General features: G+C 47.7%; 2 protein-coding genes and 1 pseudogene across 5 annotated transcripts; 1 reads left to right on the plus strand and 2 right to left on the minus strand.

The window, feature by feature from the left end:
* Positions 1–17,708: 17,708 nt before the first annotated feature.
* LOC109740777 (2'-deoxymugineic-acid 2'-dioxygenase-like) lies at positions 17,709–19,102 on the minus strand (annotated as a pseudogene).
* Positions 19,103–24,460: 5,358 nt separating this feature from the next.
* LOC109740787 (uncharacterized) lies at positions 24,461–29,264 on the plus strand. Of its 4 annotated transcripts, none has more exons than XM_020299839.4 (15): positions 24,461–24,999; positions 25,656–25,759; positions 25,875–25,983; positions 26,063–26,206; positions 26,723–26,827; positions 26,931–27,014; positions 27,179–27,294; positions 27,386–27,487; positions 27,572–27,685; positions 27,771–27,827; positions 27,903–27,969; positions 28,048–28,101; positions 28,528–28,602; positions 28,681–28,716; positions 28,872–29,264. In XM_020299839.4, exons 2-15 carry the CDS (start codon positions 25,731–25,733, stop codon positions 28,983–28,985), a joined length of 1,206 nt encoding a protein of 401 aa, XP_020155428.1. In that variant the 5' UTR covers positions 24,461–24,999; positions 25,656–25,730; the 3' UTR covers positions 28,986–29,264. The 4 variants fall into 4 exon arrangements, with proteins under 4 accessions (XP_020155428.1, XP_020155427.1, XP_020155425.1 ...); XM_020299838.4 differs by having other exon boundaries at positions 24,616–24,999; positions 25,872–25,983; XM_020299836.4 differs by having other exon boundaries at positions 24,667–24,999; positions 25,872–25,983; positions 27,903–28,101.
* Positions 29,176–31,175, minus strand: LOC109740786 (uncharacterized). Its single transcript, XM_020299835.4, has one exon. It carries the CDS (start codon positions 31,173–31,175, stop codon positions 29,397–29,399), a length of 1,779 nt encoding a protein of 592 aa, XP_020155424.1. The 3' UTR covers positions 29,176–29,396.
* Positions 31,176–72,089: the final 40,914 nt, after the last annotated feature.

Genomic DNA, 72,089 nt, shown 5'->3' on the forward strand with positions numbered 1-72,089 from the left:
GTACTGTGCGTGTCAGCATTACTGATCCAGGGATGACACTGGTGCACAGCAGCACAGACCATTTGAGGTCTGGTCGCTACAACCGTCCAGCAAGCCTACGATGGAATTACTCAAGCACGGCGGTGAGCATCATGAAATTGGTGATGGAGGATGGTTGATGATGACGACGACGACGGATTCCCCTCTCCGGAGCCCCGAACGGACTCCAGATCAGCCCTCCCGAGAGAGTTTAGGGCTTGGCGGCGGCTTCGTATCGTAAAACGTGATGAATCTTTCTCTCTGATTTTTTCTCCCTGAACACGAATATATGGAGTTGGAGTTGAGGTCGGTGGAGCTCCAGGGGGCCCACGAGGCAGGGGGCGCGCCCCGACCCTCGTGGCAAGGGTGTGGCCCCCTGGCCTTGATTCTTTCGCCAGTATTTTTTATTATTTCCAAAAATAATCTCCGTGGATTTTCAGGTCATTCTGAGAACTTTTGTTTCTGCACATAAATAACACCATGGCAATTATGCTGAAAACAGCATCAGTCCGGGTTAGTTCCATTCAAATCATGCAAGTTAGAGTCCAAAACAAGGGCAAAAGTGTTTGGAAAAGTAGATACGACGGAGACGTATCAACTTCCCCAAGCTTAAACCTTTGCTTGTCCTCAAGCAATTCAGTTGACAAACTGAAAGTGATAAAGAAAAACTTTTACAAACTCTATTTGCTCTTGTTGTTGTAAATATGTAAAGCCAGCATTCAAGTTTTCAGCAATGATTATGAACTAACCATATTCACAATAACTCTTAGGTCTCATGTTTACTCATATCAATGGCATAATCAACTAGCGAACAATAATAATAAATCTCGGATGACAACACTTTCTCAAAACAATCATGATATGATATAACAAGATGGTATCCCGCTAGCCCTTTCTGAGACCGCAAAACATAAATGCAGAGCACCTTTAAAGATCAAGGACTGACTAAACATTGTAATTCATGGTAAAAGAGATCCAGTCATAGTCATACCCAATATAAATTAATAGTAATGGATGCAAATGACAGCGGTGCTCTCCAGCTGGTGCTTTTTAATAAGAGATGATGACTCAACATAAAAGTAAATAGATAGGCCCTTCACAGAGGGAAGCAGGGATTTGTAGAGGTGTCAGAGATCGGTTTTGAAATAGAGATGAATAATAGAGCGGCATACTTTCACTGTCAACATAACAACCAAGAGATGGCGATATCTTCCATGCTACACACATTATAGGCGGTTCCCAAACAGAATGGTAAAGTTTATACTCCCCCTCCACCAACAAGCATCAATCCATGGCTTGCTCGAAACAACGAGTGCCTCCAACTAACAACAGTCCCGAGGGAGTTTTGTTTGCAATTATTTTGATTTGATTTGCATAAAGCATGGGACTAGGCATCCCGGTGACCAGCCATTTTCTCGTGAGTGAGGAGCGGAGTCCACTCCTCTTGAGAATAACCCGCCTAACATGGAAGATACGGACAGCCCTAGTTGATACATGAGCTATTCGAGCATACAAAACAGAATTTCATTTGAAGGTTTAGAGTTTGGCACATACAAATTTACTTGGAACGGCAGGTAGATACTGCATATAGGAAGGCATGGTGGACTCATATGGAATAACTTTGGGGTTTAAGGAATTGGATGCACAAGCAGTATTCCCGCTTAGTACAAGTGAAGGCTAGCAAAAGACTGGGAAGCGACCAACTAGAGAGCGACAACAGTCATGAACATGCATTAAAATTAATAAACATTGAGTGCAATCATGAGTAGGATGTAATCCACCATGAACATAAATATCATGAAGGCTATGTTGATTTGTTTCAACTACATGTGTGACCATGTGCCAATCAAGTCACTTGAATCATTCAAAGGAGGATACCACCCTATCATACCACATCACAATCATTTTAATAGCATGTTGGCACGCAAGGTAAACCATTATAAACTCCTAGCTAATTAAGCATGGCATAAGAAACTATAATCTCTAATTGTCATTGCAAACATGTTTATTCATAATAGGCTGAATCAGGAACGATGAACTAATCATATTTACAAAAACAAGAGAGGTCGAGTTCATACCAGCTTCTCTCATCTCAATCAGTCCATCATATATCGTCATAATTGCCTTTCACTTGCACGACCGAACTATGTGAATAATAATAATAGTGCACGTGCATTGGACTAAGCTGGAATCTGTGAGCATTCAATAAATAGGAGAAGACAAGGTAATATGGGCTCTTTGTTAAATCAACAATAATGCATAATAGAGCCACTTCAACAATTTAATCATGGTCTTCTCCTATCGACCCCCAAAGAAAAGAAAACAAATAAAACTATTTACACGGGAAAGCTCCCAACAAGCAAAAGAAGAACAGGAAATATTTTTGGGTTTTCTTTTAATTATTACTACTACAGCAAGGAAGTAAAACTAGCTAAACTCTACAAATATTTTTTTTGGTTTTCTTAAGGTTTTTCAAACACACAAGAAGAAAGCATAAAAAGAAAAATAAACTAGCATGGATATTACAGTGAAAAAGTATGAGCACCAACAACTAGCAATGAGTGTGTAAACATAAATGTAATGTCGGTGAGAGATACGTACTCCCCCAAGCTTAGGCTTTTGGCCTAAGTTGGTCTATTGCCACGGCTGGCCTGGCGGATATCCAAAGTTATAGTTGGGGTCGCACTGAGATGCAACAGTCATTGCATCGTGGGCTGCAGCTTGGAGGCGAGCTATCTCAGCCCTCCTCTTATACTCATCCGCCTCCTCTCTAGTTATAAAATATCTCCCTTTTGTCTCCTCACAAAGGAACTAGTGAGATAGTGGTACTGGCGGCACTTATCTGCCTCGAAGCTCACAAGATCAGTGTTACGCAAATATGCATTAAATTCTTCCTTAATTCCTTCTCGATCCATGAAGTCCTCTGAAGGCCATTCACAAGCCCGCACTGGAGCATCCCTTGGTGGTTCATCGTCGGCATCGCGCATTGCGAGCCTGGGTCCTTGCTTCCTTGAAGGGCCGCCTTGGTACATTTTCCTAAACATATTTCTTCCTCTGAAAAATTTCTGAAAATTTTAGTAACTTCAAATAAAAGTGAACCAAGCTCAACAAAATTGATAGCAACTACTCCCACAAGTGCCTAGAGACTATATCATGCATTAGAACTACTTGGAACCATATAAATTTGACATGCAAGCTCAAGAACATGGTCACCTAGGCAGCACAAATTTGCAATGAATAAAGCACTAGAACAAAAAACTAATTGGACCATTGGAGGAGTCACATACCAAGGAACAATCCCCCAAAGCAGTTTTGTGAGAGGTGCTTTGAGCAAGGAGATCGAAAATCGCAGCAAATGAGCTAGAACTCGTGCTTGAGCTGGTTGGTGATTTTTTTGGGAGGAAGAAGAAGTGTGTGGGTGCAGGAATAAGTGGAGGGGAGCCACCGTGGGCCCACGAGGCAGGGGGCGCGCCCAGGGGGTGGGCGTGCCCTGGACCCTTGTGGCCAGTTGCTTGCTCCCTCTGCTGTGTTCTCAGTGCCAGATATTCTCAAATATTACAGAAAAAATCATATTTCAATTTTGGGGCATTTGGAGAACTTTTATTTTCGGGGTATTTTTTATTGCAAGGATAATTCAGAAAACAGACAAAATACTAATTTTACTTTATTTCAACTAAATATCAGAAAGTAAAAGGAGGGTACAGAAGGTTGTGCTTTCTAACTTCATCCATCTCATGCTCATCAAAAGGAATCCACTAACAAGGTTGATCAAGTCTTGTTAACAAACTCATTCCGAATAACATGGAACCGGAGAAATTTCGAATAACACTATGTTACCTCAACGGGGATATGCACGTCCCCAATAATAAGAATATCATATCTCCTTTTGACAGTAGGAAGAGGAAATTCAAAACCTCCAAAAATAATCGATGGAATTTTTCCAATAGAGTTGATACTATGAACTTGAGGTTGTTTCCTCGGAAAGTGTACCGTATGCTCATTGCCATTAACATGAAAAGTGACATTGCCTTTGTTGCAATCAATATCAGCCCCTTCAGTATTCAAAAAGGGTCTTCCAAGAATAATAGACATACTATCGTCCTCGGGAATATCAAGAATAACAAAGTCTGTTAAAATAGTAACATTTGCAACCACAACAGGCACATCCTCACAAATACCGACACGTATAGCAGTTGATTTATCAGCCATTTGTAAAGATATTTCAGTAGGTGTCAACTTATTCAAATCAAGTCTACGATATAAAGAGAGAGGCATAACACTAACACCGGCTCCAAGATCACATAAAGCAGTTTTAACATAGTTTCTTTTAATGGAGCATGGTATAGTGGGTACTCCTGGATCTCCAAGTTTCTTTGGTATTCCACCCTTTAAAGTATAATTAGCAAGCATGGTGTAAATTTCAGCTTTCGGTATCTTTCTTTTATTAGTGACAATTTCTTTCATGTACTTAGCATAAGGATTCATTTTGAGCATATCAGTTAAACGCATACGCAAGAAGATAGGTCTAATCATTTTAGCAAAGCGCTCAAAATCCTCATCATCCTTTTTCTTGGATGGTTTGGGAGGAAAAGGCATGGGTTTCTGAACCCATGGTTCTCTTTCTTTACCGTGCTTCCTAGCAACAAAATCTCTCTTATCATAACGTTGATTCTTTGACTGTGGCTTATCAAGATCAACAGCAGGTTCAATCTCTACATCATTGTCATTGCTAGGTTGAGCATCAACATGAACATCATCATTAACATTATCACTAGGTTCATGTTCATTAACAGATTGTGTTTCAGCATCAGAAATATAAATATCATTGGGATTCTCAGGTGTGTCTACAACAGATTCACTAGAAGCATGCAAAGTCCTATCATTTTTCGTTTTCTTCTTTTTAGAAAGACTAGGTGCATCTATATTATTTCTCTGAGAATCTTGCTCAATTCTCTTAGGATGGCCTTCAGGATACAAGGGTTCCTGAGTCATTTTACCAGTTCTAGTTGCAACTCTAACAGCAAAATCATTATTCTTACTATTCAATTCATTGAGCAAATCATTCTGAGCCTTAAGTACTTGTTCTACTTGAGTGGTAACCATAGAAGCATGTTTACTAATGAGTTTAAGTTCACCTTTAACTCTAGACATATAATCACCCAAGTGTTCAAGCATATCGGAATGGTGTTTCAATTGTCTACCAACATAAGCATTGAAGTTTTCTTGTTTAACAATAAAATTGCCAAACTCATCTAAGCATTGTCTCGCAGACTTATAGTGAGGAATACCACCTTCATCAAATCTATAGAGAGAATTTACCTTTACTACCTGTGTCGGGTTATCAAGACCATGAGTTTCTTCAATAGGTATTGGATTAAGTTCATATATTTCTTCAACATGCGGTAAATTAAGACCATGTATTTCTTCAATAGGAGGTAAATTCTTAACATCTTCAGCCTTTATACCCTTTCTCTTTCATAGATTTCTTTGCCTCTTGCATATCTTCAGGACTGAGAAATAGAACACCCCTCTTCTTCGGAGTTGGCTTAGGAGTTGGTTCAGGAAGTGTCCAATTATTTTCATTTGTCAACATATTATTCAGTAGAATTTCCGCTTCATCTGGTGTTCTTTCCCTGAAAACAGAACCAACACAACTATCCAGGTGGTCTCTGGAAGTATCGGTTAGTCCACTATAAAAGATATCAAGTATTTCATTTTTCTTTTAGAGGATGATCAGGCAAAGCATTAAGTAATTGGAGAAGCCTCCCCCAAGCTTGTGGGAGACTCTCTTCTTCAATTTGCACAAAATTATATATATCCCTTAAAGCAGCTTGTTTCTTATGAGCAGGGAAATATTTAGTAGAGAAGTAATAAATCATATCCTGGGGACTACGCACACAACCAGGATCAAGGGAATTAAACCATATCTTAGCATCACCCTTTAATGAGAACGGAAATATCTTAAGGATATAATAGTAGCGATTTTTCTCATCATTAGTGAACAGGGTGGCTAGATCATTTAATTTAGTAAGATGTGCCACAACAGTTTCAGATCCATAGCCATAGAAAGGATCAGATTCAACCAAAGTAATTATATCAGGATCAACAGAGAATTCATAATCCTTATCAGTAACAAAGATAGGTGAAGTAGCATAAGCAGGATCATATTTCATTCTAGCATTCAAAGTTTTTTGTTTCAGCTTAGCTAATAATTTCTTAAGATCACTTCTATCATTGCAAGCAAGAAAGTCTCTAGCAGTTTCTTCATCCATAACATAGCCCTCAGGCACAACAGGCAATTCATATTTAGGGGGAGAATCTTCATCATCACTTTCATCAATATTATCAGTTTCAATAATTTCATTCTCTCTAGCCCTAGCAAGTTGTTCATCAAGAAATCCACCAAGTGGCATAGTAGTATCAAGCATAGAAGTAGTTTCATCATAAGTATCATGCATAGCAGAAGTGGCATCATCAATAACATGCGACATATCAGAATTAATAGCAGAAGCAGGTTTAGGTGTCGCAAGCTTACTCAAAACGGAAGGTGAATCAAGTGCAGAGCTAGATGGCAGTTCCTTACCTCCCCTCGTAGTTGAGGGATAAATTTTTGTTTTCGCGTCTTTCAAGTTCTTCATAGTGACCAGCAGATATAAATTCCAAGTGACTCAAAGAATAGAGCTATGCTCCCCGGCAACGGCGCCAGAAAATAGTCTTGATAACCCACAAGTATAGGGGATCACAACAGTTTTCGAGGGTAGAGTATTCAACCCAAATTTATTGATTCGACACAAGGGGAGCCAAAGAATATTCTCAAGTATTAGCAGTTGAGTTGTCAATTCAACCACACCTGGATAACTTAATATCTGCAGCAAAGTATTTAGTAGCAAAGTAGTATGACAGTAACGGTAACAGTAGCAAAAGTAATATTTTTGGGTTTTGTAGTGATTGTAACAGTAGCAACGGAAAAGTAAATAAGCGAAGAACAATATGTAAAAAGCTCGTAGGCATAGGATCGGTGATGGAGAATTATGCCGGATGCGGTTCATCATGTAACAGTCATAACATAGGGTGACACAGAACTAGCTCCAATTCATCAATGTAATGTAGGCATGTATTCAGAATATAGTCATACATGCTTATGGAAAAGAACTTGCATGACATCTTTTGTCCTACCCTCCCGTGGCAGCGGGGTCCTAATGGAAACTAAGGGATATTAAGGCCTCCTTTTAATAGAGTACCGGACCAAAGCATTAACACATAGTGAATACATGAACTCCTCAAACTACGGTCATCACCGGGAGTGGTGCCGATTATTGTCACTTCGGGGTTGCCGGATCATAACACATAGTAGGTGACTATAGACTTGCAAGATAGGATGAAGAACTCACATATATTCATGAAAACATATTAGGTTCATGTCTGAAATCATGGCACTCGGGCCCTAGTGACAAGCATTAAGCATAGCAAAGTCATAGCAACATCAATCTCAGAACATAGTGGATACTAGGGATCAAACCCTAACAAAACTAACTCGATTACATGACAAATCTCATCCAACCCATCACCGTCCAGCAAGCCTACGATGGAATTACTCACGCACGGCGGTGAGCATCACGAAATTGGTGATGGAGGATGGTTGATGATGACGACGGCGACGGATTCCCCTCTCCGGAGCCCCGAACGGACTCCGGATCAGCCCTCCCGAGAGAGTTTAGGGCTTGGCGGCGGCTTCGTATCGTAAAACGCGATGAATCTTTCTCTCTGATTTTTTTCTCCTCGAACACGAATATATGGAGTTGGAGTTGAGGTCGGTGGAGCTCCAGGGGGCCCACGAGGCAGGGGGCGCGCCCCCACCCTCGTGGCAAGGGTGTGGGCCCCCTGGCCTTGATTCTTTCGCCAGTATTTTTTATTATTTCCAAAAATAATCTCCGTGGAGTTTCAGGTCATTCCGAGAACTTTTGTTTCTGCACATAAATAACACCATGGCAAATCTGCTGAAAACAGCGTCAGTCCGGGTTAGTTCCATTCAAATCATGCAAGTTAGAGTCCAAAACAAGGGCAAAAGTGTTTGGAAAAGTAGATATGACGGAGACGTATCAGTGAATAGTTACTTTAGAATCAACAATATAAGGTCTGAACTTATCACACGCAAATACAACTGTCGGGCATGATCAGAAGGTTGTCGTCGCCCAGTTGTGCGTGCGACATGACGTCCTCGTCTACCACTACCACCTTGCCACAAGGCCTTGCGAGCGTTTCTCCAGGTTTATCAACAGCTCCGACTACAGTTTCGCTACGGTGGACACCACCAACGATCTAAAAGCACTCAAGGTTTCGGACTTGAAATGCCCTAATCTTGTCAACATCCAGCACCACTACAAGGTCTGTGGCAGCGACAAAAACAAACTGAACTCCCTGGTTGTCCTCGCCTCGGCCATCATCGACTCCTACTACGCGAAGATGAAGGAAGAGAGCAATAAGGACAAGAATGCCCGGCACAGTGTGTGGCATGAGAGACTGGATGAACAACATGTCAAGTACGCGGCCATGGACGCGTACACAAGCTACGAGATGTACAGGCGGATCGTTGACATGAGGAACTGTCTTCTTCCTGACCCAGACGAGGGATCAAGCCACATAGCAGTGGCGGGAGCGTCATAAGAAGTAGATGACTAGACGATGGTTTCTCCTACTTTAGAATGCATGCAATTGCTTATTGAGGTGTGTGCGAATGATCTGTATAGTCACTTATGTAATTGGATGTTTATTTCAGTTATATATATATATACATGTTATTCTACTATAGACAGAGCAATTCACATGGCTTATTAACAACAATCGTCTGTGTTATTATTGGTCTTTGCACACATTTCTGATTACGGACCTGTTTGCCGCGTATCACACACATCTTGTTCAGTTGAACCGTTTCCATTGTGTTGCCTAATCACACACAGTTCATCTCAGTGAATCATATGTTGTATATCACACACGCCTTCATCTGGCTGCCCGTTTCTTTTGTTCCTCCTCATCCCAAATAGTTAATTGAGCTGAACCGTATGCCCTGCATCGCACACGCAACTAAATTCTGAACCGTGTTTGATGCATCTGTCATCGCAAACGTTTTGCACCCTTTTTGACGGGGGTTTTACACCACCGTTTGCGATTATGGCATCACACACAGTTTCATCGAAGGGTCTCTAATTGTAGTGTCGCGTTTGGACCATCCTACAGTAGTGTTAGATGAACATATACACAAGCCTAATTTATTGCTTGTTGAGGAACAAGTCCGAATTTCTACAAGTCTATCAATCGCAAACAACTCAAACATATGTGAATATTTATAAAAGTAACATTAAATTAAAACCCATTAATTTCATAGATCAAACTCCTAAACCATATACTACACCACATCTGGTTCAGCGAAAAAGATTCGTCCATACGTTGCCTAGCCTGCTGATGTCTACTACACAACCTTCTTCTTGTAGACGTTCTTGGGCCTCCAAGTGCAGAGGTTTGTAGGGCAGTAGCAAATTTCCCTCAAGTGGATGACCTAAGGTTTATCAATCCGTGGGAGGCGTAGGTTGAAGATGGTCTCTCTCGAAACCCTGCAACCAAATAACAAAGAGTCTCTTGTGTCCCCAACACACCCAATACAATGGTAAATTGTATAGGTGCACTAGTTCGGCGAAGAGATGGTGATACAAGTGCAATATGGATGGTGGATATAGGTTTTTGTAATCTGAAAATATAAAAACAGCAAGGTAACTAATGATAAAAGTGAGCGTAAATTGTATTGCGATGCTAGGAAACCAGGCCTAGGGTTCATACTTTCACTAGTGCAAGTTCTCTCAACATAATAACATAATTGGATCATATAAATATCCCTCAACATGCAACAAAGAGTCACTCCAAAGTCACTAATAGCGGAGAACAAACGAAGAGATTATGGTAGGGTACGAAACCACCTCAAAGTTATCCTTTCTGATCGATCTATTCAAGAGTCCGTAGTAAAATAACACGAAGCTATTCTTTCCGTTCGATCTATCATAGAGTTCATACTAGAATAACACCTTAAGACACAAATCAACCAAAACCCTAATGTCACCTAGATACTCCGATGTCACCTCAAGTATTCGTGGGTATGATTATACGATATGCATCACACAATCTCGGATTCATCTATTCAAACCAACACAAAGTACTTCAAAGAGTGCCCCAAAGTTTCTACCGGAGAGTCAAGACGAAAACGTGTGCCAACCCCTATGCATAGGTTCATGGGCGGAACCCGCAAGTTGATCACCAAAACATACATCAAGTGGATCACGTGATATCCCATTGTCACCACAGATACGCACATGCAAGACATACATCAAGTGTTCTCAAATCCTTAAAGACTCAATCCGATAAGATAACTTCAAAGGGAAAACTCAATCCATTACAAGAGAGTAGAGGGGGGAGAAACATCATAAGATCCAACTATAATATCAAAGCTCGCGATACATCAAGATCGTACCACCTCAAGAACACGAGAGAGAGAGAGATCAAACACATAGCTACTAGTACATACCCTCAGCCCCGAGGGTGAACTACTCCCTCCTCGTCATGGAGATCGCCGGGATGATGAAGATGGCCACCGGTGAGGGTTCCCCCCTCCGGCAGGGTGCCGGAACAGGGCCCCGATTGGTTTTTGGTGGCTACAGAGGCTTGTGGCGGCGGAACTCCTGATCTATTGTGTTCCCCGATGGTTTTAGGGTATATGGATATATATAGGCGAAAGAAGTCAGCCAGGGAAGCCATGAGGGGCCCACGAGGGTGGAGGGCACGCCCAGGGGGGTGGGCGCGCCCCCCTGCCTCGTGCCTTCCTCGTTGCTTCCCTTACGTACACTCCAAGTCTTGTGGGTTGCTTCTGTTCCAAAAATAACTCTCCCGAAGGTTTCATTCCGTTTGGACTCCATTTGATATTCCTTTTCTGTGAAACACTGAAACAAGGAGAAAAACAGAAACTGGCACTGGGCTCTGGGTTAATAAGTTAGTCCCAAAATAATATAAAAGTGCATAGTAAAGCCCATTAAACATCCAAGATGGATAATATAATAGCATGAATACTTCATAAATTATAGATATGTTGGAGACGTATCAGCATCCCCAAGCTTAATTCCTGCTCGTCCTCGAGTAGGTAAATGATAAAAGAAAGAATTTATGAAGTGTGAATGCTAGCAGGTGCACAAGTTTGATCAATGATAATTTCAATCACCTTTTCTAGCATCATTATATGTCATAACAGTAGCTCATATCATAATACTTTTCATGATCAAGTAACAAGCTATTCACATGTTAAAGTATAGATCATAAACTTTGTTGAAAACTAACAAACCGTGTTATTAGTCATCAAACAATTACAATTCTTCTTATTTTCAGGAAGAGTCTATGTCAGAGCTTTGATTCCGCAAACTTCACATACTCAACTATCATTTAGTCTTCCATGATTGCTACCACTCAAAGCATATTTTTTGAACAAATAGTATTCATCGAACACAGAGAAAGATAGGGGCTTAATGTTTCGCCTCCCAACCTTTTACCTCAAGGGTAATGTCAACAATAATAATTCATGCTCAAATATATTTGAATGGCCATATATGCTTAGATCTTTCCATCACATGATTCTTGCCAACTAAAGAGTAAAGTTTTTATAGGCGGTTCCCACGCAGAAAGGTAAAGTTTTTACTCCCCCTCCACCTTTCTATATATGCTTACATTATAGGCGGTTCCCACGCAGAAAGGTAAAGTTTTTACTCCCCCTCCACCAACATTCACATTCCACGGCTTGTCCGAAACAATGGGTGCCGTCCAACTATCAACATTCCTGGGGGAGTTTTGTTTAAATTATTTGCGAATTTGTTTTTGATCTTTTGATCATAGGACTGGGCATCCCAGTTACCAGCCATTTTCTCGTGAATGATGAGCGAAGTTCACTCATCGTGAGAATAACCCACCTAGCATGGAAGATACTGACAGCCCCTGCTAGTCGCTATTTGAGCGATGCGGGCATACAAAACAGATTATTATTTGAAGGTTTAGAGTTTGGCACATGCAAATTTACTTGGAACGGCAGGTAAATACCACATATAGGTAGATATGGTGGACACTCATGGAAGAAACTTGGTTCAAGGATTTTGGATGCACAAGCAGTATTCCCGCTTAGTACAGATATTTTGGCTAGTAAAGGATTCTAAATAGCAAGCACCACATGTTAGAGGATCCATAACAATATAACTTCTATACAAATATACCCAAGCATAACTCATTATGTTGTCTTCCTTGTCCAACTTCAACTAATTTGCTCAGGTTTGAAAATAATTAATGGGGCTCACAATCATAGAAGATGTCCAAGATAGTATATTTATATGTGAAATCTCTCTTCCTTCAATATTCTTTCACGAATTGTTCAAGTGACCAATACAATGTTTGGTAACCTTCAATAAATTTACCACCTCTACTTCTTATATGTAAAGTCATTACTCCCCGTGGGATAAGCATATGAAACATGTATAATTTCAGATTTATGATATTCAATTCATTCAACCATTTACTCATGGGATATATAAGTGAAGCACGTGAGTAAATGACAAACTACTCCAAAAAGATATAAGTGAAGATCAATGAGGAGTTAAATAATTATGTAGCTATGTGAGGACTCTCTCTCATTTAAGAATTCCAGATCTTGGTATTCTATTCAAACAGCAAGCAAAGCTAAAGAAAATAAAACGACGCTCCAAGCAAAACACATATCATGTGGTGAATAAAAATATAGCTCCAAGTAAAGTTACCGATGAACGAAGACGAAAGAGGGGATGCCATCCGGGGCATCCCCAAGCTTAGGCTCTTGGTTGTCCTTGAATATTACCTTGGGGTGCCTTGGGCATCCCCAAGCTTAGGCTCTTGCCACTCCTTATTCCATAGTCCATCGAATATTTACCCAAAACTTGAAAACTTCACAACACAAAACTCAACAGAAAACTCGTAAGCTCCGTTAGTATAAGAAAATAAAACCACCACTTAGGTACTGTTGTGAACTCATTCTAAATTCATATTGGTGTAATATCTACTGTATTCCAACTTCTCTATGGTTCATACCCTCCGATACTACTCATAGATTCATCAAAATAAGCAAACAACACAATGAAAACAGAATCTGTCAAAAACATAACAGTCTATAATAATCTGTATCAAACGTATACTTGGAACTCCAAAAATTCTAAAATAAATTGGTGGGCCTGAGGAATTTGTCTAGTAATCATCTGCAAAAAGAATCAACTAAATATCACTCTTGAGTAAAAAGTTTTAGCTAATCTCGTGAGCGCTAAAGTTTCTGTTTTTTACAGCATGATCATAAAGACTTCACCCAAGTCTTCCCAAAGGTTCTACTTGGCACAAACACTAATTAAAACATAAAACCACATCTAACCAGAGGCTAGATGATTTATTTATTACTAAACAGGAGCAAAAGCAAAGAACAAAAATAAGATTGGGTTGCCTCCCAACAAGCGTTAACGTTTAACGCCCCTAGCTAGGCATGATGATTTCAATGATGCTCACATAAAAGATAAGAATTGAAACACAAAGAGAGCATCATGAAGAATATGACTAGCACATTTAAGTCTAACCCACTTCCTATGCATAGGGATTTTTTGAGCAAACAACTTATGGGAACAATAATCAACTAGCATAGGAAGGAAAAACAAGCATAACTTCAAAACTTTTAACACATAGAGAGGAAACTTGATATTATTGCAATATGTAGAAGCATATGATCCTCTCTCATAATAATTTTCAGTAGCATCATGAATGAATTCAACCATATAACCAGCACATAAAGCATTCTTTTCATGATCTACTTGCATAGAAATTTTACTACTCTCCACATAAGCAAATTTCTTCTCATGAATAGTAGTGGGAGCAAACTCAACAAAATAACTATCATGTGAGGCATAATCCAATTGAAAATTAAAATCATGATGATAAATTTCATGGTTATCATTAATCTTTATAGCATACATGTCATCACAATAATCATCATAAATAGGAGGCATGCTTTCATCACAATAAATTTGCTCATCAAAACTTGGGGGACAAAACATATCATCTTCATCAAACATAGCTTCCCCAAGCTTGTGGCTTGCATATCGTTGGCATCATGGATATTCAAGGAATTCATACTAACAACATTGCAATCATGCTCATCATTCAAAGATTTAGTGCCAAACATTTTAATGAATTCTTCCTCTAGCAATTGAGCACAATTATCGGAATCCTTATTTTCACGGAAGACAGTAAAAAGATGAAGCATATGAGGCACCCTCAATTCCATTTTGTTTATAGTTTTCTTTTATAGACTAAACTAGTGATAAAACAAGAAACTAAAAGATTTGATTGCAAGATCTAAAGATATACCTTCAAGCACTCACCTCCCCGGCAACGACGCCAGAAAAGAGCTTAGTTGACGGGGTGTGAGTGCCACTTACCTAGCCTCCCCGGCAACGGCGCCAGAAAAGAGCTTGATGTCTACTACACAACCTTCTTCTTGTAGACGTTCTTGGGCCTCCAAGTGCAGAGGTTTGTAGGACAGTAGCAAATTTTCCTCAAGTGGATGAACTAAGGTTTATCAATCCGTGGGAGGCGTAGGTTGAAGATGGTCTCTCTCAAGCAACCCTGCAACCAAATAACAAAGAGTCTCTTGTGTCCCCAACACACCCAATACAATGGTAAATTGTATAGGTGCACTAGTTCGGCGAAGAGATGGTGATACAAGTGCAATATGGATGGTAGATATAGGTTTTTGTAATCTGAAAATATAAAAACAGCAAGGTAACTAATGAAAAAAGTGAGCGTAGATGGTATTGCAATGCTAGGAAATAAGGCCTAGGGTTAATACTTTCACTAGTGCAAGTTCTCTCAACAATAATAACATAATTGGATCATATAAATATCCCTCAACATGCAACAAAGAGTCACTCCAAAGTCACTAATAGCGGAGAACAAACAAAGAGATTATGGTAGGGTACGAAACCACCTCAAAGTTATCCTTTCTGATCGATCTATTCAAGAGTCCGTAGTAAAATAACACGAAGCTATTCTTTCCGTTCGATCTATCATAGAGTTCGTACTAGAATAACACCTTAAGACACAAATCAACCAAAACCCTAATGTCACCTAGATACTCCGATGTCACCTCAAGTATCCGTGGGTATGATTATACGATATGCATCACACAATCTCGGATTCATCTATTCAAACCAACACAAAGTACTTCAAAGAGTGCCCCAAAGTTTCTACCGGAGAGTCAAGACGAAAACGTGTGCCAACCCCTATGCATAGGTTCATGGGCGGAACCGGCAAGTTGATCACCAAAACATACATCAAGTGGATCACGTGATATCCCATTGTCACCACAGATACGCACATGCAAGACATACATCAAGTGTTCTCAAATCCTTAAAGACTCAATCCGATAAGATAACTTCAAAGGGAAAACTCAATCCATTACAAGAGAGTAGAGGGGGGAGAAACATCATAAGATCCAACTATAATAGCAAAGCTCGCGATACATCAAGATCGTACCACCTCAAGAACAGGAGAGAGAGATATCAAACACATAGCTACTGGTACATACCCTCAGCCCCGAGGGTGAACTACTCCCTCCTTGTCATGGAGATCGCCGGGATGATGAAGATGGCCACCGGTGAGGGTTCCCCCCTCCGGCAGGGTGCCGGAACAGGGTCCCGATTGGTTTTTGGTGGCTACAGAGGCTTGCGGCGGCGGAACTCCTGATCTATTGTGTTCCCCGATGGTTTTAGGGTATATGGATATATATAGGCGAAAGAAGTCGGCCAGGGAAGCCACGAGGAGCCCACGAGGGTGGAGGGCGCGCCCCCTGCCTCGTGCCTTCCTCGTTGCTTCCCTTACGTACACTCCAAGTCTTGTGGATTGCTTCCGTTCCAAAAATAACTCTTCCGAAGGTTTCATTCCGTTTGGACTCCGTTTGATATTCCTTTTCTGCGAAACTCTGAAACAAGGAGAAAAACAGAAACTGGCACTGGGCTCTGGGTTAATAAGTTAGTCCCAAAAATAATATAAAAGTGCATAGTAAAGCCCATTAAACATCCAAGATGGATAATATAATAGCATGAATACTTCATAAATTATAGATACGTTGGAGACGTATCACCTGCCCACTGTGTCGATACTGGGCCTATCAACCGCCATCCACCTCCCTAGCTCCATCCCTGCCACTTGTGATTCTCACCTCAGATCTTTAGCAATGATGAAAGCTATTTCCATGTCAATTAACAATCAAAAAGTGAGAAATAGTGCCTTCTAGTTCTATCTACTTTTCATCTGTCGCGTTCTAATAAGTATCATCTATCCAGCGGTTGCATCATGCTAAAAACGAATTTCAATATCGACAATGTAAGTGTCGTTGCTACTCCATAGTTCACATCTAGCAGATCATGCCCTTTTAATAGATCATATATATACACACATCAGAATCATGCTTCATATATATGCACGCAAGAGAAAAAAAGTCCATATAGCAGGCAGGAGAAATATTGCTTTGTTTTAAGTTGATCATGATCGACACCACAAATAAATTCACATATAGCAGATCATAAAAATATACTAGAATTGTTATACGTTCATCCGCCCCCGTCCAGCGCGCCCCCGCCCTCCCAGATCAGCACCTCCCTCCCACCGCGCCTCCCCGACCCTCCCAGTGTCACCCCTTTTGTGCCCAGCTGGATCCGATGACATCCGTCTTCATCGCCCCCGCCCATGCCACTTCCCATGATCTGCCCATCAATTCTGCTTGCAAAACAGAGCAAGCAACACCCTCATCTACATTTCTTGGTCCTGTTTTTTGGAGCTATGCTGTCATCATTCAAGAGTTATTCTGTTGGTCAGTAACAAAAAATAATAATTTCTCTCTATATATCTAAATGCATTCTGTGTGCAGACTCTATTTTCCCTTCACTATCAATCAACATGATTTAAAATTATGTTTCATAAAAAAAATCAACTGGTTTCCTAACCGATTGTCATTTCTTGTCGCCCGCCGTTTGGCGATCAACGTGCGGCCAGCTGTACCCCTATATATTCTAGGTATAAGATAGCACCACCTTATACTCCCTAATAAGTAGATTGCGTGAATGCATATGATAAGGACATTCTCTTTTGGTGGTTTTCACATGTTTTCCCAAAATAGAAACACCTTCTGTCATTGGTAATCATACTATTCTTATTAATGAAAAGTGGTGTTATTGTTGGTTGCTAAACAATCTGTTTGATCAATGTATGGTGAAGGCCTATTCTTTCTGTCTTTCAAGATAAGGTGAGACCCTAGCCTATAATGTCGTTAGACATCCTTTCGTCTTACACACACCGGTCTCGTCATCATCTGTACATGTGTGAAAGTGCCACTAACTTTTTATCTGGTCCGGCTAGATCATTCTATCGGTGGCCTAGAAGTGAGTTTGGGCAGTTGCAAGCACCCACATCAAGTTATGTAAGGCGTCATGTTCTTGAAATGGAGCAACTACGACTACTCACCGTACTCATACAACAGTTAGGTTACTATATATGTGTTAATCCTTTTAGGTTATCAAATGTAGAATATGTGTTGTTCAATTTTTTATTTTCTTATCCAAGAAAGGTTCTCGATGATTTTCTAAAATTGCACTATGGTCAATAAAAATGCACAATAAATTTCTTACGCAAACACTTTTACGACATCAAGATGCACATGCCACGTGTAAGATTACTAGTATCACCAAACGTACATGTATACTAGTAAATCAACATCGGGTAGGTAGCTTGATGTGACTGAGTGTTGAAGGATTTGGCAAACAAACGATGACAATCATAAACCCCATAGTAAAGGCCTATCGTCCGTGGTGTTTCATATATTTTTGTCTAGCGTTTGTTGAGAGATGCTGAGATCGGTTGTGAGATTGAGTGATGAGCCCAACTTTATAACATTATGGATGCGCATGAACTCGCCGAAGGTGAGGGTGCGGTAGCGTCTGGGGTTTCCTTCGCTGATGAACTCCTCCGCTGGGCCGACAAGGCAGTCTGCGTCAGGCTGGATGAAAACCCCCACCGACATTCGTGGCATCACCGGGTTGGTCATCACCCGGTGCTCTATGCTCTTGAGAACCCCGTTGGTCACAACCTGCAAGAGCGAACCAACATATATAGTGATGATTCGATCCGCCGATACTTGAACGAACAACTTGCTCTGTTGAGAAATGATGTATTAACTCAAGTTGCAGGCCTAAGTTGACGACAAAGGCGTTTGGCACGGGCTCAACGGTAATCCAATCGCCCTTGTATGAGACCTGCAGGCCAGGGACGACACCGGGTAGGAGGAGCGTGATGAGGTTCCGGTCGCAGTGTGGCGGCAGCCCAAGGCCGAGTCTCGGATCCAGGTTTGAGCATGACGGGTAGTGGTTAAGGCCAATGATGGTTTCACTACCACCGAGGGGCCCCTCGAAGTAGTTGGGGCGGAGCCCCAAGCCCTCGCAGAGAAGCCGCAGGAGACCCATTCCCATGCCTCTTGTGAGCACGATGAACTTCTCGACAACCTCCCTATAACCAAGCGAAATCACAAGGAATAAATTAAGATTACCTATACAACACACATGTATGCATATGATGGATTTATCGCATGGAATGATGATAAGAGATGGTTTCATCAACTCTCTTCATTAGTTATTATGTGCCACATAGACAAAAACTAGATGTGTCGAGTTATGATATGAGAGAGCTTTATACTACCGGAATCCTTCGGGTTTGTCGGGCCAGTGATTCTTGCTGTCTCCTGCGGGGAAGGTGCAAGTGAGGCGGAGGCAGCCATCCAGTACTTGTCGCCGCCGGTCTCAAAGGTGCTACCGGAGAAGAGCCGGTTGGGCTTGCGTCTGTCGTCTGAGTAGAAGGGTGCCACGACCGGCGCCGGCAGGCGGAAGAACTCCTCGCACACCGCCTCCATGTCCCGCATCGCATGCTCAGGGACGCCGTGGTTGACCACCTGCACGCATATGCGCATGCTTACAAGTACTTCCTTCATAATGATCTAAACGTTCTTATATTTCTTTACAGAGGAGTAATAAATATACTGATCTTTGCTACCACTAGACGCCTACTCGTACATACGTAACAAAATACCGGTGACAAATTAATCAAGACAAGATGCTTGGTGTGATGTGGTTAAATTGGTCTGACCTGGAAGAAACCGAGCTCCTTGCCGGTGTCAAGGACGGCACGGCGGACCTCGTCACGGCCGAGGGAGAGGTCGATGACGGGAAGAGAGACGGCCGGCGGCGGGACGAGCAGTTCGTGGGACGGGGCTGAGGAGACCAGCTTCTCCATGGGAATAGCAAGGCAACAAGAACGAACCGGAGTAGGGCTAGCTCGTGTTATCTGATTGCACTGCACATACTGCTGCTGCCTGGCATGCTTTTTATAGGCGTGGAGATGGACGACGGAGAGGTTTTAGCCGTGTCAGCAATTTGCTCCGCATAGCGGCGGATGTAAAGTTCGAAGCTCCACGAGCTTAACGAGCGGTCGTTTGATAGGCTCGTTCAGCTCGTGCTCATTTGTTAATGAACTGAGATAATATTTATTTTTAGTCTGTTAAACTAACTAGTAGCTTAACAATGCGAACAAATGTCTCACGAGTAGCCCCTTAAGCTCACTAATAATGTTTTTGTAGACCCGCTCAACTAATCAGAAGTGGCGAGGTCAACTCAACAGCGCCACTCGACATGTTCTCTTGTTGCATCACCCCAGTCTTACATTTTTCATTGCACAGTGGAAAGATATAGGTGAGTTGCGACCACGAGAGACACATGTTGTGCTATTTATACCTAACGAGCGCTCACCAGAGCAATCTTACAAAAAAAACCAAACCAATTCTTAAGTTTGTACTCGTCTGGTTACCTCCTTCTCTTGAATCATGTTTGATCCTTCTCTAGTGAACCCGATTGCATCGCGGAGGATGGAACACTGCAAAATGAAACTGTTATGTTCTAAACATGAGCAAACAATTTGTATTTCGGTAGTCATGATCAATTCTATGTCTTCTTCTCTGGGATTCGACCGATTTTCGTGGTCTTTAGAGTTTGTACAGTCCCTTGTCAGCATTTTCTTCTCCAAGAGGCGATTTGCTTCGCAGTTTGCGGCCGATGGCATCTCCTGGTCTGCAACGAAAACTTCCGAGGCACTGCTTCTACAAATTCCTGGGTTTAAACAAGTTTGCTTCATTGAGGCGGAAGCCCAGAGGGGGCATCGGGCTATGGTCAAGACGCGCCAACGGTGGAAGCAGGAAGAAGAATACTTTGGCACCAACCAAAATTTTAATGTATTTTTTTCTATAATGGTGTGTTTGTAAAGACATGTGATACTTAATACTCCATCTCTTCCGGTATAGAGGGTCTATCTCATTTTTTTTTTCCATTTTGTAAGTGTCATTTCTATTACTCTTCATCATATGTTCTGATTCGACTTGGATTAAATCGTTGCAGGCAAGTATTAAGAGAAAACTCACCAATGCACGCGAAAGTTCTTGGTCATTTAGTGGTCACACATGCATGCGTCGCAATTAATGCATTGATAAACATAATTTTTTGAGTAAAACAAGCACATTAATTGCGTAAATTTTGTAAGCTACAAAAATTATTATACCACTCACAATCTACGTTCGTTGGTGAAATTTTTGAATTGATCACTTTAAACCAAAAGGGAGGGAGTATATGGCCTTGGGTACAAAGGACACACATATTGAAGTACCACTGCTTTATATATCTTGGGTAGTCTGCAAAATCCTCAATTAGCCAGTTTTGAATCTGGAGACGGCTACATAACATCATTCCAAAACCTTGCTCTTGAGTTTATTTCTTCCGGATTAGGACAATCAGACCATTTCTTCATAGCAGGTTGATGGTGAATGAGCAACAAAGAAATAAGCAAGGCATATAGACTGTAAGTCTTGATCGATTAACTTTCATTAATAATATTTGGGTTGTTTTAGGATGAAACTTAATAAACTAAATGAAAAGTATTACTTTTAATCAAGGCACCACAATTGGAGTTGATGGCATCAAATATCGGATAATGATTTCTCAAACCTGTAAAATACTCCCTCCATACCAAAATATAAGACGTTTTTTAGGTTAGTTTAGCCTAAATAAAATGCCTTATATTTTCATACGGAGGCTGTACATCTTAGCCAAGAAGTGACAACATATACCCAAACTGTATGACTGAAGAAGGCAACAACGCTGATTGTGAAAAGTAACCCCTGATACATCATGTTAACGGGTAATACAACAAACAAGACATATATCTTTTCTTTTTAGCTTAATACTCTCCGTCCTAAAGTAAGTGTCTTAACTTTAGTACAACTTTGTACTAAAGTTAGTATAAAGTTGAGACACTTATTTTGGAATGGATGGAGTACATGCAACAATGTTTTTCAAAAGTATGGCTGCCATTAATAGAGACTTTTCCCAAGACCTAATTCCTGCTATTTGTTTCATTTCCACATGTACCGTGTTCTTGAAAGGTGTCACTTCATGTCAGCAGAGATAATGAGCGTCTGAGTTCAGTGATGTCTCCTGGAAAAAATAATCATGAAGCAGATTGTTACATTGCGAAGAGGTAGTATATGATTTGAACGCATACATTATGGGAGTACCATTTTTGTCATTCCATATGCACTTGCATGCCCTGAATCCATTGTAAAAAGACCAGCAATGGAATCCAACCAAAATACGTGTGCAAGCTTTGCAGTCCTCTACAAGTTTTTTCCTTGGTTTTGTTGCTCTAATAGGTTCGGTGTACCGGACCAACATAGTTTGTCCTTTAGTATTATACTCCCTCCGTTCCTAAATATTTGTCTTTCTAAAGATTTCAACAAATGACTACATATGGAGCAAAATGAGTGAATCTACACTCTACAATATGTCTACATGCATCTGTATGTTATGTCCATTTGAAATGCCTAGAAAGACAAATATTTGGGAACGGAGGAAGTATTAAGTTGTAATATATTGGGCTAGAAACAACAAAATATGGAGAGAAGGGCATAAATGTACTTGATGCACACATGAAAGGAAGGGGCAGAATGAATCTCCATGAAAGATGCTAATCTATGCAGGAGCCATGAATGAACCTCGTGAAGGGATGCTGCAACCGAAGGAAATAGTGGCTGGCCTCTGGTATTCCTGCGAGAAAGACATGCAGTCAGAAGAACATTCGAACCAAAGCCATATTTCTGAACTGAACAATGAACCGAGGCAGAAGCCAACAATATGAACACCAATCATGTAATGGCAAAAATCTACCGTGGGGGCCATAACGTTGACTACAGGCCACCGAAATCAGATTCGCAGATGATAAATGGGCCAATGAAGCAAAGATCTCTGTGTAGTAGCTTCATGAGTTAGATAGATAAATGGGCCAATAAGCCCACTCAATGACAGGCCTTTGAAAAAGTCCCCAGAATAGTGGCCCATTAGGCAGCCCAGTTGCGGTAAATCGGTGCTCAAACAAAGATCTGAAGGCTAGATACTGTTCAAACGCGAAATCCAACGGCCGAAATCACTGGAAGCGTGGGCTGAGTTTTACTGTCTTAAATGTGCTTAACTACAGATAAATACATGATAAAATATCCAATTTTCTAGTTGTGGCTATTTAAACCTCCATACATTCAGCCCAGCATGACAGTGGTAAGAAAATGACTTTTATTAGAAAAGTGCACGATGTCTTCAGACACTGTTGCACGCTTCTGTTTGTCTTTGCTTCCTTCGATCACGCTCAAAGCTGGTAGAGAAAAAATGGCAAGCAATGTGAAACAAAAGGGAAAACAATGGGCAATAAATAACACCTCCTTCGTCCCAAAATAAGTGTCTCAACTCTGCACTAATTTTAGTGCAAATTTGTACTACTGTTGAGACACTTATTTTAGGACAAAGGGAGTAGTTTTGTTCACATGTACTCCCTCCGTTCCAAAATAGATGATTCAACTTTGTACTAACCTTAGTACAAAGTTAGTACAAAGTTGGGTCATCTATTTTGGAACGAAGGGAGTAACAAAGAGCACAATATACTATTTTGATGCAATGAAAACAATTTTACCATGAAAACGTGCGCCGCAAGCAACATCAGGCAATTAGAGCTCTAAGCAAAGAAGGGGGCCAATCCTCCTTAGCCTCGAACTCAAGATTAATACTCACGTCAGTTAATTTAATTCTCCATAACACTATGCTCTCTAGTTTTAAAAAGCTCACATTCAATTGAGGTCTTCAATTGAAATTGGGTTCTGATCAGGGCAACAATTTCTCAAAGCCCTCTCATTTAATTCTGAGGCAAAGGGGACAATGCAGGTCACGCGAGGAGGCACAAAGTAAATGAAATCATAACCGAATTAGAACCAAGGGGAAAGATAAGAAATGAAATAGGACACCAAGAGCCAGCTACAGTTCACCAGTCAGGATGGCATTTTGCAAATGGCTCGGTGGGCAGTTTCATCATTGGGGGTGGCAATTTTTAAAACTGCCATGACAGTTCGTTTAAATCTAGGAAGTTGTTGTAGAATTGCGACCGTCTGATCCCGATTAGATCCGACGGTTCTGGGGCGTTTGTGAGGATTTCATCCCCAGGGAACGTTCCCTAGATAGCATTACCGATGAAATAATCTTGCTTGGAGGCAAAGGAGACAAAGTAGGTCACGCGTGGAACACAAAAGGAGAGTTGTAATGACAGAATTAAAGAAAGCAGAACATATAAGGAAGGAAATAATCTCTCCATTCCAAATTACGATGCCTTTAGATTTCTTCCAAAAATCAAATCTTATAAAAATTAACCAAGTCCATAGAGAATATTTTGTGCAATGCCTTTCTTCGGGCACAATGAATCCAACGGCTCGCTAGACGGTTGATCTTTTAAAAATATTCGCCGGCCAACGCGTAGCATTGCCCATATATAAAATGGCAGGGTTACCTTTGCTTGATGCAAAAATCTTTCGATATCAATTCCGTGCTCACAAATGGAATCCCCTGGCCTGTCAGTTCCATCCATTTCCCCCCAATCACCTCGCCCTCCCTCCACCGATCTTCCCATCCCCACGAGGCCCCCATGAAAGTAAGTAACGCCTCCTCCTCCATCATCACGCGTGGGCGGATTCCCCGTCAATTGATTTTTATCCTGGTACGAAATTGGACTAACTCAAATATGTTTTAGGCGCATCTCAATAGTTTTGTCCAGCAGGACAAAAACATGCAAGGTCAGAGCCAGAGCAGGCGAGCGATGGCCAGCTCCGTTGCTGGAGGCGCAGAGGCAACGAGACGGCGGCATGTTAACCCGGATTAGTTTATCCCAACGAGACGGTGGCGCAGTTTAATCCCGGCCCGGGCCTGAATGATTGCCATGTGTAGGACAACCAGATACAGCTGCGAGTATTCTACTCAACCACTGTCATGAGTCATGGCCGATGCTCACGACGCAAGCCCCAAATTCCGCCACCACCGTCCTGGTAGACTCGTCGTAGCCGCGTAATATCAAATGTTGGCGTAATATTCTACCCCACCTGCCGTTGTACCACCTCTACCACGACTAGTACTACCAGGGAGGGGCCGAGGGGGGACTCAGTCACAGCGAAGAAGGGTTTGTCCTGTCGGCCTTCGCTGCCACCTCCCCTACCCCCGCCACCGCGCCGACTTCACGCCGGGGACTCCCTCCCCGCCGCCGCCAACCGCCCGCGGGTAACGTGCAGGTCGGCGACGCCCTCGCCGGACCCCCGAGGGAGGCGGACTCCCGGGCTCGTGAGCCCTGCCTGCAGGGCTGCTGCCGCCGCCGCCGCCGCCGCCGGATCGCTGGCACGGCCGCCCCGATCCGCGAGGACACGAGCCGCCGTCGGCGGATTTGGTAAGCACCGTCTCGGGCCGTGCGCCGCACCCACGCACGCACGCGCGCAGATGTTAAGGCCAGTTCAAACTGCCTTTCCCCCAGTTTGGGGGATCTGGCTGCCCCGAACTGCCTCCGATTTCCTAACTGCTCCCCTAGTTCCTTCAGTTTCCGCTGCGAATTCTGCTGCGCCGCTCGGACGCTCTGTCGATCTGTGTTGCGTGCCCGTGCTCTGCTCCTCACGCGGATCTTGCTTCCGGCCTAAGATTTCAACAACCGCCGCGGAAATTCTGGGTCAGCCGGCTGAGAATTTCTTCTAGGTGCCTGCGTGTGTACTTGTCAGCACTGTTGTAGCCTTAATTGTTGCTTGTGGAAGTTTAGGAAGCAATGCTGACTTGGGAGTCGTGATTACTACTAAGAAAGCTACGTACACCGGTAGTTCTAGAAGTCTGTCTTATTTGGGGTGTTCGAATTAGTCTTGCTCATTCATTGCGAAACTTCTTCAAGTTGGTAACGGGGATTCAGCATTTTAGATGTAACCAGCCTAATCAGCACCCCCTTTTGCTTCTCAGTTTATCCATCGGGGATTCAGGGGCATTGTTTTCTCATTTCTGAATCGTTTGATGACTTGCAAGCAGCTCTGATTTATCATTCTTTCCTCGCTTTTGCATTCACAGCTACAAGTTCTTCAGCGGTGCGGAAACCGTTCTGCTAACAAGTTCCATCGCGGCCAGAAGATACTGACAGCCCCCATGGCAAAGCCCGGCATTCTAGGCCGGAGGTATGTTCAGTGCATCTACTTCATGGACAGGACTCATGCCTAGTGTCTTCTAATATTTTATTCTGTGCTCCTCAATGGAATGCATAATAATTTCTTTGCCAATCTTCATCAGCAGCAGCATGCCAAGATCAAATGAAGGCATGAGGCTTGTATTCTCAGCAGTTATCGGTATTATGCTAGGCTACTTGTTTGGGATATCCTTCCCTACAGTCAATATAACCAAGGTAAATTGGATCATTTGCATCTCTTGTTCTCTTATGCCACATACTTTAGACAATAATCTTTACTATCTGCATTTCGCAGCTTCATTTCCCTTCCAGTATTGTTTCCTATATTGAAGATAGAAACTCCGGAATCACAACCCAAACATTGTTGAACCATGCATGGACATCTGCAAACAGTCACAAGAAGAACAATTCTGATTCCAAGTCTGATGAAATTCCTAAGGTACTTTGCCTGGCTAGCACTTTTTAAGGGATTTTGTTAGCTTTTTGACTTGTGTCCTGTATTTGTTCAATGCAATCTGTGTTAGCTTTCTTCTTACTTATATCCTGTTTTGTTTGGATCGTACATTGTTTTAGTTAATTTTGGGCGATCGTATTATTGGCCCATTACTTGAATTGCTCCTGTATTTCTCATGTTTAGTACGTGAATTTCAAATTCTGGGATTACATGTAGGATGTAAAATTGTTTCTGCCCGTGTTAAAACGATGTAATGCATTCTTTGTGGAAGTGTGTAAGTTGATGACTTAATTTTCGATCCTCGATTATCACTGGTATTTGATCGAGGTCCTCACTCTCCTTAGATAAAAAAGACATGTGGTTCCTCTAACTATTCTCATTCCTAGTTGGACTTGGGTAACCTCTTTTATTGAAGTATAGGACATAACTTGCCGCATAGATGGCTGCTTCTCATAGATAAAGCTGGTTTTATTTTATTTTTAATAACTATTTTTTGTTCAGATTTATGTTACCTCAAACCCTAAAGGTGCTGAAAGGCTCCCACCAGGTATTGTCGTATCTGAAACAGACCTCTATCCGCGAAGATTGTGGGGTGAACCTAGTGAGGTTAGTTGTTGTTTCACTTGCTCAGTAGCAAATGATGCCTTTAAATCTCTTGCTGATGTTTTTAATACCCTTTTTTGATCTATGATCTGAAATGTACCATCAGGATCTTACTATCCAGCCAAAGTACCTTGTTACATTTACTGTTGGAATCGCGCAAAAGGCAAATATTGATGCAGCAGTCAAAAAGGTGATTAATTAGACATGTAGCATGCTTAAACAGAATGCACTGGATAATATATATTCTGGTACTGATTTGGTAAAACTGATGTTGCATTGCAGTGAATTGCTCAATTTGTTCACATATAAAATAGTAATGATTGATTTTGATATTCATGCATGTCTTCTATATAGTTCTCGGAGAACTTCACAATTATGTTGTTCCACTATGATGGTCGGACTACTGAATGGGATGAATTTGAGTGGTCAAAAAGGGCCATCCATGTGAGTGTTAGCAAGCAAACTAAGTGGTAAGTTCGTGTTATTGTTTTATCAAGTTTTTTGCATTCTTTCTATTCTTCTGACCGTCAAAGCTTGATGCTTCCTTATAATTTATCCTAGGTGGTATGCCAAGAGATTTTTACATCCTGATGTCGTTGCCCGGTATGACTACATATTTATCTGGGATGAGGATCTAGGTGTTCAACATTTCAATGCAGAGGAGTAAGCACTACACCCTTGTTTCCTTTGCTTGTCACCCTAGTGTTCCTTCTGAGTCAGATAATTTCAATACAACTCTTTTTTCAGGTACATCAAGCTTGTTAGGAAGCATGGGCTGGAGATCTCTCAACCTGGTTTGGAACCTGATAGAGGTCTGACATGGCAAATGACTAAGCGGCGTGGTGATCGAGAAGTTCACAAGTGAGTTATAGAACATATATTCTTGTTGATGCTTAACCATCACCCACCTATACCAGTTCCTTATGTGACAATTTGCTTTATACAGAGTAACTGAGGAGAGGCCAGGCTGGTGTTCCGACCCCCATCTGCCACCGTGTGCAGCGTAGGGGCCAAATTGTTTATTGTTAATTTATCTTGATCTGTCAAAATTTGTTTTAACATTCAATTTGATGTGCAGATTTGTAGAAATTATGGCAACTGTGTTCTCTAGGGATGCATGGCGCTGTGTATGGCATATGATTCAGGTGGGGTGTCATTTAGATCTCTTAGTTAGTCATCTTGTTTGGAGCTGTATGCTTACACTTCTTCACTATTTTCTGCAGAACGACTTGATCCATGGATGGGGTCTCGATTTTGCTCTTAGGAAATGTGTGGAGGTATTTTTTTTTTTGCTAATTATATCAATATATCAATTATACATGTTGCTCCTTGAAAGTGATCACTGCACATGTAAGTTAACCTCTTAAAGGTCTAGGTTAGCTTAAATTGCTAGGGACCCTGTGGAATTGGAGTGTAGAAAGCAATGCATAGGTAGTTTGGTGGTTTTATTCCTTTGATCCAAAAGGAGCTGCATAGAAAGAAAAATAAACCTATGGATTGTAATCCTACAAAATCCTTTTGATCCAGAGGGGTAGTCTGCATGATTAACTATTTGATGACATTTTCATAGAAGGCTAGCTCCCCCACAATTATGTGGACAATAACTTTACGAAGCTGTTATGTGTTTCTTCACTTTACATGCTTTTCCCAACCCTGCATGTCTACTTAGCTGAAACTATTTTACTCTTTTTTTAATTAAACAGCCGGCTCATGAGAAAATTGGAGTTGTTGATGCTCAGTGGATTGTTCATCAGGGTGTTCCATCACTTGGCAACCAGGTATAGCCACCGTTTCATCTCACCCATCACTCTATGCCGTCACCTGTTTCCTAACCCTGTAGTATTCTTTCCTGGCAGGGCAAGTCGGAGAATGGAAGAGCACCATGGGAAGGGGTAAGCTAAATCTAATTGATTTCATCATGTATTATTCACATTTCAGTGTGAATTTCTATGTACACGAATTCTGAACTCCACGCCACGACACAATCCATTTATGCATGTGGATTTACACTTACCGTCATACTCCACTTGTTTGGTGCGCGCCACAGGTAAGAGGACGGTGTAGAAAAGAGTGGGGGATATTCCAGGCAAGGCTGGCCGATGCCGAGAAGAAGTATTACTTGGATCAAGGCATCACGCCGCCAAATTCGACTTCAGTCTAGACGAAATCACACGGTGCACAGGAACCATATTAGGTTTCTGTTGAGGAAACCTGGCCCTTACGTGCTCAGTATTGTTCATGAAAATAGCAGCTGCCTACTAGTATAGCTGAAGCTCCCGGGCCAGATCTGTACATGGGTTACCCACTTACCACGACGACCATCAAGAGCATGTTGCAGAGAGAGACGCATGCTAATAATCAGACTTGTGCACTAGTAAATTATTGTACCGATGCCACTTATGGTGGATGCAGAATATGAGTTAGAAGTACATCTTATTTAGACACTTTTGCAATGCAAAGGTCCACCATATACTGGCATGCATACACATGCAGGAGCATGAGCTGATAAGTATCACTGCAGGTAGGATTGTATCACGCTGGTAGTCGTTGCAGGTGGGAAGGACGCAGGAGTTCAGTAGTAGCTGTGCTTCTTGGGCTGCGCCCACCCGCCGCCGTAGCCACCGCCGCCGCCGGAGTACCCCTGGGTGGTGGAGCTCTCGTACGCCTCGTACTGGCTCCCGCCGCCGAGCTGCTGGCGGCGCTCGTACGCGGAGTAGTACTGCGTGCCGCCGGGCATGGTGCTGCCGGCGGCGTATTTATGCATGCCGTATCCGCCGCCCAGCACCTCCTCCTCTTCGCAGTCGCTATCCTCCTCGCTCTCTTCGTCGCTCTCGTATCCGGCCTGGTTGTACTGCTGCTGCTTCTGCATCTGCCGGCGTTGGACAAGAGCATCATACCCTGCCACGTCACCGCCGCCGCACCCTTGCTGCGACGGGTACGCATTGTACCCGCCGACGTAGCTCCCATGCTTGTTCTGGACAAGCGAGTCGTACCCTCCGACGCCGCCGGCGCACCCTTGCTGGTACGACGCCTTCTGCCCGCCATAGGCGCCGTGCTTCTGCGCTGCGCCGCCGTGGTAGGAAGCGTTGTACCCTCCGGCTTCAGCGCCATGCTGGTAACCCATCTGCCCGCCGCCATAGCCGTGCTTCGTCTGCTTCGCGCCGCCGTACTGGAAAGCAGCGTCGTACCCTCCGGCATCAGCACCGTGCCCGTAAGCCTTCTGCCCACCGCCGTAGCCGTGCTTCTGCGTCGCGCTGCCGTGGTGGGCACCGCCGTACCCTCCGGCGTCGCTCCCGTGCTGGTACGACGCCTTCTGCTCGCCGTAGCCGTAGTTCTGCACTGAGCTGTCGTGGTGGACGGCGTCGTACCCTCCCGCTGCAGCGCCGTACGCCTTCTGCTCGCCGGCGCCGCCATAGCCGTGCTTCTTCACGGCGCCGTAGCTGTCGTGGTCGAGGGCGGAGGCGGCGCTCCCATGCTCGTACGGCTTCTGCTCGCCGTAGCCGTGCTTCTGGACCGCGCTGTCGTACGCCTTGTGCTCGCCGTAGCCATGCTTCTGGACCTTGCTGTCGTACGCGTTCTGCTCGCCGTAGCCGTGCTTCTGGACCTTGCTGTCGTACGCGTTCTGCTCGCCGTAGCCGTGCTTCTGGACCTTGCCGTCGTAAGCCTTCTGCTCGCCGTAGCCATGCTTCTGGACCTTGCCGTCCTGGTGATACGCCGTATGCTCGCCGCCGTAGCCGCTCTTCTGGACCTTGCTGTCCTGGTGGTGACCACCGTACGCCTTCTGCTCGCCGTAGCCGTGCTTCTGCGCCGAGCTGTCATGGTGGGCTTCAGCCCCATGATGGTAAGCCTTCTGCTCACCGTAGCCATGCTTCTGCGTGGCGCCCGCGCTGTCGTGGCTGACGGCGTCGTAGCCTCCATGCTGGTACGACGACGCCTTCTGCGCACCGTAGCCACCGTGCTTCTGCACGGAGCTTTCGTGGTGGTGAGCGCTGTACCCTCCGGCGCCGCTCTCATGCTGGTACGACGCCGCCTTCTGCTCGCCGAAGCCGCCGTGCTTCTGCGCGGCGTTGTCACGGACGAGGGCGTCGAACCCTCCGACGTCGCTGCCGTACGCCTGCTGCCCGTAGCCGTGCTTCTGCACCTCGGCATCCTCAGAGCACAGCTCCGTGAGGGAGGCCGTCTTCTGCACGGCGGCGCCGTTGTACCCCGCCTGCTTCTCGTTGAGGCTCATGTGGCTGATCTCCGTCAAGACGGTGGTCACGGAGTCGGGGCTCTGGGTGTGGTAGCTAATCACCGGCTTGCTCTGGCCGTAGCCGCCGCCGAAGCCCAAAGCACGCTTGACGATGGACATGGCTGCTTGCTTGCTTGTGCTCCTACCTACTTGCTCTTACTACTACGGCTAGCTTGCTTGGTTTGCTAGTTGCTTTGTGCTGGTGTGCCTATGTGGCTTTGGAAGTTAGGGTTTTATAGGCGCCGTGGCGAGGGTGGGAGCCATAGCATTTGTGCCTGGTATGGTAGCTGATGGATATATGCTCTAAACTTTATATCTGGTCAAGCATCTAGTGATTCGAACCTAGTTTCCGTGCTTGTCAGGAATGTAAATTTCCAAGCATCCTCGCCAAATTTCCAAGCATCTTGTATATATCTCCAAATTTCCAAGCATCCTCGCCAAATTTCCAAGCATCTTGTATATATCTCCAAATTTCCAAGCATCTTGTAATTATTGTTGGAAGATAAAGCCAAGATCCTATTCGCGAGCCATATTTGATGTCCTGTTTTCTTCCCAAGCCTGGTGGGATGCTTACTTATCGTATCTTATAGTACTACCTCCGTTTCAGTTTACAAGTCCTACGCGTATACCTAGGTTGCCAATTTTATCACCCTAATATAAACTATATAACACAAAAATTATATCGTTTGAAAATAGAACATCTGAAGTTTATATTGGTATATTTTTTGTAATATATGACTTGTATTAGGATGGTCAAATTGACGACCTAGGGGTACGCGCACGTTCTGTAAACTGAGAGAGAGGTAGTAAATGATTTGACAATTTGTGCTAACGTGTCACAAAAATAGATTTTCTTTCTTTCGAAAAGAGGGTAGAAACCCCGGGCCCTGCATCGATAGATGTATGCAACATTCTATTATCACATAGTTTTTAAGTATCCAAGATCACAAAATGGAGGACAAGATCAACTCAACCCATAGGGGGGTGGAGCAGCTCTTGTGCATTTTCCGCCTTATGTGTCGCTATTCTAATTAACAAGCACAATACACGTGCGTTGCTACGGAACCATAAAAACGGATGAGATACTACTAGCTTAGGAAATCATCAAAATATGATGATGTCTTACATCTATTGCATTGTTTATGACTAAAAAGGGAGCGTAAATATAACGAAAGGTCATGTTGTAGTCACTGGTGATTTTTAAGCGATTATTGTAGGTCCTTTGCAAGATTTACAATGAGATAACATTTTAAATTTTAAAACATAGGCGAATGGACATGAGTAATTTTAATGCACAAGATCGTGGATTTGGTAGGAGGACGATGTCTATGACCACGTTAAAATTCTATGTGTTCTCTCCCTTCTTCTATGCTATAGAATTGGAAAAATTGATTGGGTAGAGAAGTTAAAATAAAGACCATGATTTTGAATTGGAATCCTATGCATTTATAATTTGTTTTTTTATAAGAGTGTTATGCTCATATTAGGGTAACAGTGTATTTGTTTATCTGGGATGGAATATGTCACACAATAGTAACATTTGTTAATTATATCTTTTAAAAGGTTGCTAGTATCACATGTGGTAGAAGTGCATTGTTTATTTGTATGGTCTCACATGTGAACTCGCCATCAACTGCAACGAGTTTATAAGTAGAAAAGTTGTGTTGTAACACAAGTGACGGTCTTCAGCGGATAAGACCACACACATAGCCAATTGATTGACAAGGCTTAGGGAAGGTTCAACCTTGATCTTCTGCATTCGCCATCACAGCAATCACCCAAGGACATCTAGCCCAGAGGCATGATTCATCAATAATCGGCTGACACAACTTATCCACCAACTGGTATCTTGCATTGAAAATTCGGTCAGTACATTCTTTCAAAAGGAAACAACAAATCAGAATGACACTGAATTGTGGTACATGGAAGCAACTTTCGAGAAGGAATTATCCTGATATCCCACCAATCTGTGAGAGAAGGTATAGCAAAGTAAGGTACTTTGCCAGTCTAATACTCTCTAAGGGATTATGTTAGCCTTTTGACTTGTATCCTGTATTTTTTTTCCGGAAAAACTTCCAATCTATTCATCAACAATCATGGCAGTACAACGAACACCAGAAATAAAAATTACATCCAGATCCGTAGACCACCTAGCGACGACTACAATCACCGAAGCGCGCCGAAGGCGCGCCGCCGTCATCGCCCCTCCATCACCGGAGCCGGGCACAACTTGTTGTAGTAGATAGTCGGGAAGTCGTCGTGCTAAGGCCCCATAGGACCAGCACCCCAGAACAGCAACCGCCGCCGATGAAAATAACGTAGATCGGAAGGATCCAAACCGAAGACACACGAACATAGACGAACAACGACGAGATCCGAGCAAATCCACCAAAGATAGATCTGCCGGAGACACACCTCCACACGCCCACCAACGATGCTAGACGCACCGCCGGAACGGGGGCTAGGCGGGAGACCTTTATTCCATCTTCAGGAAGCTGCCGCCGTCTCATCTTCCTGAGTATGACACAAACCCTAGCAAAATTGAAAAACAACAACTAAAAACGGAGCCCCCCCGCCGGCCCTTGCCAGGATCCACCGCGCCTCCACCGGAGACGAGGCGGACATGCGCCAGCACCGGCAAGAGGCACGAACCCTAACTTGTATCTTGTATTTGTTCAATGCAATCTGTGTTAGCTTTGTTCTGAGCTATATCCATGTACCTGAATTTTGAACTTCACGCCACGACACAATCCATTTATGCATGTGGATTTACACACGGTGGGTCTGCCCTGTCCTTGCCCTTCCCTCCACCTGCCTCCGTGCGCCAGCCCCTCATCATCTCTGATGACGATTCTGCTGGCTCTGAGGACATGCACGCCCCGCTTCTGCATGGCGTCCGGTCGGAGTCGCTGGACGTGGTGCATGCACCCGCGGGCAGTTCTACGGGCCCACCTGTCCTCCGTCTGACCCCTCAGGTCGGACCCGTGCTCCCACCTGCCCCGCTCGCACGCTCGGCGAACGCTGCCCTGCCTGCCAGCTCGCTGGCATCTTCTGACGCCTCCGCCTTTGCTGTGTTCGTGCCGGCGACTGCTGCCACTGTAGACCCCCCCACCTTCACCTTCTCGGCTGGTGAATCGTCACATGCATCTTGTCGGAGTAATGGGCCACGGGTAGCCTAACCCGAGCCCCAGAACCTTTCAAGACATCGGGGCCGGTTGCGCCCCTCAAGACGTCAAGATAGAGCTCCGCCTTCTGTCGGCCGGCTGGCCGAACGGCCGACTGCCAGAAGGCGGCCATGCTCAGGAAGGCGGCTCCAAGACGGGCCGACTCCTAGCAGGCGGCCTCCAGAGAGGCCGGCTCCTAGCAGTCGGCCCATGGCGCCCTCAAAGTCTGCGCCCCCAATAAGGAGACAAGACAGGGTATGGCTGCGGTATAGCCCATCACCCCCGTATCCAGGGCCGGGCATGGCCACAGTGCTCCGTACAGGTGAAGATCCCCGCCCGGCGTGACACTGTTGCCGCTCCGCCCCTAACATCACTCCTGTCAGGCGATGCCCTGCTCCCACGACCGTCTGTCGGTACGGCCCGAAGACAGCGGGCCATACCGATCAGTGAGAGCCCGGAAGACGGCGGGAGCCTCACCAGTCGGACCCAAGGGAGGCCGGCCCCCAGCAGTCGGCCCGCCCCTTCCTCGGGGCCCACACGCCATTAACCAGATAAGACGCGGAGTGGCTACAGTGACCTCCCGCCAGGCGGCGGGACTGTAGCCACGCTCCCCTGACCAAGCAAGCGTCACTAGCGTTACGACTACAGTAATCAGCAGCCGGCAAGACCCGCGAGCGGCGGGGGCGGCCTGTAGCCGCCGTACCAGACCAGTCGGCGGGGCCCACTAGGCGGCAGGCCCCAGCAGTCGGCGGAGAAGCCGGCGATCAGAGAGACTGACAGCCGGGTCCTACACCCGGCCGGATTACCATTGTACCCCTGGGGGTAGGCCTATATAAACCCCCCAGGGCACCCATGCCAAGGGTTCGAACCTGTTAGAATTGGACTCAGACCTAGGGGGAGAAGAGAGCGAGCCTTGCCTTCTTCCACCTCTAGCATACAGCTCGAGGAACACCATTTGTACTCACTAGTGCCTTAGTGATCATGCGGAGACCCCGCAGAGCAGGACTAGGGGTGTTATCTCGTAGGAGAGCCCCGAACCTGGGTAAAGTGCGCCGGCGTTCGTGTCTACGCCTCATCCCGCTTCCAGGCACCGGCGACGTTCTACTCGCTCCCACCATGATAAGCCATCCATTGGCATATGTCGCACCCAACCCCCGACATTTGGTGCCCACCGTGGGGCCAGGTGCACCGTCTCCCGGAGACCTGTTCTGGACGGGAACCCTATTCCTTCCTGGCGAGCGCAGCCAGCCCGGCACGCCAGACGGCGCCTGCGCCGACGCGCTGCACGGCGCGGAGGTCGCCTGCGTGGCGAGCTGCCCGCCGATCTTGTCGGCGAGATTCGCCTCTCCGACGAGCCCGTGTCCGATGCGGGCACCGATGGCCCCGAGAGCCGCCTCGTGAGCCTCCTCGATCAACTCCATGTCGCCAGCGAGCCTGCTGTGGACTTGGAGTCGGTTGGCTCCACCGACCCGATGCTTGTCGACTCCGACACGGCGTCGCTTGACGCGTTCCCCACCAACGTGGTGGTCTACGACGAGCCGCTTCTTCGCACGGACAGCGACGGCAGCACCGTCACGGAAGTGCTCATCATCAGCTACGGCGAGCACTCTGGCGGAGGTGGCCAGGATCTGTTGCAAGCGGCGATGCAAGACCTGACTGCGCCCATCCCGGAAGACGCCGACACCGAGAAGCTGGAGGCACGCCGCGTCCAGCTTGTCGAGAGCGCCAACCGGCTGGCCAGCATGAGACGCCTTTCGGAGGCCTACCAGCGGGAGATGGACCATGCTGTCGGTAGCACGCCGGCTCCTGGTGGGCCTAGCCGCATTGGCTTGGTCCGGCAGCGAGGCGCGACCATCGCCAGCATGTTCGGGACAGATCGTCCCGTCTACGCCACGCCTGCGGAGAACATACGAGCTGCCCAGGCGGCAGCAGACGAGCTAGACAAGCTCGAGGGCGACGAGCGTCGCCACATGACGGAGCGAGTCCAATAGCTCCTCGATGCGGCTGCTGAGCAGCAAGAGGCCGGGTGCCGCACTGAAGCGCCCAACCGGCGGAACGACGACCCGCCTCCTTGCCGAGACCAAGGCGCGACATCCCGGACACCGACTGGTGGCGCCCGCGATAGAAGAGACAAGGAGCCGGCTGCTAGCCGCAGCCTGACTCGCATCACCATCGAGCGCGACCAAGACGGCCGCCCAAGAGCAGTGCAGCGACGAGACGACTGCCCGCCTCCTCCTCCCCGCAGGGAGAGGCACATTTCCCCGCCGCGTGTTGATCACCCATCACTCGGCGACCGCCTTGGCCGCCGAGAAAGAATCAGAGAAAACGACGCCCGCCACCGGATCGATCGCCTCAACCGATCCCTGGCGCTAGAAGAAGAAGAAGAGTTGGGTCCGCCTTGCTTCGGCCCCCGCATCCGAGATGAACCTTTCCCCAAAGGGTTCACTCTCCCGAGAGATACACCCAAGTACACTGGCTCCGTGAAGCCGGAGGACTGGCTGGTCGACTACTCCACAGCTGTCAGTATTGCCAACGGCAACAAGCGCGTTGCCGTGAAGTACGTCCTGCTCATGCTCCAGGGCATGGCCCGGACATGGCTGAACAGCCTGAAGCCCCGCAGTATCAACAGCTGGGTTGATTTTACTGAAGCATTCATCCGCAACTTCACTAGCACGTACAAGCGGCCGCCCAAGCCTCGCCAGCTCTCCTTGTGCGTCCAAGGCCCCAACGAGTCGACTCGCGACTACCTCACGCGCTGGGCCGAGCTGCACAACTCTTGCGAGGGCATGCACGAGGTGCGGGCCATCGAGTACTTCACTGCCGGGTGCCGAGAGGGCACCCTCCTCAAGCACAAGCTCGTCTGTGACGAGCCGGCGACCCTCGATGAACTGCTAATCATAGCAGACAAGTACGCCACGACCAACTCCTCCATGAAGGCGGAGATCCAAGTTAACGCGTCGGGCAAGGTGGCCCCTCAAGCTCCTCGGACCCCGGCTGGTGAAGCCAGTCGGCGACAGCAACCAAACGACAACAAGCGCAAGGCCATGCAGCCGGCTTCCACGAGCCGACATGTGGCGACAGTCGAAGATCAGTAGCCAAAAGGGCAGCCCCCTCCCAAACGCCAGAAGGGCGCCAAGCCCAACTGGCTGCCCTCCTTTTCGTACGACCAGACTCTCGATGCACCCTGCAAGTTCCATAGCGGCGCGAAGCCGTCCAATGACACCACTCGGAAGTGCCACTGGCTCACCAGGATCGCCAAGGGTGAAGGACTCCAGCCTCCCCCGCCTGCCGGCCCGCCGCCTCCTCCTCCGCAGCAGCCGGCGGCTCGACCAGTCGGCGCCGTACAAGATGATTATCCTGAAGAGCATGGAGCTGTTGGGGATCGTTGCAGAAATTAAAAGTTTTCTACGCATCACCAAGATCAATCTATGGAGAGACTAGCAACGAGAGAGAGGGGAGTGCATCTTCATACCCTTGAAGATCGCGATGCGTAAGCGTTACAAGAACGCGGATGAAGGAGTCGTATTCGTAGCGATTCAGATCGCGGTTGATTCCGATCTAAGCGCCGAACGACGGCGCCTCCGCGTTCAACACACGTACAGCCCGGGGACGTCTCCTCCTTCTTGATCCAGCAAGGGGGGAGGAGAAGTCGAGGGAGAGCTCCGGCAGCACGACGGCGTGGTGGCGGTGGAGCTCGTGGTTCTCCGGCAGAGCTTCGCTAAGCGCTACGGAGGAGGAGAAGGTGTAGGAAGGGGGAAGGGCTGCGCCAGGAGAAGGGGTGCGGTTGCCCTCCCACCCCCCACTATTTATAGGGGTAAGGGGAGAGGGGGACGGCCCCCTAGATCCATCTAGAGGGGGTGGCGGCCCCTCGGAGGGGGGGGGGGGGTAGCGGCCCCCTTAGGGTTTCCAACTAGGGGGGCGCTCGCCTTGGGCCCTTGGGGGGCGCACCAGCCCACTAAGGGGCTGGTTCCCACCCAACTTCAGCCCATTAGGTCCTTCGGGGCAGGTGGACCCTCCCGGTGGACCCCCGGAACCCCTTCGGTGGTCCCGGTACAATACCGATAAACCCCGAAACCTTTTCGGTGACTGAAACTGAACTTCCCATATATAAATCTTCACCTCCGGACCATTCCGGAACTCCTCGTGACGTCCGGGATCTCATCCGGGACTCCGAACAACTTTCGGTAACCGCATACAATTCCCATTACAATTCTAGCGTCACCGAACCTTAAGTGTGTAGACCATACGGGTTCGGGAACTATGCAGACATGACCGAGACATCTCTCCGGCCAATAACCAATAGTGGGATCTTGATACCCATGTTGGCTCCCACATGTTCCACGATGATCTCATCGGATGAACCACGATGTCAAGGATTCAATCAATCCCGTATACGATTCCCTTTGTCTACCGGTATAGCACTTGCCCGAGATTCGATCGTCGGTATACCGATACCTTGTTCAATCTCGTTACGGCAAGTCTCTTTACTCGTTCCGTAACACATCATCCCGTGACCAACCCCTTAGTCACATTGAGCTCATTACGATGATGTCTTACCGAGTGGGCCCAGAGATACCTCTCCATCATACGGAGTGACAAATCCCAGTCTCGATTTGTGCCAACCCAACAGATACTTTCGGGGATACCCGTAGTGTACCTTTATAGCCACCCAGTTACGTTGTGACGTTTGGCACACCCAAAGTACCCTTACGGCATCTGGGAGTTGCACAATCTCATGGTCTAAGGAAAAAATACTTGACATTAGAAAAGCTTTAGCAGACGAACTACACGATCTTGTGCTATGCTTAGGATTGGGTCTTGTCCATCACATCATTATCCTAATGATGTGATCCCGTTATCAATGACATCCTATGTCCATGGTTAGGAAACCGTAACCATCTATTGATCAACGAGCTAGTCAACTAGAGGCTCACTAGGGACATGTTGTGGTCTATGTATTCACACATGTATTACGATTTCCGGATAACACAATTATAGCATGAACAATAGAAAATTATCATGAACAAGGAAATATAATAATAACCATTTTATTATTGCCTCTAGGGCATATTTCCAACAGTCTCCCACTTGCACTAGAGTCAATAACCTAGTTACATTGTGATGAATCGAACACCCATAGAGTTCTGGTGTTGATCATGCTTTGCACGTGGAAGAGGTTTAGTCAACGGATCTGCGACATTCAGGTCCGTATGCACTTTACAAATCTCTATGCCTCCATCTTGAACATTTTCACGAATGGAGTTGAAGCGACGCTTGATATGCCTGGTCTTCTTGTGAAACCTGGGCTCCTTGGCAAGGGCAATAGCTCCAGTGTTGTCACAGAAGAGAGTCATCGGGCCCGACGCATTGGGAATAACTCCTAGGTCGGTAATGAACTCCTTCATCCAGATTGCTTCATGTGCTGCCTCCGAGGCTGCCATGTACTCCGCTTCACATGTAGATCCCGCCACGACGCTTTGCTTGCAACTGCACCAGCTGACTGCCCCACCATTCAAAATATACATGTATCCGGTTTGTGACTTGGATTCATCCAGATCTGTGTCAAAACTAGCATCGACGTAACCCTTTACGAAGAGCTCTTCGTCACCTCCATAAACGATAAACATATCCTTAGTCCTTTTCAGGTACTTCAGGATATTCTTGACCGCTATCCAGTGTTCCATGCCGGGATTACTTTGGTACCTTCTTACCAAACTTACGACAAGGTTTACATCAGGTCTGGTACACAACATGGCATACATAACAGACCCTATGGCCGAGGCATAGGGGATGACACTAATCTTTTCTCTATCTTCTGCCGTGGTCGGGCATTGAGCCGTGCTCAATCTCACACCTTGCAATACAGGCAAGAACCCCTTCTTGGACTGATCCATATTGAACTTCTTCAATATCTTGTCAAGGTACGTGCTTTGTGAAAGACCAATGAGGCGTCTCGATCTATCTCTATAGATCTTGATGCCTAATATGTAAGCAACTTCTCCAAGGTCCTTCATTGAAAAACACTTATTCAAGTAGGCCTTTATGCTTTCCAAGAGTTGTATATCATTTCCCATCAGTAGTATGTCATCCACATATAATATGAGAAATGCTACAGAGCTCCCACTCACTTTCTTATAAACACAGGCTTCTTCATAAATCTGCGTAAACCCAAACGCTTTGATCATCTCATCAAAACGAATGTTCCAACTCCGAGATGCTTGCACCAGCCCATAGATCGAGCGTTGGAGCTTGCATACCTTGTCAGCATTCTTAGGATCGACAAAACCTTCCGGCTGCATCATATACAATTCTTCCTTAAGGAAACCATTAAGGAATGCCGTTTTGACGTCCATTTGCCATATCTCATAATCATAGAATGCGGCAATTGCTAACATGATTCGGACAGACTTCAGCTTCGCTACGGGTGAGAAGGTCTCATCGTAGTCAACCCCTTGAACTTGTCGATAACCCTTAGCGACAAGCCGAGCCTTATAGATGGTTACATTACCATCCGCGTCTGTCTTCTTCTTAAAGATCCATTTATTTTCTATGGCTCGCCGATCATCGGGCAAGTCAGTCAAAGTCCATACTTCGTTTTCATACATGGATCCTATCTCGGATTTCATGGCTTCAAGCCATTTGTCGGAATCCGGGCCCGCCATCGCTTCTTCATAGTTCGAAGGTTCACCATTGTCTAACAACATGATTTCCAGGACAGGGTTGCCGTACCACTCTGGTGCGGAACGTGTCCTTGTGGACCTACGAAGTTCAGTAGCAACTTGATCTGAAGTTCATGATCATCATCATTAACTTCCTCTCTAGTCGGTGCAGGCACCACAGAAACATTTTCTTGAGCTGCGCTACTCTCCGGTTCAAGAGGCAATACTTCATCAAGTTCTACTTTCCTCCCACTTACTTCTTTCGAGAGAAACTCTTTCTCTAGAAAGGATCCATTCTTGGCAACAAAGATCTTGCCTTCGGATCCGAGGTAGAAGGTATAGCCAATAGTTTCCTTAGGGTATCCTACGAAGACGCATTTTTCCGATTTGGGTTCGAGCTTTTTAGGTTGAAGTTTCTTGACATAAGCATCGCATCCCCAAACTTTCAGAAACGACAGCTTAGGTTTCTTCCCAAACCACAATTCATACGGTGTCGTCTCAACGGATTTTGAAGGAGCCCTATTTAAAGTGAATGCTGCAGTCTCTATAGCATAACCCCAAAATGATAGCGGTAGATCGGTAAGAGACATCATAGATCACACCATATCCAATAGAGTGCGATTACGACGTTCGGACACACCATTACGCTGAGGTGTTCCAGGCGGCGTGAGTTGTGAAACAATTCCACATTTCCTTAAGTGCGTGCCAAATTCGTGACTCAAATATTCACCTCCACGATCTGATCGTAAGAACTTTATTTTCCTATCACGTTGATTCTCAACCTCACTCTGAAATTCCTTGAACTTTTCAAAGGTCTCAGACTTGTGTTTCATCAAGTAGACATACCCATATCTACTTAAGTCATAAGTGAGGGTGAGAACATAGCGATAACCACCGCGAGCCTCAACGCTCATTGGACCGCACACATCAGTATGTATGATTTCCAATAAGTTGGTTGCTCGCTCCATTGTTCCGGAGAACGGAGTCTTGGTCATTTTGCCCATGAGGCATGGTTCGCACGTGTCAAATGATTCATAATCAAGAGACTCCAAAAGTCCATCTGCATGGAGTTTCTTCATGCGTTTGACACCAATGTGACCAAGGCGGCAGTGCCACAAGTATGTGGGACTATCATTATCAACCTTACATCTTTTGGCATTCACACTATGAATATGTGTAACATCACGTTCGAGATTAAATAAGAATAAACCATTGACCAGCGGGGCATGACCATAAAACATGTCTCTCATATAAATAGAACAACCATTATTCTCAGATTTAAATGAGTAGCCATCTCGCATTAAACGAGATCCAGATACAATGTTCATGCTCAAAGCTGGTACTAAATAACAATTATTGAGGTTTAAAACTAATCCCGTAGGTAAATGTAGAGGTAGCGTGCCGACGGCGATCACATCGACCTTGCAACCATTCCCGACGTGCATCGTCACCACGTCCTTCGCCAGTCCCCGCTTATTCCGCAGCTCCTGTTTTGAGTTACAAATATGAGCAACCGCACCGGTATCAAATACCCAGGAGCTACTACGAGCGCTAGTTAGGTACACATCAATAACATGTATATCACATATACCTTTGGTATTGCCGGCCTTCTTATCCGCTAAGTACTTGGGGCAGTTCCGCTTCCAGTGACCGTTTCCCTTGCAATAAAAGCACTCAGTCTCAGGCTTGGGTCCATGCTTTGGCTTCTTCCCGACAACTGGCTTACCTGGCGCGGCAACTCCCTTGCCGTCCTTCTTGAAGTTCTTCTTACCCTTGCCTCTCTTGAACTTAGTGGTTTTGTTCACCATCAACACTTGATGTTCCCTTTTGATCTCCACCTCCGCTGATTTCAGCATTGAATATACCTCAGGAATGGTCTTTTCCATCCCCTGCATATTGAAGTGTAACGCCCATGATGCGGCTATATCTCCCACGTGTCGAGGCACGACTTAGAGGCATAACCGCATTGTGGTATTGTCGCAAGAAGGGTTATCTTCACACAATCCCATATAATGAACAAGAAAGGGATAACGAGAGTTGGCTTACAATCGCCACTTCACACAATACATAAATATAATTCATACATCATCCAAAATCCACACATAGACCGACTACGGTCAAAATCCAAATGAAAATAAGATAACCCCAAATGCTAGATCCCCGATCGTCCCAACTGGGCTCCACTACTGATCACCAGGAAAAGACACATAGTAACGACCACGTTCCTCATCGAACTCCCACTTGAGCTCGGTTGTGTCACCTGCACTGGCATCGTCGGCACCTGCAACTGTTTTGGTAGAATCTGTGAGTCACGAGGACTCAGCAATCTCACACCCACGAGATCAAGACTATTTAAGCTTATAGGAAGGATGGTGTAATGAGGTGGAGCTGCAGCAGGCACTAAGCATATATGGTGGCTAACATACGCAAATGAGAGCGAGAAGAGAAGCAACGCAACGGTCGCGACGCTAGAAATGATCAAGAAGTGATCCTGAAACTACTTACGTTCATGCATAACTCAAACCGTGTTCACTTCCCGGACTCCGCCGAGAAGAGACCATCACGGCTACACACACAGTTGATGTATTTTAATTAAGTCGAGTGACAAGTTCTCTACAACTGGACATTAACAAATTCCCATCTGCCTCATAACCGCGGGCACGACATTCGAAAGATAATACCCTGCAGGGGTGTCCCAACTTAGCCCATTATAAGCTCTCACGGTCAACGAAGGATAAACCTTCTCCCAGGAAGACCTGATCAGTCTCGGAATCCCGGTTTACAAGACATTTCGACAATGGTAAAACAAGACCAGCAAAGCCACCCGAATGTGCCGACAAATCCCGATAGGAGCTGCACATATCTCGTTCTCAGGGCACAACGGATGAGCCAGATGTCGGGTTGGCATAGACCCTGGTTGCCCAGGGGGCGCCGGACATCGCTCGGTTTGGGCCAGCACTCGAAGGAGCACTGGTCTGGGGGTTTAAATAAAGATGACCCTCGGGCTCGCGAAAACCCGGGGGAAAAGGCTTAGGTGGCAAATGGTAAAACCAAATTTGGGCCTTGCTGGAGGAGTTTTATTCAAGGCGAACTGTCAAGGGGGTCCCATAAATCACCCAACCGCGTAAGGAACGCAAACTCAAGGAACATAATACCGGTATTGTTGAGGATATAGACCTTAGAGTCACCCGCCAGGAGGGGCCGGGTTGCTCATAATGGTCATTGCCAGAAACCCGGCGCCAAGCTTAAAGACGGTGGGCCAAGGATGGGCTTAAGACCCGGATATGGCTTAAGGCCCGTAGTTACAGTCATTATTATGGTAGAACTTGTAGTGTAAGGCAAGAATAGTTGAGAGTCCGAGCCGGACACTCTTATGAGCCGGCCGGGACTCTGAGAGTTGCTGGGCGTCAGCCTCCCTATATAAAGGGACGACCCGGCGGCGGTTTAGGAAGAAGTAAGATCTCATCGAGAGCCAGGCATAGCAGTTTAGCTCCCTGGTCATCGAAACCCTAATCAATACCACCTCAAACTGGACGTAGGCTTTTACCTTCACCGTAAGGGGCCGAACCAGTATAAACCCTCGTGTTCCTTGTCCCGCTTAACACCTTCAAGCTTCCTAGCTGCGATGGCTCCACGACTAAGTCCTAGCTCGAGGACATCTGCCGTGACAATTCCACGACAGTTGGCGCCCACCATGGGGCCAGCGCACGGTGGATTTGAGTTCTTGAAGGGCAGCTTCGAAGGGCTCAAGGGATACGTTGTGGGCCGGATGACCAAGAGTCGTCGCGGCAAGCTCTACATCGACGATGCAAACTGGGGCCCCGACGCCGGCTCAATTGAGTATGGGTACCGGGTCCCCTTCGGCGGAATTCTTGTTTTCATTGGCAAGATTGGTGAGCCGGACCCTGAGCCAGATCTCTACGCCGAACTCATCGAGACGGCTCAGCGCGCACGACCCGCCCGGGCCCGGCCTGCCTTAAGGCATGCTTTTGTGGGATGTATCCATGGAAGGCTTTCTGATCGATCTGGATCTGGTGATGAGACGGCCGCCGGCTCTGACGGCGAGTCGGCCACCGATGAGTCAAACTCATTGTATCAACTTCAAGATGGCAGGCTCATGGGTTGTTCCGATGGTGACAGTATTCCGGACCTGTTTGAACCGCCAAGCCGGGTTGGAATCTTTATGGCCGGTGCGCAGCCTGTTCAGAACCCTACTGGTGGAGCGGGAAACCCGGTGCCCTCGCCGGCTCAGGTGCTAATGGATCTCAAGGACAAGATGACGGCCCTGTTAACCGCCACGGTTGACCCGGCGGATCAAGCTCAGCATGATGCGGAGGTGGCACAGTTAAAGTTGGATCTAGTGAAAGCTAAGGAGGATCTGGCAGCAGAAGGGATCAGGATGGCTGCGGAGAGGGCGGCTCTCGATGCCCAAACCCAGTTGATTCAAGCGCAGTCCTTCCGGCTCACGATGGATCAAAACGCGTCCAATGAGGTCTTGAGAAGGAGGCATCAAAAGGCCCAATCTCGACTCCCTCCGGTTTACGATCCACGAAACCTCTTCAACACGCCAGGTGCAGGGTCTAGTAACCCGCCAGGAGACATAATACCTGGGTCCGGGACCCCTATTCAGCCGCAAGTGATGGGGCCTCCCCAGGTGCCCCCGGCCCCGCCTCAGTACGTGCCAATACCACCGGGTCATTATGCTAACCCGCTGGAGAACATGGTCGCCGCGACAGCACGGCTGGCGGCTCTCCCAATTGACGGCGATTCTCCGACGGCTATTGAAACCCGCCGGGTCAGGGAACTCCTTCAGACAGCACTGGCGCAGCAAGAGGCGTACTCCTACAGCCGGGACATGATCCACTCGACCCCTCGTCCAGGCCGGAGCCCGAGTTACAGCAGACACATGGTCTCAGCGACCGGCTCAAATAACGTCCGACGCCATGACCCGCCCCCTGGCCATGGCCCGGCTCATAACAGAGCCTTCCACGCAGCAGACCAAGACAGAGCGCGGCAAGAGGCGGAGCAGGTGCCTCAGTTGACGGCTTACCAGACTCCCCCGGCTTATCCGACGACTTCCGTCGACGTGGGTATCCCTACCAGGACTGGGGGTGTCCCTTGTTTAGTACCAGCTATCCGCAATGAACGTCTACCCAAGGACTTCAAAGGCCCTAGGAAGGTGCCTAATTACATAGCCGATTTACAGCCCGCAGCCTGGATCGAGAGTTACGAGATGGCCATGGAACTGCTGGAAGTCAGTGAAGCAGCAATGGCCAAATACTTCACCATGATGTTGGATGGGACTGCCCGCACTTGGTTGAAAGGGCTACCACCGAATTCCATTGGGTCTTGGGCTGAGCTGAAGGCCCGGTTCATCCAAAACTTCAAGGATACCTATAGGCAGTCTATGTCAATTGTGGATTTGACTAACTGTAAGCAGCAGGAGGGTGAGTCTACGACACATTGGGTTCGCCGGGTCAAGGAGATCATACATTCATCAGATAAGATGGATGCCGGCTCTGCAGTCTTAATGTTGGAGCAGAATTGTAGTTTCGTGCCCCTGAAGATGAAACTCGGGCGACTTAAGCGCGACTGCAATGATATGGGTACACTGATGGCGGCTCTTGTCAAGTACGCCGATTCCGATGGTACCAAGGACCCCGCTTCAGATGATGAAAGGACAGGGAAGGGAAAGAAGAACGGCAATGGCAAGGGTCCTCAGCATAACCCGGGGAACCAAGGAGGTGGCAAGCGCAAGGCCGATGGCAGCCTAGAGTTCGTAGCCAATGCCAGCTCACAGGGCAATAGCCAGAGACGCAAGGGGAGGCCCCCTCCCCGAGGCGGCGGGCCAGGCCCGACGCTGGAGTAGCTGTTGAATGAGCCTTGTCCAAGGCATGGCTCTAGAGAGAAGCCAGCTACCCATCTATGGAAGGATTGTGCAATCATGAAGGCCTTTAAGAATTACAATGGCTCGGGCGGCGGCTCAGGCGCCGACGGCTTTCATGGCCCGGGCGGCGGCTCAAATTCTAATCCTCAGAACTGTCAAGGGGGCTTTAATCAGCAGTCTGGCCAGGGTCATCAACAGCAGCAGGGGGATATCAGACCAATCCAAAGCAGCTTAGCGGTGGACAGTATCATGTGTTTACCACCAGTTTGTGTAAGCGAGATCAGAAGCTTCATAAGAGGGTTGTGAATGCTGTTGAGCCGGCAGTTCCACGCTACTTGCGGTGGTCTGAGCAACCTATAGTGTGGAGTAGAGAGGATCACCCTCTCCGGGTGGATAATCCGGGTCACTTGGCCTTAGTGGTGGCTCCTCAGGTGGGAGGATATAAGTTCACTAAAGTGCTCACGGATGGAGGCAGCAGCATCAACATCCTCTATTATGAGACATTTCGTCGTATGGGGTTGATTGATAAGAACCTCAGCCAGTCAAACACTATCTTCCATGGTGTGGTACCTGGTAAGTCGGCTTATCCAGTCGGCAAGATCGAGTTGGAAGTGGCCTTTGGAGATGATAACAACTACAGGGTGGAAAAATTGACCTTTGAGGTGGTCAAGATAAGAAGTCCGTACCATGCCATATTTGGGCGGCCGGCTTACGCCAAGTTCATGGCACGGCCGTGTTACGTGTATTTACAGCTCAAGATGCCGGGTCATAATGAGACCATTACGGTTCACGGCAGCCGGAAGGTGGCCTTGGAATGTGAGGAAGGCGATGCAGCTTATGCAGAATCTGTTTGTGCAACAGAGGAGTTGAAGTTTTACAAAGACAACGTTGACCCAACAGATATGACCTCTCTGAAAAAGCCGACTACGGAGCACGAGCCGGCAATGAAATTTAAGTCGGCTGACGAGACTAAACTTGTTGATTTCGTTCCAGGAGATTCATCTCAGCAGTTTAGCATCAGTGCCAATCTGGATCCAAAATAGGAAAGCGCGCTCATCGAGTTCATCCGTGAGAATAGGGACATCTTCGCATGGAAACCTTCTGACATGCTAGGTGTACCTAGAGAACTCGCTGAGCACACTCTCAATGTTGATCCGAAATTTAAGCCGGTCAGGCAGTTCCTTCGGCGGTTCAATGAGGAGAGGCGGAAAGCTATTGGTGAAGAGGTGGCCCGGCTCTTGGAGGCCGGGTTTATTGTTGAAGTCTTTCACCCAGAGTGGTTAGCTAACCCGGTGCTCGTGCTCAAGAAGAACGGCACTTGGCGGATGTGTGTGGACTACACGGACTTAAACAAGGCGTGTCCGGCTGATCCTTTTGCCCTTCCCCGTATTGATCAAATTATTGATGCTACGGCGGGTTGTGCGCGCTTAAGTTTCTTGGATGCTTATTCCGGATATCATCAGATTAAAATGGCAGTTAAGGACCAGGAGAAGACGGCGTTCATCACTCCCTTTGGAGCCTTCTGCTATGTATCTATGCCCTTTGGACTCAAGTGTGCACAGGCGACTTATCAGCGTTGCGTGCAGAACTGTCTTCATAACCAGATTGGGCGCAATGTTCATGCTTATGTGGATGATATTGTGGTTAAATCTATAAAGGAGGAAACCCTGATAGATGATTTGAGGGAAACCTTTGATAATCTCCGGGTTTACAAGATGATGCTTAACCCGGCCAAGTGCGTTTTTGGTGTTCCTGCAGGCAAACTCTTGGGTTTCTTTGTTTCTGACAGAGGCATTGAAGCTAACCCAGAGAAGATCAAGGCCATCACCTCCCTGGCTAAGCCGGCGTGTATAAATGATGTTCAGCGCTTGGCGGGTCGCATCGCTGCGTTAAGCCGGTTTATAAGCCGTTTGGGTGAGAAGGCCATGCCATTATATCAGTTGATGAAGAAAACTGATAACTTTGTCTGGAATGATGCAGCTAATACTGCCTTTGAGGATTTGAAGAAGCAGCTGGCAGAGCCCCCAGTCCTTGCTGCTCCGGTTGATAAAGAGCCCTTATTACTATATGTGGCGGCGAACACACGAGCTGTCAGTGTGGCTGTGGTGGTGGAGCACAAGGAAGAGGGTAAGGAGCATCCGGTTTAGCGGCCGGTTTAGCGGCCGGTTTATGGGGCAGAAGCAGTCCTCCCCAGTGACATCCGTCATGACTCGCCTCGAGTGGCGGCTTATGTTGAGGCGGATAATGAGGAGGCGCGCCAAGATGCTCTTGACTTGTTGGACGAACAGCGTGATGTGGCAGCAGCCCGCTCAGCGATTTACCAACAAGACCTGTGCCGTTATCATAGCCGTCGGGTTAAATCTCGGGTCTTCCAGGAAGGCGATCTCGTGCTCCGGCTCATCCAAGATCAAGCAGATGCACACAAGCTATCCCCGCCTTGGGAAGGGCTCTTTGTGGTCAGCAAGAATTTGCACAACGGGTCATATTACCTCATTGACATTCGGGAGCACAAAGATTCACGTAAGTCGGAGGAAGAGACCCGTCGGCCGTGGAACATAGCTCAGCTTCGGCCTTACTACACTTGAGCCACCGGCTCTCATAATGTACATATTTCTCTAAGCCATGTATATATTATGATAAGCAATAAAGCGGGACCTCTGTCCTTTTTTCTCCTCCAAATGTGCACGTGTTGTTTTCATTGCAAGATTACATGATAACTTGAAGGAGGATCTGGCTTATGATCGTATTCGAATCTAGCCGTAGGCAATAAGGTCACTTGGGGGCTTCCTGTTCAAACATAGGTCGTATTTGAACCAAAGAGAACATAGCTGTCGATACCCATTTGATTGGCAAAGTGCCGAGCTCATTGGGGAGTTTTTCTTTGATCATATTTGAATCTTAGTTTAACCCCTTTGGGAACCGACGTGGATCGTATTCGAATCAGCGTCGTTAAACAATTCTTAAAATCACTTGGGGGCTTCCTGTTCAAACATGGGTCGTATTCGAACCAAAGAGAACATAGCTGTCGGTACCCTCTTGATTGGCATCGCCACACCCACTGGGGGCTATATGATCGCATTCGAATCCTAGCATAACCCCTTTGGGATGGGTCTCTGGTCGTATTCGAACTGGAAGCCCCTAAGTTTTTTCTGACTTATAACGAGTTCTTCTGATTACGTCAAGTATGCACGGCCGGGTCTCACCTTGCCGGCTTAAACTTTGATCTACAGTACTAGTTGAATACAATCGGCGTTCTTAAGACTGGTAAACCGGAGTTGAGGTACCAACCTTATTACCCGGGTTATATAAGCCGGAGTGTGCTTGCAGGCCGGTAAGTGTGTTATTACGGGTATGTCAAGGACATGATTGAGAACCAGTCTTTTTGATTCATCTTCCGGGTTATATGTCTAAAAACTACGATTCTCAGTGCGGTAAGCCGCCTAGAGACTTGTGATTTGTCTTTCTATGGAGGATAGTTAAATATAATTACTTGAGACTAAGGAAAATGAATGACTCGGGGAAATTTAAAGGAGACAACTTCAATGGACTTCAGCATTCAACGCGTGCACGATGGCACGGCAAAGTTAAAGTATTGGTCCTACTCTATTACAAAGAACTCATTGAGTCCAAAAGGGTGGAACATTGTTTAGTAAGCCGCTGGCAGAGTTACGACGCTTGCTGAGCAGAAGCCTCCGGCTCATCCCTCTCTTCTCCTCCGACTGTTCCCAAGGTCTGGAAGGTCGACAACTTCCAGTCGATGCCGCTCAGAGCTTCGAATTGAGCTTCCTCGTCAATTAACCCCGCCGGGTCAATCTCCGGGGCGAAGGTGTGCTTGCGAGTCGGCGGGATTAAGCTGAGGGCCTCATAGCGCGGAGTGGGGATCCTCCGATTCTCCGCATCGTAACCCGGCTGATACTTAGTCAGATCTGTATCATTGCCAATCACAGTGGCCACCGGGCGTACGATCTTTACGCAAGCTGCGAAGTCCTTCTGGTCGAAGGCGGTGCCGTCTTCCTTCAAACTGGGGTAGCCCAGAGCGATGTCCGCCGGGTCTAGCTCTGGAAGGAACGCCCTAGCCCGGCTTAGAGCCGCTATGGCTCCGGCTCTTGCAGAGGCCCGTCGCAGCTCTTGAATGCGTTGAGGAAGAACGGCGAGCCGGCGAAGAACCTCGGCCAGGTGAGTCGGCACCTCGTTGGATAGGGCCACCACAGCCAGAGCACGCTGTGACCCGGTGTAGAGCTGCTCCACCAGGGTGTACACGGCCTTCAGCTTGGTTACCACACTTTGGTTGAGGTTGGCACTTCTGGGACCTGTTTCACAGAATAGGATAAGCCGCCGACAAGGGTGAGTTATGAGATATAAAGATTACAAACTTGATGAAAGCCGGTGAAATGACTTACCAAAGATTGCGGCAACCATCTGGGACACTTGGCGCTTTAACCCGGAGAGTTCGGCGGTCTTCTCTGTCAAAGCCTTCTCTGCCTGTTCAGCCCGGTTCACCAGCGCGGCCTTTTCTTCGGCCCAAGCCTTCCGTTCAGCGTCAAACTCCGTCTTCAGCTTTTCTTGCGCAGCAATACTGGACACAAATTTTGCATTTGCTTTCCGGGTCTCAGTCTCTTGCGTCTTCAGACGGGTCTTGAGGTCGGAGATGTCAGCCTCCAACTTCTTGTAAGCAGCCTGCATAATATCCGGGTTATAGGATGATCAGTTAGTATGCAATTTTCAAAGTCCCAAGCACTTTCCAAGCAAAGACACTTGGCACTTGGGGGCTAATCCATATCGAACGTTTCTATCTACAAATTGCCGGTTCAAGTGAGTAAGCTAGAACTTAAGTCTACAACATATTCTATCATAAGTCGTAGACTTGGGGGCTAGCGCATGGTAAGCATAACAAGATAACTATACACTAAGCAAGAAGAAAGAAGAGTGGTACCTCAGACTTCTGCTGAATCTGGTTCACCATGCTGATCTCTGCATCCCGGCTCTTGTGCACTTGACTGACGAAGCCGGAGACGATCTCTCCAATATTCAGGTTGGTGTAGTCAGTAAGGTCCAGATTAACCCGGCGGGGCTGTAGCAACTCCCCCTTGGCGGAGTACTTGGCCAGCGCAGTAGGTCTCCCCGGCTCAACAAATTCCGTCCGGGTGATTACCACGTCCGGATCATCTGCTGGTTGAGCCGAGCTGGAGGCCTCCGGGTTAGCAGAAGTTTCTGCAGTTGCCTTGTCGGTTGGAGTGGTGGCTTCGGGAGCGGAGGCAGCTGGCGGTTCTTGACCTGCTACCTCCGGCTCAGGCAAATCCGGCTCTTCGACCGACTTAGTCTTCTTCGCCCTCTTGGTGAGCTTGGCCTGGGCACTGAAAAGACAGAAAGGTTAAGCACAAAAATGTAAGTAAAGACAAGTACAACATGAGATGGTCATCATTACCCGGGCACGGTCTTGAAAGCCGGCAGGCTTGACTGCATAGAGTCGCCAGAAGAGGGGGAAGTTTCCTGATAATTTGAGTCAGAAGAGTTGAGCGGTTGACGTATAACACCCGCCAAAGGATGAAAAGGGTACAAATTTGAGATCACCTCGGTCCGGCGCTTCCTCGATGCGTCCGGTAAGCTGGAAGAGAGGTCGGCGTCCTTGTTGGTCCGGGTGTGCCGCCGGCTCTCATGAGTCTGTCGCTTCAAAATATATTGAGGATCTTGATAAGCTAAAGGATGTGAAAAGCTTACTTTCCGGGTTACCCTTCGGATTTTCAGCCTTGGCAAGGGCTCCGAGTCGGAGGAAAGTATCATTACCTCTTCAACCACCGGGTTACTGGCTCCAGTGTCATCCTGTTGATGAACAAGTGTTGGTAAGGCGGACAGAAATAAACAAATTTAGCGTTTGCTTTCCGGGTCTCCATTTCTTGTGTCTTCAGCCGGCTCTTCAGATCGGAGATGTCAGCTTCAAACTTTTTACAAGCGGCCTGCATAATTTCCGGGTTATAGGATGAACAGTTATTGTGCACTTTTAAAGTCCCAAGCACTTTCCAAGCAAAGACACTTGGCACTTGGGGGCTAATGCATATTGAACGTTTCTACCTACAAATTGCCGGTTCAATTGAGTAAGCCGGAACTTAAGTCTACAACACATTCTATCATAAGTCGTAGACTTGGGGGCTAGAGCATGGTAAGAATGACAAGATAACTATACAGTAAGTAAGAAGAAAGACGAGTGGTACCTCAGACTTCTGCTGAATCTGGTTTACCATGTTGATCTCTGCATCCCGGCTCTTGTGCACCTGGATGACGAAGCCGGAGACAATTTCTCTGATGTTCAAATTGGCGTAGTCGGTGAGATCCAGGTTAACCCGGTGGGGCTGTAGCAACTCCCCCTTGGCGGAGCACTTGGCCAGCGCAGTAGGTCTCCCCGGCTCAACAAATTCTGTCCGGGTGATTACCACGTCCGGGTCATCTGCTGGTTGAGCCGAGCTGGAGGCCTCCGGGTTAACAGAAGCTTCTGCTACGGGCTTGTTGGTTGGAGCAGAGGCCTCAGGAGCAGAGGCAGCTGGCGGTTCTTGAGCGGCTGCCTCTAGCTCAGGCAAATCCGGCTCTTCGACCGGCTTGGTCTTCTTCGCCCTCTTGGTGAGCTTGGCCTGGGCACTGAAAAGACAGAAAGGTTAAGCACAAAAATGTAAGTAAAGACAAGTACAACATGAGATGGTCATCGTTACCCGGGCACGGTCTTGAAAGCCGGCAGGCTTGACTGCATAGAGTCGCCAGAAGAGGGGGAAGTTTCCTGATAATTTGAGTCAGAAGAGTTGAGCGGTTGACGTATAACACCCGCCAAAGGATGAAAAGGGTACAAATTTGAGATCACCTCGGTCCGGCGCTTCCTCGACGCGTCCGGTAAGCCGGAAGAGAGGTCGGCGTCCTTGTTGGTCCGGGTGTGCCGCCGGCTCTCATGAGTCTGTCGCTTCAAAATAAATTGAGGATCTTGATAAGCTAAAGGATGTGAAAAGCTTACTTTCCGGGTTACCCTTCGGATTTTCAGCCTTGGCAAGGGCTCCGAGTCGGAGGAAAGTATCATTACCTCTTCAACCACCGGGTTACTGGCTCCGGTGTCATCCTGTTGATGAACAAGTGTTGGTAAGGCGAACAGAAATAAACAATAAACATAACAAAGAGTTTACAGGTTCAGGGGTTACCTCTGACTTGGAGCTGTCGCCTAGTTGCATCAGCTCCGAAGCAGTAGGCCTACTTCCCTTCTTATGGGGAGCGGCTCTCTTGGCGGCTTTCTTCGCCTTCCTGGCCTTCTTGGCCGCCTCATGGTCATATTTGACCTTCCAGAATTTGTCATGAGCCTGAAAAATACAATGATGATTTCTTAAAAGATTTAGATGAAAGTTATCTACAGAAGAAGATAAGATGTTCAGATCAGCGGCTTACTGCTGGGGCTGGATTGGTCTTGCAGAAGGGGGCTAACCCGGTCCTCCCGCAGTCTGCCAAGCTCTCGTTCAGGAGAGCCTTGGTCATGTCCTCGGCGACATCTTCAGGGAGGTCGCTGCGGCTGTGTCGAGGGGGTCATCTTTCCGGCCCGTGTACTCGCACATTAAGCCGGGGCGGCGGCTCAATGGGATTACCCGCCAGGAGATCCAGACCCGGACCAGATCAATTCCATTAAGACCATTGCCCAGGAGAGCCTTGATCCTGTTAATAGTGGGGAGGAGAGGTTGGCGCCCCGCTTGAGTCAGCTTGTCTGACAGTGGGTGTGTTGGTTCCAGACGCGAGGGGCGAAAGCCGGGCAGCGGACTCTCATCAGCCGGTGACGTGTCTTGGCAATAGAACCACGTCTGGTTCCAGTCTTTGGGGTGGCTTGGCGGCTCTGCGTAAGGGAAAAGGCAGTCCCTCCGCCGCTGAATGGAGATGCCACCAAGCTCCAAGCTTGGCCCATTGGCGCACTCATTCTGACAGTTCAGGTAGAAGAGCTCTCTGAAGAGCAGCAGGCTGGGCTCCTCTCCAAGGTAGACCTCGCAGAACACTTGGAAGCTGCAGATATTGGACACTGAGTTGGGTCCTATGTCTTGAGGCCGCAGGTCGAAGAAATTCGGCACGTCTCTGAAGAACTTTGAGCCGGGCGGTGCGAAGCCCCGGCTCATGTGATCCGCAAAAATCACTACCTCCCCGTCCTTTGGCTGTGGTCTCTCCTCTGACGGGTCAGGGGCACGATAGGACATGACGTCCTTCTTGGGCAAGTAACCCGACTTCATAAAGTCCGTAAGGTCTCGTCGGTGACGTTGGACCTCATCCAGTTGCAAGTGATGGGTGCTTTGGGAGCTTTGGGAGGCATGGTGAACGTGGGAAGCCTATGATACAGGGAAAAATGTCCGGTTTAATAATGAGCCGGAAGAGACTTACAAGTCAAGGTTTAAGGTGGCGGCTCATGGAGGGGCCTAATGATATATATCTGAGTACATTGGGTTATCTAAGCCGCCGAAAAGATGTCAAGAGTAATTCAATTCGTCTACAGCCTTGTTGTAAGTAAACCGGAAATTTTTACGGCGTGTGGCTTCTTTTGAGCCGGAAGATCCTGTGGCGTGTGGTTTCTTTAAACCGGAAATGTAAGTCGCCATGGCTCAACGAGTGCAGTTTTTTACTAAGTGCGGTGAAAACAAGTTTCACACATTGCGGTAAATAATTTGGATCAAGCGGTCGGCTGAAAAAGAAAATTTCTAGACCTCAAAACAGACGCGAGGGAAGTTCTTGGGCTTGAACAAGGCTCTTATGCAGTAAAAAGAGGGCTATTTGCATGTGAAATGTGTGCTAAACAGTTGCCGCAGTAGTTCTATGCAAGGCTAAGATCAAAAACGGGCAGTAAAAATGAAAACTACCGGAGCTCGTGGGCGACGGCGACGAACGGGGAAGAAGGAACTTACAGAGGCAGGTGAGCTGCGAGGGGTCGCCGCGGTTCTCTGGACGGATCAGGGTGATGCAGCGGCCAATGTCGACGAAGACGCGGAGCTCTGTAGCGGCGGCGGCGGCGGAGCTCGAGCAGTACGGAAGCAGCGAGAGGAAGAGGACGACGGAAGGGGGAGAATGGAAAGACCTGAGGGCCGGGCTATTTAAAGGACGAGCTCATAAGTGGGCGCGAGAAACGAGGAGACCACGGCGTGGTTATCTCCCCATGAAACACCTCGATTTTCGGGTTGACAGTAAAGATAAGATCCGTTGCGGATCTGTTGAGGATATAGACCTTAGAGTCACCCGCCAGGAGAGGCCGGGTTACTCATAATGGTCATTGCCAGAAGCCCGGCGCCAAGCTTGAAGACGGTGGGCCAAAGATGGGCTTAAGACCCGGATATGGCTTAAGGCCCGTAGTTACAATAATTATCATGGTAGAACTTGTAGTGTAAGGCAAGAATAGCTGAGAGTCCGAGCCGGACACTCTTATGAGCCGGCCGGGACTCTGAGAGCTGCTGGGCGTCAGCCTCCCTATATAAAGGGACGACCCGGCAGCGGTTTAGGGACAAGAAAGATCTCATCGAGAGCCAGGCATAGCAGTTAAGCTCCCTGGTCATCGAAACCCTAATCAATACCACCTCAAACTGGACGTAGGCTTTTACCTTCACCGTAAGGGGCCGAACCAGTATAAACCCTCGTGTTCCTTGTCCCGCTTAACCCCTTCAAGCTTCCTAGCTGCGATGGCTCCACGACTAAGTCCTAGCTCAAGGACATCTGCCGTAACAATTCCAAGACAGTTGGCGCCCACCGTGGGGCCAGCGCACGGTGGATTTGAGTTCTTGAAGGGCAGCTTCGAAGGGCTCAAGGGATACGCTGTGGGCCGGATGACCAAGAGTCGTCGCGGCAAGCTCTACGTCGATGATGCAAACTGGGGCCCCGACGCCGGCTCAATCGAGTACGGGTACCGGGTCCCCTTCGGCGGAATTCATGTTTTCATTGGCAAGATTGGTGAGCCGGGCCCTGAGCCGGATCTCTGCGCCGATCTCATCGAGACGGCTCAGCGTGCACGACCCGCCCGGGCCCGGCCTGCCTTGAGGCATGCTTTTGTGGAATGTATCCATGGAGGGCCATTTGATCGATCTGGATCTGGTGATGAGACGGCTGCCGGCTCTGACGGCGAGTCATCCACCGATGAGTCAAACTCGTTGTATCAACTTCAAGATGGCAGGCTCATGGGTTGTTCCGATGGTGACAGTATTCCGGACCCGTTTGAGCCGCCAAGTCAGGTTGGAGTCTTTATGGCCGGTGCACAGCCTGTCCAGAACCCTGCTGCTGGAGCGGGAAACCCGGTGCCCTCGCCAGCTCAGGTGCTAATGGATCTCACGGACAAGATGACGGCCCTGTTAACCGCCACGGTTGACCCGGCGGATCAAGCTCAGCATGATGCGGAGGTGGCACAGCTAAAGTTAGATCTAGTGAAAGCTAAGGAGGATCTGGCAGCAGAAGGGATCAGGATGGCTGCGGAGAGGGCGGCTCTCGACGCCCAAACCCAGTTGATTCAAGCGCAGTCCTTCCGGCTCACGATGGATCAAAACACGTCCAATGAGGTCCTGAGAAGGAGGCATCAAAAGGCCCAATCTCGACTCCCTCCGGTTTACGATCCACGAAACCTCTTCAACACGCCAGGTGCAGGGTCTAGCAACCCGCCAGGGGTAATAGTACCCGGGTCTGGGACCCCTATTCAGCCACAAGTGATGGGGCCTCCCCAGATGCCCCCTGCCCCGCCTCAGTACGTGCCAATACCACCGGGTCATTATGCCAACCCGCTGGAGAACATGGTCGCCGCGGCAGCACGGCTGGCAGCTCTCCCAATTGACGGCGACTCTCCGACGGCTATTGAAACCCGCCGGGTCAGGGAACTCCTTCAGACAGCACTGGCGCAGCAAGAGGCATACTCTTACAGCCGGGATAGGATCCACTTGACCCCTCGTCCAGGCCGGAGCCCGAGTTACAGCAGACACATGTTCTCAGCGACCGGCTCAAGTAACGTCCGACGCCATGACCCGCCCCCTGGCCATGGCCCAGCTCATAACGGAGCCTTTCACGCAGCAGACCAAGACAGAGCACGGCAAGAGGCGGAGCAGGTGCTTCAGTTGACGGCTTACCAGACTCCCCCAGCTTATCCGACGGCTTCCGTCGACGTGGGTATTCCTACCAGGACTGGAGGTGTCCCTTGTTTAGTACCAGCTATCCGCAATGAACGTCTACCCAAGGACTTCAAAGGCCCCAGGAAGGTGCCTAATTACACGGCTGACTTATAACCCGCAGCCTGGATCGAGAGTTACGAGATGGCCATGGAACTGCTGGAGGTCAGTGAGGCGGCAATGGCCAAGTACTTCACCATGATGTTAGATGGGACTGCCCGTACTTGGTTGAAAGGGCTACCACCGAATTCCATCGAGTCTTGGGCTGTGCTGAAAGCCCGGTTCATCCAAAATTTCAAGGATACCTGTAGGCAGTCTATGTCAATTGTGGATTTGGCTAACTGTAAGCAGCAGGAGGGTGAGTCTACGACACATTGGGTTCACCGGGTCAAGGAGATCATACATTCATCAGATAAGATGGATGCCGGCTCTGCAGTCTTAATGTTGGAGCAAAATTGTCGTTTCGTGCCCCTGGAAATGAAACTCGGGCGGCTTAAGCGCGACTGCAATGATATGGGTACACTGATGGCGGCTCTTGTCAAGTACGCCGATTCTGATGGTACCAAGGACCCCGCTTCAGATGATGAAAGGACAGGGAAGGGAAAGAAGAACGGCAATGGCAAGGGTCCTCAGCATAACCCGGGGAACCAAGGAGGAGGCAAGCGCAAGGCCGATGGCAGCCTAGAGTTTGTAGCCAACGCCAGCTCACAAGGTAATAACCAGCGACGCAAGGGGAGGCCCCCTCCCCGAGGCGGCGGGTCAGACCCGACGCTGGAGCAGCTGTTGAATGAGCCTTGTCCAAGGCATGGCTCTAGAGAGAAGCCAGCGACTCATCTATGGAAGGATTGCGCAATCATGAAGGCCTTTAAGAATTACAATGGCCCTAGCGGCGGCTCAGGCGCCGGCGGCTCAAATTCTAATCCTCAGAACGGTCAAGGGGGCTTTAATCAGCAGTCTGGCCAGGGTCATCAACAGCAGCAGGGAGGTTAGCAGACCAATCCAAAGCAGCTTAGCGGTGGACAGTATCATGTGTTTACCACCAGTCTGTGTAAGCGAGATTAGAAGCTTCATAAGAGGGCTGTGAATGCTGTTGAGCCGGCGGTTCCACGCTACTTGCGGTGGTCTGAGCAGCCTATAGTGTGGAGTAGGGAGGATCACCCTCCCCGGGTGGATAATCCGGGTCACTTGGCCCTAGTGGTGGCTCCTCAGGTGGGAGGATATAAGTTCACTAAAGTGCTCACGGATGGAGGCAGCAGCATCAACATCCTCTATTATGAGACATTTCGTCGTATGGGGTTGATTGATAAGAATCTCAGCCAATCAAACACTATTTTCCATGGTGTGGTACCTGGTAAGTCGGCTTATCCAGTCGGCAAGATCGAGTTGGAAGTGGCCTTTGGAGATGAGAACAACTACAGGGTGGAAAAATTGACCTTTGAGGTGGTCAAGATAAGAAGTCCGTACCATGCCATATTTGGGCGGCCGGCTTACGCCAAGTTCATGGCACGGCCGTGTTACGTGTATTTACAGCTCAAGATGCCGGGTCATAATGAGACCATTACGGTTCACGGCAGCCGGAAGGTGGCCTTGGAATGTGAGGAAGGCGATGCAGCTTATGCAGAATCTGTTTGTGCAACAGAGGAGTTGAAGTTTTACAAAGACAACGTTGACCCAACAGATATGACCTCTCTGAAAAAGCCGACTACGGAGCACGAGCCGGCAATGAAATTTAAGTCGGCTGACGAGACTAAACTTGTTGATTTCGTTCCAGGAGATTCATCTCAGCAGTTTAGCATCAGTGCCAATCTGGATCCAAAATAGGAAAGCGCGCTCATCGAGTTCATCCGTGAGAATAGGGACATCTTCGCATGGAAACCTTCTGACATGCTAGGTGTACCTAGAGAACTCGCTGAGCACACTCTCAATGTTGATCCGAAATTTAAGCCGGTCAGGCAGTTCCTTCGGCGGTTCAATGAGGAGAGGCGGAAAGCTATTGGTGAAGAGGTGGCCCGGCTCTTGGAGGCTGGGTTTATTGTTGAAGTCTTTCACCCAGAGTGGTTAGCTAACCCGGTGCTCGTGCTCAAGAAGAACGGCACTTGGCGGATGTGTGTGGACTACACGGACTTAAACAAGGCGTGTCCGGCTGATCCTTTTGCCCTTCCCCGTATTGATCAAATTATTGATGCTACGGCGGGTTGTGCGCGCTTAAGTTTCTTGGATGCTTATTCCGGATATCATCAGATTAAAATGGCAGTTAAGGACCAGGAGAAGACGGCGTTCATCACTCCCTTTGGAGCCTTCTGCTATGTATCTATGCCCTTTGGACTCAAGTGTGCACAGGCGACTTATCAGCGTTGCGTGCAGAACTGTCTTCATAACCAGATTGGGCGCAATGTTCATGCTTATGTGGATGATATTGTGGTTAAATCTATAAAGGAGGAAACCCTGATAGATGATTTGAGGGAAACCTTTGATAATCTCCGGGTTTACAAGATGATGCTTAACCCGGCCAAGTGCGTTTTTGGTGTTCCTGCAGGCAAACTCTTGGGTTTCTTTGTTTCTGACAGAGGCATTGAAGCTAACCCAGAGAAGATCAAGGCCATCACCTCCCTGGCTAAGCCGGCGTGTATAAATGATGTTCAGCGCTTGGCGGGTCGCATCGCTGCGTTAAGCCGGTTTATAAGCCGTTTGGGTGAGAAGGCCATGCCATTATATCAGTTGATGAAGAAAACTGATAACTTTGTCTGGAATGATGCAGCTAATACTGCCTTTGAGGATTTGAAGAAGCAGCTGGCAGAGCCCCCAGTCCTTGCTGCTCCGGTTGATAAAGAGCCCTTATTACTATATGTGGCGGTGAACACACGAGCTGTCAGTGTGGCTGTGGTGGTGGAGCACAAGGAAGAGGGTAAGGAGCATCCGGTTTAGCGGCCGGTTTATTATATCAGCGAAGTGCTCATTGAGGCGGATAATGAACAGGCGCGCCAAGATGCTCTTGACTTGTTGGACGAACAGTGTGACGTGGCAGCCGCCCGCTCAGCGATTTACCAACAAGACCTGCGCCGTTATCATAGTCGCCGGGTTAAATCCCGGGTGTTCCAGGAAGGCGATCTCGTGCTCTGGCTCATCCAAGATCAAACAGATGCACACAAGCTATCCCCGCCTTGGGAAGGGCCCTTTGTGGTCAGCAAGAATTTGCACAACGGGTCATATTACCTCATTGACATTCGGGAGCACAAAGATTCACGTAAGTCGGAGGAAGAGACTCGTCGGCCATGGAACATAGCTCAGCTTTGGCCTTACTACACTTGAGCCACCGGCTCTCATGATGTACATATTTCTCTCAGCCATGTATATATTATGATAAGCAATAAAGCAGGACCTCTGTCCTTTTTTCTCCTCCAAATGTGCACGTGTTGTTTTCATTGCAAGATTACATGATAATTTGAAGGAGGATCCGGCTTATGATCGTATTCGAATCTAGCCGTAGGCAATAAGGTCACTTGGGGGCTTCCTGTTCAAACATAGGTCGTATTCGAACCAAAGAGAACATAGCTGTCGATACCCATTTGATTGGCAAAGTGCCGAGCTCATTGGGGAGTTTTCTTTGATCATATTTGAATCTTAGTTTAACCCCTTTGGGAACCGACGTGGATCGTATTCGAATCAGCGTCGTTAAACAATTCTTAAAGTCATTTGGGGGCTTCCTGTTCAAACATGGGTCGTATTCGAACCAAAGAGAACATAGCTGTCGGTACCCTCTTGATTGGCATCGCAGCACCCACTGGGGGCTATATGATCGCATTCGAATCCTAGCATAACCCCTTTGGGCCGGGTCTCTGGTCGTATTCAAACCGGAAGCCCCTAAGTTCTTCTGTTTCATAGCAAGTTTCTTCTGATTATTTCAAAGTGTGTACAGCCGGGTCTCACTTTGCCGGCTTAACGTTGATTTACAGTGTTAACTATTAAGACAGGTAAATCGGAATTAAGGTACCAACCTTAACCCGGGTTCTCTAAACCGGAAGTATGCTTGCAGACCGCTAAGTGTGTTATTACGGCTGTATTAAGGACATAATTGAGGGCTAGTCTTTTTTGATTCATATTTCGGGTTATATATCTAAAACATATGATTCTCAGTGCGGTAAGCCGCCTAGAGACTTGTGATTTGTCCTTTTATGCAGGATAGTTAAAGGCAACTATTTTGAGCTTAAGGAAAATGAATGATCAATTATGACCCGGAGAAATATAAAGGAGACAACTTCAATGGACTTCGGCATTCAACGTGTGCACGATGGCACGGCAGAGTAAAAGTGTTGGTCCTACTCTATTACAAGACTCATTGAGTCCAAAAGGGTGGAGCATTGTTTTATAAGCCGCCTGCAGAGTTAAGACGCTTGCTGGGTTGAAGCCTCCGGCTCGTCCCTCTCTTCTCCTCCGGCTGTTCCCAAGGCTTGGAAGGTCGACGACTTCCAGTTGATGCCACTCAGAGCTTCGAATTGAGCCTCCTCGTCAATTAACCCCGCCGGGTCAATCTCCGGGGCGAAGGTGTGCTGACGAGCCGGCGGGATTAAGCTGAGGGCTTCATAGCGCGGGGTCGGGATCCTCTGATTTTCCGCATTATAACCCGGCTGGTACTTGGTCAGATCTGTGTCGTTTCCAATGAGGGTGGCAACCGGGCGCACGATCTTCACGCAGGCGGCAAAGTCCCTTTGGTCGAAGGCTGTGCCATCTTCCTTCAGACATGGATAGCCGAGGGCGATGTCCGCCGGGTCTAACTCTGGAAGGAACGCCTTGGCCCGGCTCAGCGCGGCGATCGCTCCGGCTCTTGCAGAAACCCGTCGCAGCTCTTGGATACGTTGAGGCTGAACGGCGAGCCGGCGAAGAACTTCCGCCAGGTGAGTCGGCACCTCGTTGGATAGGGCCACCACAGCCAAGGCACGCTGTGACCCGGTGTAGAGCTGCTCCAGCAGGGTGTACACGGCCTTCAACTTGGTTACCACACTCTGGTTGAGGTTGGCACTTCTGGGACCTGTTTAACAGAATCAGATAAGCCGCCGACAAGGATGAGTTATGAGATATAAAGATTCTAAACTTGATGACAGCCGATGAGATGACTTACCGAAGATTGCGGCAACCATCTGGGACACCTGGCACTTTAAGCCGGAGAGTTCGGCGGTCTTCTCTGAGAGAGCCTTCTCCGCCTGTTCGGCCCGGTTCACCAGAGTGGCCTTCTCTTCGGCCCAGGCTCTCCGTTCAACATCAAAGTTTGTCTTCAGCTGTTCTTGTGCAGCAATACTGGACACAAATTTAGCGTTTGCTTTCCGGGTCTCCATTTCTTGTGTCTTCAGCCGGCTCTTCAGATCGGAGATGTCAGCTTCAAACTTTTTACAAGCGGCCTGCATAATTTCCGGGTTATAGGATGAACAGTTATTGTGCACTTTTAAAGTCCCAAGCACTTTCCAAGCAAAGACACTTGGCACTTGGGGGCTAATGCATATTGAACGTTTCTACCTACAAATTGCCGGTTCAATTGAGTAAGCCGGAACTTAAGTCTACAACACATTCTATCATAAGTCGTAGACTTGGGGGCTAGAGCATGGTAAGAATGACAAGATAACTATACAGTAAGTAAGAAGAAAGACGAGTGGCACCTCAGACTTCTGCTGAATCTGGTTTACCATGTTGATCTCTGCATCCCGGCTCTTGTGCACCTGGTTGACGAAGCCGGAGACAATTTCTCCGATGTTCAAATTGGCGTAGTCGGTGAGATCCAGGTTAACCCGGCGGGGCTGTAGCAACTCCCCCTTGGCGGAGCACTTGGCCAGCGCAGTAGGTCTCCCCGGCTCAACAAATTCTGTCCGGGTGATTACCACGTCCGGGTCATCTGCTGGTTGAGCCGAGCTGGAGGCCTCCGGGTTAACAGAAGCTTCTGCTACGGGCTTGTTGGTTGGAGCAGAGGCCTCAGGAGCAGAGGCAGCTGGCGGTTCTTGAGCGGCTGCCTCTAGCTCAGGCAAATCCGGCTCTTCGACCGGCTTGGTCTTCTTCGCCCTCTTGGTGAGCTTGGCCTGGGCACTGAAAAGACAGAAAGGTTAAGCACAAAAATGTAAGTAAAGACAAGTACAACATGAGATGGTCATCGTTACCCGGGCACGGTCTTGAAAGCCGGCAGGCTTGACTGCATAGAGTCGCCAGAAGAGGGGGAAGTTTCCTGATAATTTGAGTCAGAAGAGTTGAGCGGTTGACGTATAACACCCGCCAAAGGATGAAAAGGGTACAAATTTGAGATCACCTCGGTCCGGCGCTTCCTCGACGCGTCCGGTAAGCCGGAAGAGAGGTCGGCGTCCTTGTTGGTCCGGGTGTGCCGCCGGCTCTCATGAGTCTGTCGCTTCAAAATAAATTGAGGATCTTGATAAGCTAAAGGATGTGAAAAGCTTACTTTCCGGGTTACCCTTCAGATTTTCAGCCTTGGCAAGGGCTCCGAGTCGGAGGAAAGTATCATTACCTCTTCAACCACCGGGTTACTGGCTCCGGTGTCATCCTGTTGATGAACAAGTGTTGGTAAGGCGGACAGAAATAAACAATAAACATAACAAAGAGTTTATAGGTTCAGGGGTTACCTCTGACTCGGAGCTGTCGCTTAGTTGCATCAGCTCCGAAGCAGTAGGCCTACTTCCCTTCTTATGGGGAGCGGCTCTCTTGGCGGCTTTCTTCGCCTTCCTGGCCTTCTTGGCCGCCTCATGGTCATATTTGACCTTCCAGAATTTGTCATGAGCCTGAAAAATACAATGATGATTTCTTAAAAGATTTAGATGAAAGTTATCTACAGAAGAAGATAAGATGTTCAGATCAGCGGCTTACCGCTAGGGCTGGGTTGGTCTTGTAGAAGGGGGCTAACCCGGTCCTCCCACAGTCTGCCAGGCTCTCATTCAAGAGAGCCTTGGTCATATCCTCTGCAACATCTTCAGGAAGATCGTTGCGACTGTGTCTCTGGGGGTCATCCTTTCGGCCCGTGTACTCGCACATTAAGCCGGGGCGGCGGCTCAATGGGATTACCCGCCAGGAGATCCAGACCCGGACCAGATCAATTCCATTAAGACCATTGCCCAGGAGAGCCTTGATCCTGTTAATAGTAGGGAGGAGAGGTTGGCGCTCCGCTTGAGTCAGCTTGTCTGACAGTGGGTGTGTTGGTTCTAGACGCGAGGGGCGAAAGCCGGGCAGCGGACTCTCATCAGCCGGTGATGTGTCTTGGCAATAGAACCATGTCTGGTTCCAGTCTTTGGGGTGGCTTGGCGGCTCTGCGTAAGGGAAAAGGCAGTCCCTCCGCCGCTGAATGGAGATGCCACCAAGCTCCAAGCTTGGCCTATTGGCGCACTCATTCTGCCGGTTCAGGTAGAAGAGCTCTCTGAAGAGCAGCAGACTGGGTTCCTCTCCAAGGTAGACTTCGCAGAACACTTGGAAGTTGCAGATATTGGACACTGAGTTGGGCCCTATGTCTTGAGGCCGCAGGTCGATGAAATTCAGCACGTCTCTGAAGAACTTTGAGCCGGGCGGTGCGAAGCCCCGGCTCATGTGATCCGCAAAAATCACTACCTCCCCGTCCTTTGGCTGTGGTCTCTCCTCTGACGGGTCAGGGGCACGGTAGGACATGACATCCTTCTTGGGCAAGTAACCCGACTTCATAAAGTCCGTCAAGGTGTCGTCGGTGACGTTGGACCTCATCCAATTGCAAGTGATGGAGGCTTTAGGAGTTTTGGGAGGCATGGTGAAAGTCGGCAGCCTATGATAAAAGGAAACGTCCGGTTTAAGTATAAGCCGGAGGAAAGTTATAATTCAATGTTAAAGTGGCGGCTTACGGAGGGGACTAATGATATATATCTAAGTGCACTGGGTTATTTAAGCCGCCCGAGGTATTGAGAGTAATTCGATTGTCTACGGCCTTATCACAGATGAGCCGAAAAAATTCTATGGCGCATGGTCTCCTTTGAGTCGGAAGGTTCTACGGTGCGTGGTTTCTTTAAGCCGGAAATGTAAACCGCCATGACTCAATGAGGGCAGTTTTTTTACTAAGTGTGGTGAAAAACAGGTTTCACACATTGCGGTAAATATTTTGGATCAAAATGGTCGGGCAAAAGGAAAATTTCTAGACCTAAAAACAGACGTAGGGGAGTTCTTGAGCTCGAACGAGGCCTTTATGCAGTGAAAAGAGGTCTACATGCGTGTGAAATGAGTGCTAAAACATCTACCGCAGTAGTTCTATACAGGGCTAAGATCAGAAAAGGGCAGTAAAAATGAAAACTACCGGAGCTCGTGGGCGACAACGAAGAACACGAAGAACACGGACGAACCCTACGGCAGATCTGTTCTACAGGGCAAGCAGGACTTACAGGGGCTGGTGAGTCGCGGAGGTCGTCGCATTTCTCTGGTCAAATCAGGGTGATGCAGCGGCCTGAGTTGGTGACGGCGAGAAGACCCGCGGCGGCGGCAGCAGAAGAGCTCGAGCAGGGGAGCAGTGGCGCGAGGAAGAAGACGAAGAAGAGGGGAGTGGCTGAAGGCCCGTCGGGCCGGCCTATTTATAAGGGCGAGCTCATAAGTGGGCGCGAGAAACGAGGAGACCACGGCGTGGTTATCTCCCCACGAAACGCCTCGATTTTCGGGATGACAGTAAAGATAAGATCCGTTGCGGATATGGCGGAGTAAAAAACGGACTTAATGGAAGATGACGTCACGACGGATTACCCGGAGTCCAGAGGATGACGTCACGCTGGGTTATGGCCTTCACACAAATGGTAAGCCGGAGATTTTTTCTGTCGAAAGAATTGAAGATTGACATGACCCGGCTCAAATCAATCTGGGGCCTAATGTTGAGGATATAGACCTTAGAGTCACCCGCCAGGAGAGGCCGGGTTACTCATAATGGTCATTGCCAGAAGCCCGGCGCCAAGCTTGAAGACGGTGGGCCAAAGATGGGCTTAAGACCCGGATATGGCTTAAGGCCCGTAGTTACAATCATTATCATGGTAGAACTTGTAGTGTAAGGCAAGAATAGTTGAGAGTCCGAGACGGACACTCTTATGAGCCGGCCGGGACTCTGAGAGTTGCTGGGCATCAACCTCCCTATATAAAGGGATGACCCGACAGCGGTTTAGGGACAAGAAAGATCTCATCGAGAGCCAGGCATAGCAGTTAAGCTCCCTGGTCATCGAAACCCTAATCAATACCACCTCAAACTGGACGTAGGCTTTTACCTTCACCGTAAGGGGCCGAACCAGTATAAACCCTCGTGCTCCTTGTCCCGCTTAACCCCTTCAAGCTTCCTAGCTGCGATGGCTCCACGACTAAGTCCTAGCTCGAGGACATCTGCCGTGACAATTCCACGACAGGTATGACAGAAACTAGGGCGGCAAGAGTGGAACAAAACACCAGGCATAAGGCCGAGCCTTCCACCCTTTACCAAAATATATAGATGCATTAATATAATAAGAGATATTGTGATATCCCAACATATCCATGTTCCAACATGGAACCAACTTCAACTTCACCTGCAACTAGCAACCCTATAAGAAGGGCTGAGGAAAAGCGGTAACTTAGCCAAACAACAATTTGCTAGGAAAAGATGGTTAGAGGTTTGACATGGCAATATGGGAGGCATGATATAGCAAGTGGTAGGTAGCGCAACATGGCAATAGAGCGAACAACTAGCAAAGCAAAGATAGAAGTGATTTCGAGGGTATGGTCATCTTGCCTGCAAGGTTCTCAGAGTTGTCGAAAGCTTGATCCTCGTAAGCGTACTCAACAGGTTCCTCGTTCACGAACTCGTCTCCTGGCTCTACCCAAAACAAGAACACAAGCAACGGAACCACAATCAATCACGGGAAATGCACAAGCAACATGATGCAATTCATGAATGATATGCAAGATATGATATGCGATGCATATGCATGCTCCGGAAGAAAAATGATGAACAATGCAGTAACTTGGCAAACCAAGGATGCCACTGGAAAGATGAGATGATTTCGGTCGAAATCGATATAAAGATCACCGGAAACGGATGCATGGTTTGCAAATGGCAAGCAAAACAAGAATGACACGAATCTGTGATTAACAACATGATAGCACTTAGAATGCAACAAGTAACAATGCTACAGCACTCCAACATAGCAACAAAGCATATGGAAGTAATCTACAGGAGATGCTTGATAAAATATGAACACTGAGCTACGGCTAGATCACAACATAACAGACTCAAACAAGCATGGCAAAAGTGCAAAAGATATCAGGTTCACAGACTGAAATTACTGGACATGGCTGAAACAGCATCAGGTAGCAATCTTCAGAGCACGAAATCAACATGCTACAGGAACTTAACATAGCAAAACAAGGCATGGAATGAATCTACTAAAGGCATATGACAAAAGTCCCTTACTGACCATAAGCCAAAAAGGACCAGAAGATATGATGGAAACCATGTAAACATAGCAAGTTTCGTTAACAGGTTTCAGACTTAGCAGAAAACAGAGCATGACAGAAACAGTAATATGAAGGCATCTTTGTGAGCTTGATGCGCTCATCACAAAGCAATGCATGACAAAACAAGCATACCTACAGCAAGATGGCATGTTTATTAAGCTATCCATGGCAAGAGAAAGTACATAGAATGAAAGGATCAACTACAACAAACTTGGCAAAATTGAATAACACGTAAACAATGTGCCAGAAATATTTTATAGCAAAAGTAGAGCCAGATTGAGTCATGCTATAGCACTCCATAATTGCGAACAAGGGCACGAATGGGTAGAGCACTACTATCTCTACAAAACATACTTACTGAACATCTCCAAAATAAGCATGAATCTCTCTGTAGACACATGGATACATAGCAACAAAATAACAGCAATCACAGACTTTGTAAAATTACTAAGTCCCTGAAATCAGAAACATTACGAAGCCTAGTTTGCATGCTTGTGCTAGTCACCACAGAGATCAAAAAAATACATGGCATACTCCTCTGTAAAGATGGCATGGCATACATCAAAACAAATGTAGAGCTCATGCCCATAAGATGCACAGATTAAACGCAACAAAAATAACAAATCCTCAAGTTCTGATAAGTAACAGCAGTTAACAGCAACTAGCACTCTTGCACCAGAGATTTGGGCATCAAGTTGGACTCAAATGAACATGGTGCAATGGAACAAAATGAAGAGCATCTTGAGGTGAACATTTCGATATATTACACGCACGAAACGGAGCTATATGCAGAGAGTTATGATGCGATGAACAGGAGAATTTAATGTAAGAAATCTAGGACTTGGAGAAAAATCGGGGGAAGGAGAAGTCAACCGAATGGACGGGATCTGGATCGGGCGCGGCGCTCGAGCTCGGGGACGGCCGGAGCTGAGGACGGGGACGCCGGCGGGGCGGCGTGCGGCGGCGGAGAGAGGCGCGGCCGACCGCGGGGAAGAGGAGGCGGCGGCGCGGCGGCGTCGGAGGAGGACGGCAGCGCGGCGGGGCGCCGCGGGGAGCGGGCGACGGCTCGCCGGCGGCGGAGCGGTGGGCGGCGACGGCGCGGCGACGCAGGAAACGGCGGCGGCGCCGGGCGCCGGCGCGGGGTGCGGGGCGCGCGACCGGGCCGCGGGGGCCGGCTGCGGGCTCGCCGGGCCGCGGGCGTACGGGCGGCGGGTGGACACGTGGCAGGCGCCGGTTGGACGGGGGCGGCGGCGCGTTTCGTCTGGCGCGGGACGGACGCGTCCAGCGCGCGGAGGGAGAGGGTTAGGGTTTGGATTGCGCGAAAAAAATCGGGGGGAGATGTGTATTTATAGGTAGAGGGAGCTAGGAGACTCCAAATGGAGTGCGGTTTTCGCCCACATGATCGTGATCGAACGACCTAGAGCATGGAAGAGACTTAGAGGGGTTTTAGGCTGTTTAGAGGGGGGGTTTGCTGCAACACACAAAAGGCATCTGCGGTTACCCGTTTAGCCGTTGGAGTACCAAACGACCTCCAAATGGAACGAAACTTGACCGGTGGTCTACCGGTGGTACACCAAGGACACTTGGCAAGCCTCGGTCCATTCCGAGAACGTTCAACACCCGCTCATGAAAAGAAAACAAGAGGGGTGCGCCAGAGGAGGTGGGAGTGCCGGATTGCAAAACAGACAACGGGGAAAATGCTCGGATGCATGAGACGAACACGTATGCAAATGAGATGCACATGATGACATGATATGAGATGCATGACATGAACAAAATGCAAAACGGAGAACAAAACCCGACCACGAAGGGAATATCATAACACATAGCCGGAAATGGCAAGAGTTGGAGTTACAAATATGGAAAGTTACATCCGGGGTGTTACAACACTCCACCACTACGAGAGGATCTCGTCCCGAGATCTAGGACTGAAAGAAATCCGGATATTCGGAACGGAGATGGTACTCGCGTTCCCAGGTGGCTTCTCGGTCGGAATGGTGCGAGCACTTCACTTTCAGGAATTTGATTGACTTGTTGCGAGTCTTGCGCTCAGTTTCTTCAAGAATAGCAACGGGGTGCTCATGATAAGACAGATCTTCTTGAAGGTCAATCTCTTCGAAGTTGATGGTGCGCTCAGGCGTCTTGAAGCACTTACGAAGCTGTGACACGTGTAACACATCGTGCACGTTCGCGAAGTTGGAAGGAAGCTCAAGTTGATAGGCGAGGTCGCCTCTTTTTCCAATGATCTTGAAAGGACCCACGTATCTAGGGGCAAGCTTCCCTTTGATACCAAAGCGACGAGTGCCTTTCATTGGAGAGACGCGGAGGTAGACATGGTCTCCGATCTCGAAAGCCAAATCACGGTGCTTACTATCATAGTAACTCTTGTGGCGCGATTACGCGGCTTTGAGATTTTCACGGATGACTTTACACATTTCTTCAGCCTCTGTGATTAAGTCATTGCCAAGAAGTTGGCGTTCACCAGTCTCTGACCAATTGAGAGGAGTACGGCATTTTCTGCCATAGAGAATTTCGAATGGGGCCTTGCCCGAACTCGCTTGGAAACTGTTGTTGTAGGAGAACTCGGCATATCGAAGACAATCTTCCCATTTCATGCCAAAGGAAATGACACAAGCCCTGAGCATATCTTCAAGGATTTGATTGACTCGCTCGACTTGGCCACTAGTTTGAGGATGGAAAGCTGTGCTGAAGCGAATGTTGGTGCCCATGGCCTTCTGGAAGGAGTCCCAGAACATAGAAGTGAAGATGCTTCCACGATCTGAAGAAATCAATTGTGGAATTCCGTGCAAGGAGACAATCCTGGAGGTGTATAGCTCTGCCAACTGAGCTGCTGTGATAGATTCTTTGATTGGGAAGAAATGAGCCACTTTAGAAAGCTTGTCAATGACAACGAAGATAGCATCATTTCCACGCTTGGACTTGGGAAAACCAGTCACGAAGTCCATTTCGATATGATCAAACTTCCATTCTGGGATAGCAAGAGGTTGAAGGAGACCAGCTGGTCGTTGGTGTTCTGCTTTCACTCTTCGACAGACATCACATTCATTCACGAATTGGGCGATTTCTCGCTTCATTCGAGTCCACCAATACGACTGCTTGAGGTCATGGTACACCTTCGTACTTCCAGGATGAATGGAAAGAAGAGAATTTTGCGCCTCGTTCATTATGACTTTCCTTAGATCACCTTTAGGAACCACAATCCGGTCCTCGAAGAATAAAGTGTCTCTGTCATCAATGCGATAGCACTTGTATTTGGAAAGACCCTTGTCGATACCACGTTTCACCTTCTTCACCATGGCATCAAGAAGTTGAGCCTCACGAATTTGATCTTCCAAAGTAGGAGAGACTATGAGGTTGGCAAGAAAGCCTTGAGGAACAACTTGGAGATTCAGCTTGGGGAAAGCTTCACAAAGATCCGGTTGGAATGGCTTGAGAATTAGGCTGTTGCAATAAGCCTTCCTGCTTAAAGCATCTGCAATGACATTGGCTTTGCCTGGAGTATATTCAATACTCGGATTGTACTCTTGAATCATTTCGACCCATCGAGTCTGCCTGAGGTTGAGGTTTGGCTGAGTGAAGATGTACTTGAGACTCTTGTGATCGGTGAAAATGTCCACTTTCCTTCCCAACAAGAGATGTCTCCATGTTATTAAAGCATGGACAACTGCCGCCAACTCAAGATCGTGAGTGGGGTAGTTCTTTTCATT

The sequence above is a fragment of the Aegilops tauschii genome, chromosome 3 (genome assembly GCF_002575655.3).
Source record: "Aegilops tauschii subsp. strangulata cultivar AL8/78 chromosome 3, Aet v6.0, whole genome shotgun sequence".
NCBI lineage: Eukaryota > Viridiplantae > Streptophyta > Magnoliopsida > Poales > Poaceae > Aegilops > Aegilops tauschii.

Excerpts from the sequence above, each read along its gene's own strand:
- LOC109740787 (XM_020299836.4), top strand. The coding sequence starts at position 25,731 with ATGGCAAAGCCCGGCATTCTAGGCCGGAG. Across the intron at positions 26,828-26,930 it reads TGTGGGGTGAACCTAGTGAG|GATCTTACTATCCAGCCAAA; the intron begins GTTAGTTGTTGT and ends ATGTACCATCAG. Across the intron at positions 27,828-27,902 it reads CATCTGCCACCGTGTGCAGC|ATTTGTAGAAATTATGGCAA; the intron begins GTAGGGGCCAAA and ends TTTGATGTGCAG.
- LOC109740786 (XM_020299835.4), bottom strand. The coding sequence starts at position 31,175 with ATGTCCATCGTCAAGCGTGCTTTGGGCTTCGGCGGCGGCTACGGCCAG.